We start from the raw sequence: 60,948 nt of genomic DNA on the forward strand, positions 1-60,948 counted from the left end.
TTGTCGAGGCGACATTCGGCGGGGCGACGTTCGGTGGGGCGACACCTGGCGGGGCGCCATAACAGTGTTTGGCGTTCTGTCGCTGCGACAGAACGAAATGACGAAATGGCACAAATCAGCCACCATATATCTATTCCTAATTCATCTAATTTTCACATCAGGTGAGCTATCTCAGAAAGCTGACAATAGGCTAATAAGCATACACATACTAATAGCTTACCCTTTTAATTCAAACTTCCGAGGGCTGCTGTAGCAATTTTTCCAGACCATAATAGTTTTAATGTATTTAAATTTTAAAACCTTCTGAAACGAATAAAGTATGTGTTCAATTGTGTTCTTAAACCTTGCTGACCTTGCATGATTGATTTTATTTCATGATGAAAATTGTACCAAAATGTTGTGATTGTTTCCAATAGTCCTGAAGTAGAAATTCCTACGAGGGTTGTTAGGTTGAACGCAGGGGAAGGGGAAGGTTTAGAACTATCTTAATACCATTTTTGGTGTCATTTTGGCATTTAGTGTTTGTTTATCTTTAATGAAATAAATGTATTAATGAGAGCTGATCTTGTAGATCTATAAGACAGTTTTCGTGCTAGTTTTGCAAAGGTAATGTAAAGTGGTATAATTAGTGCCATCTGATACGTACTGAGTACTTCTTCGCGGTGTAAAAAGTAAAATCTTCACATTGGTAAATTTATTGAAGGAAAATAATCTACCCCTGGATGTGAACAGTTGTTCGCGTGTGGTCTTGAAGAAAGGTAAAACAGTTTCAATAAAAACAAGACCTTGGTCTTCAGTGTCTCTTAGATGTTGAGTCCCGGACTTACGTTTTATTTATTGAACCAATTGTTTGGGCTGCGAACCGAGATTTACACACAAACAAAAATATTCAACGAATGAGAAGCCTGGAGGTCTACAATACCGTTTTATTACCATCGACATTTATATTACATTTTAAAGAAGACGCCATGGGGTTGAAAAATGTGATTTACTTTATATAAAACGGTACGATAGATCCACTTTAAGTATAGATTTACATCTATTTACTGTTTGTGTTTAATGAATGACAATAAACTTACAAAAGCGTAAAATATGCTGCAAAAAATCAACAATAAAAAACAGGTGGTGAAAGGGTTGCAGTGTGTGCAAATTTCATTTCCTTGCAATTAATCTCAAATCTTAAATGATTCGCATGCCATTTGAACGACCCAAAATAATAAAATTTGTGCAAATCTAAAAGAGACGAGGCTCTCGGCTGACCCCGATACAAACGATACCTGATTTAAATGATTTTCGAAAACTTCAAACCAATTTAATTTGACAGATGCATACGCAATAGGTAATTTAATATGATAATTTGTGTTCCGGTGGATTTGTATTATCAAGAACACACAGACTTTTTAACTGTCGTACTATATGATTATGTTCAGAAAAAAAAAACTAAAATGTATCATGGTTTACCTGCAGTGTCATTACTTCTATTTGTAATATTCTTCAACTGAGGAAGAGGCGTGGCTATAAGCCGTACTCTAACTAAGTTAGAGAACATGTCCTAGGTCCCGCCTACATATAGAATACTGTAAGAAAATGTTGAACTTTCTGAAACCGTTCTCTATTTCAGTTAGAGTACGCTTGTCACGTGATAATACCAACGCTTAAAATGGAATGTTAACTTGTCAATCAAAATTAGTAGCCGAATGCGTTGTTCATATTGGCGGACCATGATACAAAACAGAAAGCGTAGGGGCCACTCGAATAATGAGGTTATTCTCATGAATCCCTGCTCTTTCTACTACTTATTCAATTCAGTAAAATGGTGCGTATCGAAAGAAATAGGCAAGCAATTTGCGCTCGAATATTTTCAAGAATAAGTAATAGAAAGAGTAGGGATTCACGATAATTAGGTTATTTCGAGAAGAGAGTGGCCCCTACGCTTTCTGTTTTGTATCATGGTACACTGCAGGTAAACCATGAAACAATTGGGAGAAAAGTCTCGAACTGTAGTAGATAATAAGCTCTTACTGCAGAACATAATAAACTCAGATTTGAAATTGACCAATGACAGGGTTACATTTTAAAAGTGGTCTCCAGACTCAGTTTTATAACTTTGGAAGCCGGTCCGGCATTATCGAGCAAGCACTGAGCAACAGTCCGCACGTTTTACAACCTTGGAACCCGGTCCGGCAATATCGAGCAAGCACTGGGCAACAGTCTACACGTTTTACAACCTTGGAACCTGGTCCGGCATTATCGAGCAAGCACTGAGCAACAGTCTACACGTTTTACAACCTTGGAACCTGGTCCGGCAATATCGAGCAAGCACTGGGCAACAGTCCGCACGTTTTACAACCTTGGAACCCGGTCCGGCAATATCGAGACAGTCTGCACGTTTTACAACCTTGGAACCTGGTCCGGCAATATCGAGACAGTCCGCACGTTTTACAACCTTGGAACCAGGTCCGGCAATATCGAGCAAGCACTGAGCAACAGTCTGCACGATTTAAATGCTTTATTTGAGACATGTGCAGAAAAGATTCTATGCCGCTTCTTGCATGGTTCAAAGAAAATTTCGGGCGTTTTTCGCCCTTAATCTTTCAAACAAAATTCAAGACAGTTTAGAATTGTAAAGAAATTTACTTGTTGGATATTTTCCGATGTGACATTTACATTAAATTGAAATATAAAATGTATTTAGTGTCGTAATTGCAGTTGACTGACATGCAATCATGATATACTTGTAGTTGATAGCTCCAATCTAGAGTGAATGAATGTTAAACATAATAAATTGTGACATTTGAAATACACTAATATCTGCTCAGCATGAGTTTTTACCTTCCTGCGCCGTCAAGCAAACTTGTTCTTTCTATTTAAATTAAGATTCAGTCATAAAACTGATAGTGTTTTAATATTATTTATTGTGCCAGTGTCGTATTTAAATTTACAATGATAATTTGTCTCACGGAGCGCTCAAAATTTCAAAATTGGTTGAGTTCAGTTGGTTTAAATGGTATTTAGTTATTTCATTTCGTTCTAACAGCATTTCATTCAGTTGCTGTAATTATTTAGGTATATACATTTCATAAAACAGCTTTAACAAACATACAGTTGACAAAGTGCATTTACCTCGACTTAAATGTTTAAAACGTTACAAACTTCATGTTTACCTGAAGGGGAAATTGTTTGAAACCATATGAAAAGAAAAGTGGTACGCGTAATAATTGTTATCTTAATCTACCATTACGGTGTTACGTCTCGTCATCAGACAGTAGTAGGAGAACTCGCAGTGAAACAGGTGTGCCCATAATTACCTTCACTGATTGAACAAGGAAAACTAGCCGACCCAGGTATTGTTTTTACGAGTTAAAGAGATAAGATCAATGTTTGAGCAGGTGAAGGCGATACCAGGGTATATCTGAGATCTGTATCACCTCGCAAATCCCATTACCCAAGAAATACGGGCTCAATCAAAACAAGAGTCTCTACCTGGAGCTATTTTGAAAAGTGATTAATTGAAAAAATTAGCAATAATAGCTTTCTACACGCAACTTAATTAAAGTCACAACGTGCGTCGCTTATAGACGGTCGCACAACTTGATTTCATCAGTTTTCATTTGTATGTTTTGTCCAACAATGGCCGCCCTTATTGTCCAGCATAATGTCACTGAATTAGTAAGTGGTACAGGGCTTAACTGAACCGCAAATATGTACATATCTCCGGTCAGATCTCCGTCTACATTTACCTGCTACTTTATAAAGTTTAGTTAATGTAAATTTGCTCACATTAAGCAAGATGAAAAATGCACAGGGTTAAAGATGAATGGCTAGAAGACATTGGGCAAATGTAAACTGGTCATCAAACAGTTAAATCTATGAATTGTATCTCGAAAACCTATCTATCTAACAAGCCTGACGATATTTAAATTACGTCTTGCGATAACATAATGTTTTTTCTTTATATTCTGATTGCGGGCAACACTTACAGGTTCACCAAACGTTCAAAAGGGGTACAGTTGTAGTATTATAGCATTTTGCTGAGTGTTCCTTTTACGTTCTTGAGAGAAACTTGCTGCAATCATCATTATAAGTTTCGCTTCAATGTTATCTTAGCCATGCATTATAATTCTATAAAAAAAAATATATTGTAAATATTAGGATATTGTAAAAAGACTGTTGTAAAAGGACTATGTGCAAGCCCGTACATACGCAGTCCTACAATGGAAGTTGCTTTTTGGTTCAGTTTTCCACGAATACTGTTAACCTAGCGACTCCAGTTACCTCAGACTGAAATGAAATGAAAGTGATAATTACGTCACAAGTTGGACTACTGTGAAAAGCAAAAATACAGAACGACTTTTACTGTCCTCGCGGTGCAATAGGGAGGCATGCGCCCGGAAAATAACAAAATTAAAAACTGAATTAACTGAGACAATGATCTGCTCTGAAGCAGTTCTCACAGATACGTCTACCACGAAGCCAGTACACGAGACAATTTCCTACGAAATCCTGTTTAGCTCATGCTGTGTGTCGTCCGTAGTGTTTCAAGTTGACACCCGACTCGCAACACGATACGCAATATTAATGTATTCCTGTAGCCCGTCGTATCGCGTGTCGAGCGTCGTGTCGCATTTTCATTCATCGTGTCTTGCGTTCGTTTCGTATTATCGCTCGTCGTATTGCATGTCGTACGACACGACGCACGACAATGCGACACGACACACGGCAATGTGACTACACGCACCACAATACGACAGGACGCGCGACGTTATTTTTGCCATGTCACCCGTTGTATTGTGTGTGCGAATATCGTGTCACATTGTTGGGCGTTGTATCGCGCGTCGTTTCATATTATCATATTGCATGACGTGTATCGACCTAGATGAACAGACTGTCGACACAACGACGCGCGACAGTGCGACACGACGCCGGACACTCGAATTGTGGGGCTTCAACACGACACGACATAGCGGCATAAATGCGTCGTGCGTCAACCTCATACAGAAAGGATGACACTCGACATGAGTTAAACAGGATTCCGTAATTATTCCCTATAATTGTATTCTATATAAAATGGACAATTTTCGCAGGGCTGCCACACATGGCTAGACCACCCGTTTTCGAGAACAAATCCTTACCTCATTTTAAAGAATTATCCTAAAACTGACATAAAATGTAGAGAAAAGTATGGGTCATGTATCTTCTACGAGAGATTTTTCCTAGCAAAGTTCCATCAAAACTTATACTGTTGTGACCTGGAATTACGAATTTTTCACCAAATACAATATTTTCTTCCATTTTGTTTTCTACCAAAATGCCAAAAATACATCCAAAATGAAATTTAAATAAAAACTAGCTTCAATTTATATAAGACCTCTGTGGCCACACAAGTGTAAAATTAAGTGTTCAGTATGCGATTACTAGACCAGATGACTCCCGTACTGGTTTAGACCGTAAAATTACCCTAAGTGCACTTAGGTCATCTTGTCTGTTTGTATGTAAGCTTATTTATAGTCGCCACCGGAAACCCATATAGGTGACTCTTTAGCATGCCAGGTGTAAAGCACCCCCACACAGAACTCTTATCCCAATGCTAGTATTTTTTAGTTGTATGAGCTGGGGCTCGAACTCGCGACCTCTGATTTCGTAGTCACTGTGAAGTTAAAGTGTATATTCATCTTTTGAATTACATGAGAAAAGGTGATGGTCGAAAACAAACATTTTATAAAAAAAGACTTTAGTCAGAAAATTTAGTTGTTTTCTGTGTAATAAGTGTCGGCATATGATCGGAAGATATGTTCATATTTATTATTCTTAGCAATCTGTTGCATGGCATCTGTCTGCTGCAACTAAGGGAAGCAACTCAATTTTTGTAAGCTGAAATCTATTCAAATATCAATGTGAACAAAACACAGATCTTATGACTGCACAAATCAGCACGGCTTATATTAATCATAATATTTAAAAACAAAAGCATTAATCAACAGCAAATGAAAAATATATGCCAAAAATAAGTGGAAATGTCACAATTCACACTATTATTATTGGTGTGTCTACTTCTGATGATCTGCCTATATCATGAATGTTACCTTTTAATTCTAACTGTAGTGATTTCATCAAATAAAATATGATTTATTATGGCATAAAATATGTAAGCGCGAAAATAATGATGAGATATTATGAAATGCTATTGTAATTATTTGACAGCTTTAAAGAACATAAAGCATGTTAAAATGGTAAATGATAGTAGTAGCCTACACGGTACGTAAACATAGCAAAATTGTCTATTTTATAATTATATATTAGTATAAGCTCATTTGATGGTAGATGGTATTGGTCCATGGTGCGGCAGTGACCACCATTACCGCACGCCAGTTTAAGTGCTCGTTAACACATGAATACTTATTACATTTCAGGTACGAATTTCCGTGATGACAACGCTCACCCAGAACAGTTTACAGATAGATGAGGGTTGGTATAATGCAGTGGACGGTTCCAAGGTTATTGAACTTGAAGGGCCGATCTATATGTCTAAGATAGAGACTATTGCAGAAAATCCGTAAGTGTCACTCAAAGTTTAAAACTCGGCTGGCAACTTTTAAACAAACATCTGTCAGTTTTCTACTACCAACCTATAATTTACTAACACGTGATAAAAAATTCATAAACGTATTATTGTCGGAATTTCATATTCCGCTTCTGCTCAACCGTAACATCGCTCTTTCTATTCCTTCTAAGGTATCATAGAGGTTATAACCCAGCGTTAGATGTTTTATTCCACATGCATCAGGAATGGAAAGTTTTAACAAACATTAAGAACATTCATCATTCGTGGATTTCACGGTGAGAACGCATCGGAATTTCCCTTTCTCCAACACACCCCAATATAACACACGTCCCAACTGCAATTCCGAATTTCAACACACTTTGCAAGTATAACACGTTTCCCAACTATAACATACTTTCCAACTGTAACACACTTCCCAACTGTAACACACTCCCCAGATGTAACTCTCTTCCCAACTATAACACTCTTCCCAACTGTAACACACTTCCCAACTATAACACACTACCTAACTATAACACACTTCCCAATTATAACACACTTCCCAACTATAACACTTCCTAACTATAACACACTTCCCAACTATAATAAATTTACCCAACTATAACACACTTCCCAACTACAACACACTTCCCAACTATAACACACCCGCCAACTATAACTCACTTTCCAACTGTAACAGATTTGCCAACTGTAACACATTTCCCAACTATTACGCACTTGCCAACTGTAACACACTAGCCAACAATAACACACTTCCCAACTGTAACACACTTCCCAACTAGTACACACTTGCCAATTATATTACACTTGCCAACTATATCACACATGCCAACTCTAACACACTTTCCAACTGTAACACACTTGCCAACTGTAACACACTTCCCAACTATTACACACTTGCCAACTGTGACACACTAGCCAACTATAACACACTTCCCAACTGTAACACACTTCCCGACTATAACACACTACCTGACTATAACACACTTGCTAACTGTAACACACTTTCCAACTGTAACAATCTTCACAACTATTACACACTTGCCAACTGCAACACACTAGCCAACTATTACACACTTCCCAACTGTAACACACTTTCCAACCATACACTTCCCGACTATAACACACTTCCCGACTGTAACACACTTTCCAACTGTAACACACTTCCCGACCATAACACACTTCCCGACTATAACACACTTCCCAACTGTGACACACGTGCAAACTGTAACACACTTCCCATCTGTTACACACTTCCCAACTATAACACACTTCCCAATTATAACACACTACCCTGTGCAACAGTTGTTATCTCAGCGTTCTTGAGATAAATTGCATCGTGATTTGCAGCTTCCGCCCCTTTGCAATATTAGCTATCTTGCAAATGGTGCCCATACAATAAACTTCTTATTTCTTATTTACCTTTCAGTTTTGGTTATTATAACTTCTAAATGGAAAGTATAATAAGGAACGTGCTCATATGGCATTCTAATTCGATCAAGCAGAGAATAATAGGGAACGTGCTCATATGGCATTCTAATTCGATCTAGCAGAGTATGATAGGGAACGTGCTCATATGGCATTCTAATTCGATCAAGCAGAGTATAATAGGGAACGTGCTCATATGGCATTCTAATTCGATCAAGCAGAGTATGATAGGGAACGTGCTCATATGGCATTCTAATTCGATCAAGCAGAGTATGATAGGGAACGTGCTCATATGGCATTCTAATTCGATCAAGCAGAGTATGATAGGGAACGTGCTCATATGGCATTCTAATTCGATCAAGCAGAGAATAATAGGGAACGTGCTCATATGGCATTCTAATTCGATCAAGCAGAGTATGGTAGGGAAAGTGCTCACATGGCATTCTAATTCGATCAAGCAGAGAATAATAGGGAGCGTGCATATATGGCATTCTAATTCGATCAAGCAGGGAAGGAAGTGCATATATGGCATTCTAATTCGATCAAGCAGAGTATGATAGGGAACGTGCTCATATGGCATTCAAATTCGATCAAGCAGAGTATGATAGGGAACGTGTTCATATAGCATTCTTATTCGATTAAGCAGAGTATAATAGAGGACGTGCATATATGGCATTCTAATTCGATCAAGCAGAGTATGATAGGGAACGTGCTCATATAGCATTCTAATTCGATTAAGCAGAGTATGATAGGGAACGTGCTCATATGGCATTCTAATTCGATTAAGCAGAGTATGATAGGGAACGTGCTCATATAGCATTCTAATTCGATCAAGCAGAGTATGATAGGGAACGTGCTCATATGGCATTCTAATTCGATCAAGCAGAGTATAATAGGGAACGTGCTCATATGGCATTCTAATTCGATCAAGCAGAGTATAATAGGGAACGTGCATATATGGCATTCTAATTCGATCAAGCAGAGTATGATAGGGAACGTGCTCATATAGCATTCTAATTCGATTAAGCAGAGTATGATAGGGAACGTGCTCATATGGCATTATAATTCGATCAAGCAGAGTATGATAGGGAACGTGTTCATATGGCATTCTAATTCGATTAAGCAGAGTACAATAGGGAACGTGCTCAGATGACATTCTACTTCGATTAAGCAGAGAATTATAGGGAACATGCTCAAATGGCATTCTGCTTTCTATGATTGTTGTTGATTCAGCACAAGAGAAACAATACACTTTTAAATAAATTAATAAATATACATAACACGTGCAGCAGCAAAAAAAAAAAAAACGAATTCAGATCTGTGTTCTACAACTATATATATATATATATACAGTTCACCACGCCAGCATTGTAGCATGCATCATATTATCGTAAAGCGCATGATTTAGTATCTATAGATGAGTCTCTATGAAATTAATATACGTCCTGGCTTCATCTTGTTTTTGCTAATGTCTGCTTAATATAAATCGGGCAGTAGATGTTTTCTTAATACAGAAACATCGTTCAACATGTACCTTGATATATGTGTCGTTTATGTAAAAACACCATTTTACAAAACAAAGTTTTGGTGTCTACAAAAAAATACATCAGAGGAAGATATATAGTGTCCACGACAACTAGAAATTGAGAATAAATTATACATTCATTCTGAAAGTGGACAATGATTATATTGTTTAATAAAATTCTTTTTGCATGGAAAGATTTCTTAATAGCTCAAAAACATATTGCGTACTTGGGTACTCGTAAGGAAAATCGGTCAGATTTAGATATCATTTCCATTTTTACATTTTAGATATTCAGGAACTGGATACGAACTTGGAGATCAACAAAAGCACGAAAAGAATGAGGAAGAATCACTTTTGCAAAAGGATGCGCGAACGCGACATCACAAACATAACAGTCATTTTGACAATAAAAATCGAATTCCAGAAGGTAAACGTCCTAGAGAAAAGCCAAGAAAACAACATTATATTTCCACTAACGATGTTCCTACATCTGGCTACAGAAATAAGGAGGAGAAAACCAGTGCACTTTTCACTAATGCCATCGAGAAAGCGGGATTTGATCCCTATAGTTATAAGAGAAATAACCCCAGCAGAAGTTACGTAAGATCGCCGCCGGAAACCAGAAAAGAAGAAAAGTCCACATGGAATCTCCAGACATACGAAGGTGTTATAGACGCTCTGCTCACAGGCCATAAAGTATATTTTACTGCTCACACCAAGAATTGTTTTCATGAAAAAGCACGGAAACGGGAGAAGACCACATTTGGAGATTATGTAGACGTTTTTGAGATACACAAAGACTTCTCTATCAAACAGCCAAACAAATTTCTACAATTTTCATTCCGAAGAATGCATCATACAAAGCGAAAAGGTATGTTATTACTTTTGTTTGAATTAAGTTGTATCTACTAGTATATAAATTCAACTGGAAATGGCTATTAAATGAAATTTGTACTATGAGAAAAGCGGGGATTTACTGATGTGGGTGGTCACATTGTCCATAATAACGCAAAATATTAAGACTGAGCTATAGCACAAAGACGGATTTTTATATCATATTCTATGAAATCAGTTAATTTCGTGGGCACAAATTTTCGTGGTTTTGGCCAAAACGACTATTTCATGTGTACATGAATTTGTGGTTTTCAACTTTAATGAATTGGGATTTTTCTTGTTCATTATTTTTGTGGATTGACTCTGCCACGAAATCCACGAAAATATTAATGATTCCACAGTATTTGAAATTTATACATAATTAATCATACATAATTTACAAATTATTTTTTCAGGATTTAAAGAAATCATCAAAGAAGTCACCGTTCATAGGAACAGTTCCGTTCATATAGCAACCGTGATACTGAATGAAGACGGTCATATCGACAGGAATACATTCGCAGAATGTGACCTATACAACCAAGACACGGGGTAACAATAGAAAATTTGATATTTTCTTGACATTAAAATGCTTCTAAAATGTCTTTAATTGTTTATGGAAACTTGATCCGCATTTAATTCCCATACCTACATTAACAGCTAAAGTTTTGATTTATTTGCCGGCAGAAAACATTGTCTCTCTAATTGATCCACCATTCACACATTGCAATATGAAGAACGCTTCCAGCCTTTTAGCATTGATTTCTGTCTTCAACGTAACTTGGGGGTATTTCTTTAAAGCCTTGACAAGGATGAACTTGCTGTTTAGATATAACATTAGTTTCTAAGACAATGTATTTTCTACGTTCAGGAAAGGCGATGTGAAATTTTACCTCGATCCTTACAGAGATGTTTCTCAGGTAACAAAACTGCGCTCTTTACGAACAAACCTACAAGTAGGAAAGATGATGCGTATTACAACAGAACTGGACAAATGTAGTGGTGGCCAGTCGGACCTCATTACTATTGGAGGAGAGCTACGCGGTAAGACATGCTACATATAGTATATAGCTTATTTCGTTTTCATATTTGGATCCTAACATATTTAGTACGTTATCTCACCAAGAATCTTATTTTTTTGTCTGGAGGATGAGGGAGAGGGATGTTCATGCAAAACCTTCATATCTGCATGTCCTGCGTACTTTTACTAGCTTTCTTTATGCATTCACTAATAAACTTTTACATATACCAAGAAAAGGGTTCATTATAATACCTTTATTACGGAATACTGTTTATCCATATCCTACTAATTATAAGAGCGCGATGGCAGGATAGTAGGACGGTAGGATGGTAGAAAAGTAGGATGGCGATGATAGGATAGTAAGATAGCGATGATAGGATGATAAATTACCATCATATCACCACCCTCGCCATCCTGCCATCCTACTATCGCTGTCCTACATTCCTGTTATCGCTATCCTACGATCCTACTATCGCTATCCTACCGTCTTACTACCGCTATCCTACCATCCTACTATCGCTGTCCTACATTCCTGCTATCGCTATCCCACGATCGTACTATCACTATCCTACAGTCTTATTATCGTTATTCTACCATCTTACTATCGCTATCCTACCGTCTTACTATAGCTATCCTACCATCCTACTGCCGCTCCTACCATCTTACTATCGCTATCCTATCATCTTACTGCCGCTTTCCTACCATCTTACTATCGCTATCCTATCATCTTACTGCCGCTTTCCTACCATCTTACTATCGCTACCCTACTGTCGCTATCCTACCATCCTACTATCGCTATCCTACCGTCTTACTATCGTTATTCTACCATCCTACTGCCGCTTTCCTACCATCTTACTATCGCTATCCTATCATCTTACTGCCGCTTTCCTACCATCTTACTATCGCTATCCTATCATCTTACTGCCGCTTTCCTACCATCTTACTATCGCTACCCTACTGTCGCTATCCTACCATCTTACTATCGCTATCCTACCATCCTACTATCGCTATCCTACCATCTTACTATCGCTATCCTATCATCCTACTGTCGCTATTCTACCATCTTACTATCGCTATCCTATCATCCTACTGTCACTATTCAACCATCCTACTGTCGCTATCCTACCATCTTACTGTCGCTATCATACCATCTTACTATCGCTATCCTACCATCCTACTGTCGCTATCCTACCATCTTACTATCGCTATCCTACCATCTTACTATCGCTATCCTATCATCCTACTGTCACTATTCAACCATCCTACTGTCGCTATCCTACCATCTTACTGTCGCTATCATACCTTCGTACTATCGCTATCCTATCATCCTTCTGTCGCTATCCTACCATCCTACTGTCGCTATCCTACCATCCTACTGTCGCTATCCTACCATCTTACTATCGCTATCCAACCATCTTACTATCGCTATCCTATCACCCTACTATCGCTATCCTACCATCGACTTTCGACCTTTCCTTCCCGCGTTAGTGGCGTTTAAATCAACATATAATTACGGAACACTGCTTTGTTCATATCCTACCATCGCCTATCGCCTAATTATTTAAACGCTATGGTAGGATGGCAAGAAAGTAGGATGGCAAAATATTACCCTATCACCACTATCCTGCTATCCTAATTGTGCTATCCTACCGTCGCCCATTCAGCTATCCATCAATCGCGCTTTAAAAGTAATGGGCGATGGTAGAATATGAACAAAACAGTATTCCGTACCAGAACATTATTTTTAAAAAAAGAGCAAAGAGTCTGTGTAAAAAGTTTTAGACTGAAAGTGAACAAAATAAAATGTGTGATGTGTTAACCATTCCGCCCATGCACGCTACTCTGACTTTGGGTCTGGATAGTACTATAGCAAGCAAGATAAACAATAAACACTAAAATCACTTCTGTAGCCTTAAAACATTTTAGAGAAATATTGACTCTACAACATGAAAAAATCACTGTAGATAAAATATAGGGATTTTAATCAAGTAGTTCACCTATTATCTGTTCTACACTGTTGAATTATACGTAATTACACTTTATAGTGCTGAAGCATGTTTCTGTGTCCGTGCCAAAATTTCATTTTCCAGGAGCCACGCCCGGGTCAGGGAGCATGTTTGTTTCATTTGTAAATAGATAAGATATTTAATACTCCAGTTGTACTGTTCGTACGATTTTTTCCCCTGGATACACTCACTTTCGACATGTAATTAATGTTGCAACATCTCATTAGTTGTATTTGACTCTATCTTGTATATGAATCATGACTAGCGAAAACAATCAGTGCCAATTTATTGTCGAGCTGGATACTTCAAACGTCACGTTTGATAATAATTGTTTCTTACTGAGGAAATGTGGTTTGTGCGATAGTCTTTAGCTTTGTCAGGGAGGGTGGTTTTGTAATAATATAGATTTTTGGCGAAGTGTTGTTAGTTTCTCTCTTTTTTCGCTTGGTAGTGCAAAGGCATTCGTCGCTTTCAAACAATTCTTTTCATCCGTTTCCTAACGTTTTAGGAAATGTGGCTGGGGAACTTCTGTTATTTTAACATTAGTAAAAAACAAATAATCCGTTTTTGTATTGCCGTAAAACACCCACGGGTATCTGCTTTGTAAACGGTATGTGACACAATTATGGCTTCGTCTCAAGTACCATTATGTTTAAGACTTAATATTTACAATATGAGCTGTGATAAGAAGGTTTAATTATTTCTGTCAAGTATATTGTTTCAACAGAGACACACCTGGATTTACCATGTCCTTAGAGAAACTATTTAAATATTTTCATTCATGTTAAAATGAATCATTTGAGAAAACGTTCCACAAATGTTTGCGTAATTTACTTTACAGACGATTATCCTTCCAGTAATGTTTAAATTTTATGAAGCGGTACTTGTGCCCATTGATATCTTAAAGAGATTTGTCTGCTCAGGTACTGTTGACATCAAGCAAACAGAGTCAAGTATGTTTTGAGCCATTTACACTGACAATCAATTATCAAAGAGGTTCATAATCAATAATATAAGAAACTGGCGCAAAATAATGTAGCTTAATATCATTAAAAACATATAAAAATTTACGAGTAATTAGACAAATACATGGCCGATCTGTATCTTTGTGAATGAAAAGTTTAATGAATGAGAAATTGCCATAAATGCATTTGAAATATATCATAGACGATTTATTGATTGATCTCGGATGAGTCAAACATATGCAAGACATAATGAAACAGACTGTGCACACCTGGGAATTTCTGTCTACATACATTATTCAATAAAATTGATTCATAATTTGTAGGTAAATATCGAGTGTCAATTACAACACTGAAAGTGTGGGAAAGTATGTGTAGTCGTATAGTTTTGGTTGATAGATATATTTCATTTTGTGTTTCAGGCTATGATCTTGGCAGAAATAGTAAGACAGTCGACGTGACTCTGACGAGCACTAAACTTCATCCACAACAAGGCGGCGATCTTTCAGTCGAGGAGCATTTTACCATATTCCGCTTTCCTAAGCATGGCGAGATAACTGTGACCCGACACCGGAAACACGTGACCAGCCTCGTTCACAATGTTTCCATTGTCAGTGGTTTCCAGAAATACAAATGTGAAATAGATCCAAATTCCAGCACAAAAACAGTATATCTGTTTAATTCGTGATTCATTGAGTACCCGAGATAACGGCTCTACTGCAAACGCTATTCAATGTAATGTGTGTATGCCTTTCAGCGGAAACTCCACGGGTATTGTTTTCCAAGAATAAGACATTGTCTGATAACGCCATTTTTAATTGTTTGACAAAACTTGTCACGTGAAACCAAAACAGTGGGTTAGTACATTTTATGAATTCCGTATTATACAGTTGTGACTTCCATATACGTGCCTATGTGAACGTGAAATATGATGTACGCAAGACGTTTTATAAACATGTTTGTGGGTGACTTTCAGTTCCAAGAGGACGAAACATCATCTATTTATTCATGCACGTATAGTGAATGTTTGGATAGTCTGTCGTTGACATGAAGACAGTGCTAAGACACTAAATGCATAATAAAGGAGAGTTATTGTTTATTAAATAATTCAAATTCTATATAACACATTTGGTTGGTTGTGTCCCGCATGTTCATGTAGCATGTATAGGTATACGATTTTTTCATCATTGTAACTTTGTGCCGTCCATGAATGGTAAATACTATTAATGTATATACATTGAGTAGTATTGACAGTATCTCATTGGCGTAGGAGCCTTTTCAGATTTTAGGGATATGGAGCGGGTCCACAGCAAGCTTGTTAAATACAACACTTAATCGAACTAATGTAAATTGTTCCTTCGTAATCTGTTTTCTGTATTATCTATTAGATGCGAATTGAACTGGGTAGCTAGGTAGCTGACCTCTTTGTCACTGCGTCTAATATGTATTTTTAAATCTAAAACCTGAAGTCTGTTTAAAGTTTCGTTATAATTTCGATATTTCTGTCTTCTCTTTAAACAGACATGTTGGGTTTTTTTATACAATTTTCGTGTGATTAATGCGTCTCTTTTGTCATATCAACAAAGTTTGATGAAATTCTTGTTAAATCAAACGATATATACTATGCTAAAGGACACAGTTACAATTCTTTGATTGTTTCATTCTTTAGTTTAATCGTATGCATAAAATGAGACAAGACGGTAATAATGTTATTACAATGAGATATATAAATTACGTTGGAAATTTGTCTGATGTGTAAAGTATATAGATATGAATTACCTTAAAGATTAGTTAATGTTAAAATTGTACAAATTTTGCACTGTAAATAGTCATTCCAGATATTTATACATGATATATGTAATAAACATTTCCTAGAAATACTTTTTTTGTTCTTGATATATCATGATTGCTGTTTCGCAGTTGTTCAATTTCAAAGTCTCGAAAAAAATATGCTGTCCCTTCTTTGGAACTCCATAATTTAAACCTGATATTTATTTTCGTCTGATCCTTATAACAAACGAAATTGTGCTCAAGACATTTTACCCGTTCAGTCACCCCGTACAAAGGAAGTAACAGAAAAAAAACAAAGAGGGCCAAGATGGCCCTAAATCGCTCACCTGAGTCATACTGCTTAAGCTTCATAATGATAGCTGTGTAAATTTATTTTGAAATCAGGCCAGAGGTTTGTTTGTAAGATTATCAAAGTTTTCTATACAGATATATATAAACAAGAAAGTAGGTCACTATGGCAAGGTAAAAGTCATGTGTGCAGAGGCGTAGGAACGGGGGGCGGGGGCATGGGGGCATGTACCCCCAAAACCTGGCCAAAATTCTGGCTGCCCCCGCCCCTGATAATTATGAAAACAGGCTGTGCCCCCAATCTCAAAATGCTTCCTACGGGCCTGAAGTGATAATTAATTATATAGGGTCCTCAGCTAATTATAATTAAACAACCTATGAATTATGATTTTTTTTTTTAAATGAATCTTTTTCCTGTAATAAGTCCAAGTGACACCAAGTGACCCCCGGGCGGGGCTTTTAATAGCCACTGGGTCATGATTTGAACAATCTTGGTAAAGGTCCACAAGACAATTCCACATGCAAAATTTGTATAATATAAGCCGCTCTGTGTCCCGCGACTTCAGAGAACATGTTTTTCCTATAGGGCTCTATGTAAAATCAAGGGACCACGGGGCGGGCCAATATTGACCCTGGGATCATAACTTGAACAATCTTCGTAGAAGTCCATTAGGCAATGCAACCTGGCCAACAAGGTTGGTGTAAATCTGCCCAGTGGTTTTGAAGAAGAAGAGGTTTTTTTTTTTAATTTACAATATAGCCATATAGTGGAAATAAGCCCCGCCCCCTGGCGGCCATGTTTTTTTACCGAAATAGAACGGCTTGAGCAATTTTGGTAGATGGTCACCTATACATTATTTCTACAAAATATATTTAAAATCCGGCAGACAGTTTCTGAGAAAAAGATTTTTAAAGATTTTTCTTTCGGTTGCGGAAGGTACAATACGGAATTTAAAAGGTACAATACGGATTTTTTTCTGTCTGTTCATATTTAATTGTGAAATACAGGCCGATTTTTTTTACAGAATGTATAGATATATAATAAAAATAAATATCCGACTCCACACAATTATCTACTTTTGTTTTGCAAACTTTGTTGATAATTACTTGATAATCTGCTATTTTATCTCTTGTCTAATCAGAGATAACCATTTTGCTGATAGATCTTACCATTAGAAGAATTTGCTTTGAATACCTGTCAAGTCTCGACCTTAATACATGTACACATACATTATGTACGGGTATTCGGCCATCGCGTTTCTTTTAAGGGACTCAGACACAGAAAGGTATGTTACCTCAACGGTCATATCCGTATGATGGACTGCTAAAACCTTTGTATTATATTGAAATACAATGTACGTATACTACATACTGTTAACATAGTGATTCTGTCTTCTTATTAAATATCATTAAAAGAGGCCGGCCAAATTATTAGCACTGGCCCTGCCAAACACGAGTATTACCTTTCAAATGAGGGACCTCTATGGCCGAGTAGTTATGGTCGATGTACCTTCCAAAATGAGAGACCTGTATGGCCGAGTAGTTAAGATCGATGTACCTTCCAAAATGAGGGACCTCTATGGCCGAGTAGTTATGGTCGATGTACCTTCCAAAATGAGAGATCTGTATGGCCGAGTAGTTGAGGTCGATGTACCTTCCAAAATGATGGACCTCGATGGCCGAGTAGTTAAGATCGATGTACCTTCCAAAATGAGGGACCTCTATGGCCGAGTAGTTAAGGTCGATGTACCTTCCAAAATGAGGGGCCTCTATGGCCGAGTAGTTAATGTCGCCGACTTACCTTCCAAAATGAGGGACCTCTATGGCCGAGTAGTTATGATCGATGTACCTTCCAAAACAATGGACCAAAGTCGATGTACCTTCCAAAATGAGGGATCTCTATTGCCGAGTAGTTAATGTCGCTGACTTACATCCCAAAATGAGGGACCTCTATGGCCGAGTAGTTAAGGTCGGTGTACCATCCAAAAGAGGGACCTCTATGACCGAGTAGCAAATGCCGCTGACTTACCTTCCAAAATGATGGACTTCTATGGCCGAGTAGTAAAGGCCGCTGACTTACATTCTAAAATGAGGGACCTCTATGGCCGAGTAGTTAAGGTCGCTGACTTACCTTCCAAAATGATAGACCCATGTCTATAGCCGAGTAGTAAATGCCGATGACTTACATTCCAAAATGAGGGACCTCTATGGCCGAGTAATTAAGGTCGCTGACTTACCTTCCAAAATGATAGACCTCTTTAGCCGAGTAGTAAATGCCGCTGACTTACATTCCAAAATGAGGGACCTCTATGCCCGAGTAGTTAAGGTCGCTGACTTACCTTCCAACTTAAGGGCCTCTATGGCTTACATAAATTACGGCCTGTATTTAGACCAAAGTGCAAGTCCGTGCTCGAAATAATGTCCAGATGGGTACCTGGGGTCTTCATACACTATCACAGGGGCACCTGGGGTCTTCATCTACTATCAGAGGGGCACCTGGGAGTCTTCATCTACTATCACAGGGGTACCTGGGGTCTTCATCCACTATCAGAGGGGCACCTGGGGTCTTCATCCACTATCACAGGGGCACCTGGGGTCTTCATCTACTATCAGAGGGGTACCTGGGTCTTCATCCGCTATCAAAGGGGTACCTTGGTTGTTCATCCACTATCACAGGGGTACCTGGGGTCTTCATCCACTATCAGAGGGGTACCTGGGGCCTTCATCTGCTATCACAGGGGTACCTAGGTCTTCATCCGCTATCAAAGGGGTACCTGGGTTGTTCATCCACTATCACAGGGGTACCTGGGGTCTTCATCCACTATCAGAGGGGTACCTGGGGCCTTCATCTGGTATCACAGGGGCACCTGGGGTCTTCATCCACTATCAGAGGGGTAACTGGGGTCTTCATCTACTATCAGAGGGGTACCTGGGCTCTTCATCTACTATCAGAGGGGCACCTGGGGTCTTCATCTACTATCAGAGGGGTACCTGGGGTCTTCATCTATTATCAGAGGGGCACCTGGGGTCTTCATCTACTATCAGAGGGGTACCTGGGGTCTTCATCCACTATCACAGGGGTACCTGGGGTCTTCATCCACAATCGGAGGGGCACCTGGGGTCTTCATCTACTATCACAGGGTATCCTGGGGTCTTCATCCACTATCAGAGGGGTACCTGGGGTCTTCATCTACTATCACAGGGGTACCTGGGGTCTTCATCTACTATCAGAGGGTACCTGGGTCTTCATCCACTATCACAGGGGCACCTGGGTCTTCATCTACTATCACAGGGGTACCGGGGTCTTCATCTACTATCAGAGGGGTACCGGGGTCTTCATCTACTATCCAGGGGCACCTGGAGTCTTCATCTACTATCAGAGGAGTACCTGGGTCTTCATCTACTATCAGAGGGGACCTGGGGTCTTCCTCTACTATCTGAGGGTACCTGGGGTCTTCATCTACTATCAGAGGGGTACCTGGGGTCTTCATCTACTATCAGAGGGGCACCTGGGGTCTTCATCTACTATCAGAAGGGTACCTGAGGTCTTCTGGGCATCTAGGATCTTTTCCTACTATCAGAGGGGTACCTGGGGTCTTCATCTACTATCCGAGGGGCACCTGGGGTCTTCATCTACTATCAAGGGTACCTGGGGTCTTCATTACTATCAGGATGGGTACCTGGGGTCTTCATCCACTATCAGAGGGGTACCTGGGGTCTTCATCTGCTATCAGAGGGTACCTGGGTCTTCATCTACTATCACAGGGGCACCTGGGTCTTCACTACTATCAGAATGGGTACCTGGGGTCTTCATCTACTATCAGAGGGGTACCTGGGTCTTCTCCACTATCAGATGGTACCTGGGTCTTCAATCTACTATCAGAGGGGCACCTGGGTCTTCATCCACTATCAGAGGGCAACCTGGAGTCTTCAGTCCTCTGTCAAAATGGGTACCTGGGGTCTTGCATCTACTTCAGATAGGAACCTTGGGTCTTTATCCACAATCAGAATGGGTAACTGGGTCTTATCCACTATCAGAGGGCACCTGAGGGGTCTTATCCACTTATCAGAGGGCACATGGTTCCTTAATTCTACTAACAGAGGGCACCTGGTCTTCATTAGACTAATACAGAAGGGGTAACCTGGGGTCTTCGTTCAGTACTATCAAGAGGGTCAACTGGTCTTCATCTACTATCAAGCGGGCACCTGGGGTCTTCAATCCAACTATCACAGAGCAACCTGGGTCTCATCTACTATCAGGGGGTACCGGGGGTCTTCATACCACTATCATGAGGGGCACATGGGGTCTTCATCTACTATCAGAGGGGTACCTGGGTCATTCATACCGCTATCAAGGTTACCTGGTTTCTTCATACACACTAGCACAGGGAACACTGGGTCTTTCATCGACTATCGAAGGGTACCTGGGGCTTCATCCGCTTATCACAGGTCCTGGGGTCTTCATTCCACTATCAGAGGGTAACTGGTCTGTCTTCTACTATCAGAGGGGTTAAACTGGGTCTTCATACTATAATCAGAGGGGCACCTGGGTGTCTCATTACTATCCAGAGGGTACTGGGTCTCATCTACAATCAGAGGGGTACTGAGGGTCTTCAACTTAATATCAATGGGTACCTGGGATCTCATCTGCTATAGAAGGGCACCGGGTACTTCATCTACTATCAATGGGTTACCTGGGGTCTTCATCTGCTATCAGAGGGTACCTGGGTTTCATCCACTACAAATGGTCCTGGTGGTCTTCATCTACTATCAGAGGGGCACCTGGGTCTTCATCCACTATCACGGGGGCACCTGGAGTCTTCATCTACTATCAACGGGCACCTGGAGTCTTCATCCACTATCAGAGGGGCACCTGGAGTCTTCATCCACTATCAGAGAGGCACCTGGGTCTTCATCCACTATCAGAGGGGCACCTGGAGTCTTCATCCACTATCACGGGGGCACCTGGAGTCTTCATCCACTATCAATGGGGCACCTGGAGTCTTCATCCACTATCAGAGAGGCACCTGGAGTCTTCATCCACTATCACGGGGGCACCTGGAGTCTTCATCCACTATCAAATGTGTACCTGGGGTCTTCATATACTTTCAGAGGGGTACCTGGGCTCTTCATCTACTATCAGAGGGGCACCTGGGGTCTTCATCTACTATCAGAGGGGTACCTGGGGTCTTCATCTATTATCAGAGGGGCACCTGGGGTCTTCATCTACTATCAGAGGGGTACCTGGGGACTTCATCCACTATCACAGGGGTACCTGGGGTCTTCATCTACTATCAGAGGGGTACCGGGGGTCTTCATCCACTATCTGAGGGGCACCTGGGGTCTTCATCTACTATCAGAGGGGTACCTGGGTCTTCATCCGCTATCAAAGGGGTACCTGGGGTCTTCATCCACTATCACAGGGGTACCTGGGGTCTTCATCCACTATCAGAGGAGTACCTGGGGCCTTCATCCGCTATCACAGGGGCACCTGGGGTCTTCATCCACTATCAGAGGGGTAACTGGGGTCTTCATCTACTATCAGAGGGGTACCTGGGGTCTTCATCTACTATCAGAGGGGCACCTGGGGTCTTCATCTACTATCAGAGGGGAACCTGGGGTCTTCATCTACAATCAGAGGGGTACCTGAGGTCTTCATCTACTATCAGATGGGTACCTGGGATCTTCATCTGCTATTAGAAGGGCACCTGGGGTCTTCATCTACTATCAGATGGGTACCTGGGGTCTTCATCTGCTATCAGAGGGGTACCTGGGGTCTTCATCCACTATCAGATGGGTACCTGGGGTCTTAATCTACTATCAGAGGGGCACCTGGGGTCTTCATCCACTATCACGGGGGCACCTTGAGTCTTCATCTACTATCAATGGGGCACCTGGAGTCTTCATCCACTATCAGAGGGGCACCTGGAGTCTTCATCCACTATCAGAGAGGCACCTGGGTCTTCATCCACTATCAGAGGGGCACCTGGAGTCTTCATCCACTATCACGGGGGCACCTGGAGTCTTCATCCACTATCAATGGGGCACCTGGAGTCTTCATCCACTATCAGAGAGGCACCTGGAGTCTTCATCCACTATCACGGGGGCACCTGGAGTCTTCATCCACTATCAAATGTGTACCTGGGGTCTTCATATACTTTCAGAGGGGTACCTGGGCTCTTCATCTACTATCAGAGGGGCACCTGGGGTCTTCATCTACTATCAGAGGGGTACCTGGGGTCTTCATCTATTATCAGAGGGGCACCTGGGGTCTTCATCTACTATCAGAGGGGTACCTGGGGACTTCATCCACTATCACAGGGGTACCTGGGGTCTTCATCCACAATCAGAGGGGCACCTGGGGTCTTCATCTACTATCACATGGGTACCTGGGGTCTTCATCCACTATCAGAGGGGTACCTGGGGTCTTCATCTACTATCACAGGGGTACCTGGGGTCTTCATCTACTATCAGAGGGGTACCTGGGGTCTTCATCCACTATCACAGGGGCACCTGGAGTCTTCATCTACTATCACAGGGGTACCGGGGGTCTTCATCCACTATCAGAGGGGTACCGGGGGTCTTCATCTACTATCACAGGGGCACCTGGAGTCTTCATCTACTATCAGAGGGGTACCTGGGGTCTTCATCTACTATCACAGGGGCACCTGGAGTCTTCATCTACTATCAGAGGGGTACCTGGGGTCTTCCTCTACTATCAGAGGGGTACCTGGGGTCTTCCTCTACTATCAGAGGGGTACCTGGGGTCTTCATCTACTATCAGAGGGGCACCTGGGGTCTTCATCTACTATCAGAAGGGTACCTGAGGTCTTCTGGGCATCTAGGATCTTTTCCTACTATCAGAGGGGCACCTGGGGTCTTCATCTACTATCCGAGGGGCACCTGGGGTCTTCATCTACTATCAGAGGGGTACCTGGGGTCTTCATCTACTATCGGAGGGGTACCTGGGGTCTTCATCCACTATCAGAGGGGTACCTGGGGTCTTCATCTGCTATCAGAGGGTACCTGGGGTCTTCATCTACTATCACAGGGGCACCTGGGGTCTTCATCTACTATCAGATGGGTACCTGGGGTCTTCATCTACTATCAGAGGGGTACCTGGGGTCTTCTTCCACTATCAGATGGGTACCTGGGGTCTTCATCTACTATCAGAGGGGCACCTGGGGTCTTCATCCACTATCAGAGGGGCACCTGGAGTCTTCATCCTCTGTCAAATGGGTACCTGGGGTCTTCATCTACTATCAGATAGGAACCTTGGGTCTTTATCCACATCAGATGGGTACCTGGGGTCTTTATCCACTATCAGAGGGGCACCTGGAGTCTTCATCCACTATCAGAGGGGCACATGGGGTCTTAATCTACTATCAGAGGGGCACCTGGGGTCTTCATCTACTATCAGAGGGGTACCTGGGGTCTTCATCTACTATCAGAGGGGCACCTGGGGTCTTCATCTACTATCAGACGGGCACCTGGGGTCTTCATCCACTATCACAGGGGCACCTGGGGTCTTCATCTACTATCAGAGGGGTACCGGGGGTCTTCATCCACTATCTGAGGGGCACCTGGGGTCTTCATCTACTATCAGAGGGGTACCTGGGTCTTCATCCGCTATCAAAGGGGTACCTGGGTTCTTCATCCACTATCACAGGGGTACCTGGGGTCTTCATCCACTATCAGAAGGGTACCTGGGGCCTTCATCCGCTATCACAGGGGCACCTGGGGTCTTCATCCACTATCAGAGGGGTAACTGGGGTCTTCATCTACTATCAGAGGGGTACCTGGGGTCTTCATCTACTATCAGAGGGGCACCTGGGGTCTTCATCTACTATCAGAGGGGTACCTGGGGTCTTCATCTACAATCAGAGGGGTACCTGAGGTCTTCATCTACTATCAGATGGGCACCTGGGATCTTCATCTGCTATTAGAAGGGCACCTGGGGTCTTCATCTACTATCAGATGGGTACCTGGGGTCTTCATCTGCTATCAGAGGGGTACCTGGGGTCTTCATCCACTATCAGATGGGTACCTGGGGTCTTCATCTACTATCAGAGGGGCACCTGGGGTCTTCATCCACTATCACGGGGGCACCTGGAGTCTTCATCTACTATCAATGGGGCACCTGGAGTCTTCATCCACTATCAGAGGGGCACCTGGAGTCTTCATCCACTATCAGAGAGGCACCTGGGTCTTCATCCACTATCAGAGGGGCACCTGGAGTCTTCATCCACTATCACGGGGGCACCTGGAGTCTTCATCCACTATCAATGGGGCACCTGGAGTCTTCATCCACTATCAGAGAGGCACCTGGAGTCTTCATCCACTATCACGGGGGCACCTGGAGTCTTCATCCACTATCAATAGGGCACCTGGAGTCTTCATCCACTATCAGAGAGGCACCTGGAGTCTTCATCCACTATCAGAGAGGCACCTGGAGTCTTCATCCACTATCAGAGGGGCACCTGGAGTCTTCATCCACTATCAGAGAGGCACCTGGGTCTTCATCCACTATCATAGAGGCTCCTGGGGTCTCATCCGCTATCGGAGAGGCACCTGGGGTCTTCATCTACTATCAGAGGGGTACCTGGAGTCTTCATCCACTATCAGAGGGGCTCCTGGGGTCTTCATCCACTATCAGAGGGGCACTTGGAGTCTTTATCTACTATCAGAGGGGCACCAGGGGTCTTCATCTGCTATCAGAAGGGCACCTGGGGTCTTCATCTACTATCAGAGGGGTACCTGGGGTCTTCATCCACTATCACAGGGGCACCTGGGGTCTTCATCTACTATCAAATGTGTACCTGGGGTCTTCATATACTTTCAGAGGGGCACCTGGGGTCTTCATCTACTATCAGAGGGGCGCCTGGGGTCTTCATCCAGTATCAAATGGGTACCTGGGGTCTTCATTTACTATCAAATGGGTACCTGAGAGGGGCACCTGGGGTCTTCATCTGCTATCAGAGGGGCACCTGAGGTCTTCATCCAGTATCAAATGGGTACCTGGGGTCTTCATTTACTATCAAATGGGTACCTGAGGTCTTCATCTACTATCAGAGGGGCACCTGGGGTCTTCATCCACTATCAAAAAGCTGGAAATTCACTCTTGACTCATTGACACATGCAGTGGTATAAAAAGTCCTAGCTACAACAAAATATTGATAAAAATGGTATTGTAAAACTTGTGAAAATATTAACTGTTCATCAATATTTGCATACATATCAGAAAAAAATTATGCAAATGTATTTAACAAGGAAATTCACGACAATAACTGTCTTTCAGCTATTATTGTTGTGAGGTTTTAATACTGTATTTAAAGTTGTAAAATGGACAAAATGATATGATGGCATTCTTTGACTTCGTAGAAAGTTTGATACAAAACTATTTTTTCTTAAAGTATGATAAAGTTTAACGCACCTAATAAATAAATAGCTACTTAGGGTATGACTGTTAAAAAAATAGTCGATGCTTTGTTATACTGTTTCAATAAAGGTGTTTCAATCATCAAAATTTAACGACTTGTAAATTTTTCTTTTCTAAAAGAATAATCTATTTATCCTTAATATAAATGTATGCAACACTAATAATCATTTTGATAGCATAAAACAGGTTAATAAGTAAACAGTCCCTGAATTTACTATGTATTTCAAAAGTAAACGTTGCTAAGATGGTAACATTGTTTACCCTCTAACTCGAAAAGCTTTGTCATTGGCCCCTCTTAAAAGTTAAAACTCAACAAAAACAAAACTCCTTCTAAAACTGGTTATGTGACATACTCAGTCAAACCAATTTCAATGACGGGGCAAAAGTGTAATAGTTTCTTCTTTAAAGTAGATCTAAACCAAAATGAAAACATCGAAGTTAAACTCGATATTTCAGTAACTGTTTATCAACATATCCACTACGTACGTCTATAAAAGCCACAGCCTGAAAAAAGTGCTGGTTTCCGTTGTGAATACCACAAGTATGTGCGAAGTACTGTAATAGGATCCGAGCTTCATTAAGTTCTTAATCAATTTCGGGTCTAATTTGCAACTAGTGTTTATTTCATTTCGTCTTCGTGTTGTAGAGAGGGCGTTAAATTGATTCTATAAGCTAGTACAGCTGCAGGCAATGTGTCAAAGACTAGTCCGATTTGTCTGTTCAACCTAAATGCTTGGGGTTATATTGAGAGTAATTGAATGTTTCAACTTCAGATAATTATTAAAGACAGAAAGCAACACGATTGTCCTCTGGCATAATAGATAGAAACAACCGGAAATTAAGTATTGTCAAAGCTGTTACCACAGCAACCAAGTCAAGTTTCTGGACTTCAGTGCGGTACAAATGTGTTTGGTCGAGTTAAAATATGCCATTTACTTTGCTTCTTCGAACACTTGCAAGTAAACTGTAATCAGATTCGGTATAAGAAAACATATACCGCCGGGTACATTTATTGTTTGTTTCATTTAAAATGCAGTCTGTAAGCCTTCAGCATTTGTAAATGCATTTGTAAATGCAAGACTGATCCTTTAGACGAGACAATTCACAAAATTATGTTTGCAGGAGCTTTACGTATGAGACACCATTAATTTAAACGCGCATTTAAGTGTGCATTTTCTTTTATAACAATATACTACTTTAAGAAAGGAAGTGTCAGTGCTGAAATGTTTACTACTGTTTTATTGTTTGTCAGAATTTATGAATGAACTTTAATGCTTAATATTCTGTGTGGGAAGAAAGGATAGTGGAATATTGGTAACAATCCTTCGCTGTGTCCGGATGTTTTCAATGATTCCTTGAGTATATATGAAGAGTGAGTTCCGTTAGTAAGTGGTAAAATATGGGCTTGAACAATACTAATTGGAATTGTATCGTGAACGTGCCTTACAAATAAATAGAAAATATTGTTTCCTGTTTGTGCTGACAGCTTTAGGCATGCGGTCTTTTTACTACGAGGAAACGAAAAGTTCACTAATTTTGACTTACAAGAACCTGCGAACGTGACATACGAAGAAAATATGCGGAACTCTTGATGATTTCGAAAACAGTACATTAGTTTCAACATGGAGGCTAGTTATAGGCTTTGGTTGAACTAATTTCAGGATATTTTTTTGCTGTGGAATAAATAGTATGTAAGGAAATGAAACAGAGAAAAAAGCGCTTAAAATATAATGTCACATTTTTGAGATATTGCATCTGGAATTCTGAAGTAACGTCTAATACGTATTGTGGCCGTTAACGTGTACCATATGCTGTATTGTTGTATTTCTGGTATATTCATAGCATAAATGTTTGCTTTTCGTATCAGAAAAAAAGATATTGTATTTTACCATCTTTGTCAAAAAGCGCCGGGCCGTCAAAATTCAGAACATAGAATTTCTAACCAGATTTATACATACATGTACATATTCCTAAAACAAACTCGTCGACATTAAAGTTAAAATGGTTGGTCACCAAACATGTGTATCTCAAAGCGGATTTGTAAAATAAAGATGTATTGACAATATTACTGCAGATATGTGGAGTACTTGATAACACCAGTATTACTCGAAATTCATAAACAGCTACAGCAATTACTTATAAAGTGCTTCTTGAGCTGCTGCATTTTTCATTGCATTTTCGTTTAATTTTATTTTTGATAAATTTGCAGTACTTTAGTTAAAATCTAAAGTAAGCTGGCCTTAGATATCACCAAATTTTCAGACTTTGGTTAGGATTTTCTTTTGAGAACTTTTTCCTGGAATGCATAAGTAACTAAAAACTGTAAATCATCAAGAAAACTTTATGTTGGAATTAGTTTAGGGTTCTGAAATTATTTCTAGTAATATAACGGGTCTATTCTGGCCGTAGCCTACAATTAGGCATTACTGTTGGATCCACCTTTTCCATAATTACTCTTTAATTATATGACATTTACAGTACCATTTATATTATACAAAAATCTAAAGATCTGCAGAGTGGTAAAAGAAACGTTTTAAATTTTCAGAATATCATTAATACTTTGAATTTGTCATTCAAAATGATATACTTTTCCACAAAATGAGTCTTCAAACAATTTCATAGGTCAGATTTTTTCACAGGGAATACACATCCACACTATTATAGACTTCTTAAAACGAGAAGACCACATACTACCAACCCTGGAAACCTTTAGCATTGTGTACATGTAACTGCGATTTGGAACAAACAGAAGTTAAGCATGTACATGAGACAATTATTTCAATAATTGAATGATAAAGTGATATGCCGAATGTAACGTTGAAAAAGCCATGTAACACAAAGTGGTTAAACTAATGTTGTTGAAAACACAGTTTACGCTAACATGCCACATACATGTATACCGTTCATGAATGTTTTATGACAAAACTTTTGCTGATCACTTGTTTAAAACCGTGCTCACTCTAAAATAAAAAAAAAGTAATTTCTAACACATACAGCGGAGAGGGAATTTGATTATAATGTACGAAAATGCAATGAAGTATGTAACTAAGTTAATGTGACATTTTCTTTAACATTTCCTTACAGATACATGTAAATGACTTGAGACATAGTTATCATTTGAGTATTTACTGAGATCTCTTACATAAAAGGATATAAATAGTTCAATTTCAGCAGCATGAACATGCGCAAAATTGTGCTCGGCGCCATCAATGACTCACCTTTCATATGACACTGAACCAACAATCCAAAATACTGCTGCCGTTTTCGTCTTGGTGACTGCTGCTTTGTGACAAAATGCACAAACACACGGTCAAATGCAATAAAATGTGCAATAAAACGTGCAGCGTAGTAAGCTCGTGCAGTAAAAGCACGTGAATATCTAATAGTATTAGAATTAGGATCAACATACTCCTGTCACTCTAAAACAAACATTAATTCATTTTATACTGTAACTATGAGAAGAAACATGGGAGGACGTTAACAAGGATAAGCTCCCTAAAATAGATACAATGTATGTATGTGGGTGGGGGGATATGAAAATCTGAATGACTCGTGTCCTGGTGTAAGGATAAACCTGGCAACAAAACAAGAAACTTATGATATATGTAATATCTTTTATATAGAGATTCGGCATGACTGTTAATTTACATGATAAAATAGCACGAAACAAACATGTCTGATATTGCGATTCTTTCAAAGCTGATTTTACTTAAGGGAAACCTTACACAGTCATCCTATCTTTGTGATCCGAGATCACTGTTCGTCACTTCTAGTGATTCTGATTTCGTTTTGCGGATGTAATAAGGTTTTGAAACCATTGATGATAAGTTCGTCAAAGCTAACAGCATTTATCCTTTGTATAAAGATTAGTATAGAAATAAACGTATGGAAACATACTGGTTGCAGCGTAGAAATTACGCATATCTGTAGCGGCTATTTTATTATAAATTGTAACAAAACCTTGAACAGCATGGTGAGTCACCTGTCTACAATATAGCTAAATGCGAAATATCATCCTCTAAAATGTCAAATTGTAACATAGTTACAGCTTATTTCGTTTGATTGTAAAGATGCAATCTAAGTTTAATTGCAATTTCCTAAACGACAATAGCTATAAAGTTTAATTGCTGTATTCAGCAAAAAAAATGATCCCATATTAAATCTGCGTTGTTGGATCCTTCGCGTAGATTACATTGGATAAAGTAAAATTTAAATGGAAAATAATAAAAAAAAATATTGACTATAAAGCGACAGTAAATGACATGCTGGAAGTAGACAAGATGCTAAAGCTCAGCCACGCCTTACATTAACGTAACATTTAATTAAGCAAGGTAACAGTGCCCTTACGCATTTTGCACAAAAATAGAATTACTCAGGATAACATATTACATTTTTTTTTCACAACGGCAGGAAATTTTAATGTTTGTAGTTGCTTGTTGTTGTTATTTTTTTCATGCCTGTGATCGGTTCTTTGTTGTTATTATCATTTTGATGCGCACTGTATTGAGTTTTATCGCGAAACAGTTCATATCAAGATTTCACTATCAGCTAGATGACACCAAGACCAGGACCAGCTTTAAAGCGGTAATTTACCAAGATTACACGATGCCACTATCATGATTACGCAATAGCAATCATTCGAGGGCGATACGCGAAGCGCGAGAGCGCAAAAATTGCGAAATATGTTTATGAAACGCGAAGCGCGAGACCACGACAGCGAAGCGTAAGATCACGATGGCGTAACTGCGAAATAACTGCACGCTTCACCATCACAATCTCTGAACACCATAATTGTGAGACAAACCAAGTCTGTTTGTACTATGCAATTTACAATCTATCTATGTATGTTTTAACAAGAGGGCCATAATGGCCCTATATCGCTCACCTGTTATCATTACACTTAAGGACAAGAAGGTAAAAAAAATCATACTCAAGATCAATCAAAAGAATTATGAGAAAATATAGTTGAAATTTTCTTAAAGTTACTTCAAATAAAATTATTTTCAAATCAGGCCAGTAGTTTCATGCCCGAAGGATTATATCAGAGGACAGGAGCAAAATTTTGACTGATTAAGCCCAAAGGACAGGAACAACAGAAGGAAGAAATTAAAAATTAATCTAAGTACTCAGAAAAAATATCTAAATCCAAAGGACAGGAACAACAAAGGGAAGAAATTAACCAAAAAGAACAAGGTACAGATATGTCAAAATATACCTAAGACTTGGAGGTACCATCCATGTTGTACCACAGAAAAGTGGTCTCGGTTTTTCCCTACGGCCAATAATAAAAAAAGTTACTAAATAAGCTATTTATAGTAACATAAAAGGGAAGTAATTAAACAAAAAATATTGTAAGTGAACAAATGAAGGATCTGCCAAATAAAAATAAAAGCACTGCAATGTAACGCAAATGCAGAGCAATATACACACAAAACAATGTCATATGACCTTTGACCCCTAAGTGTGACCTTGACCTTGAAGTGAGCCATCCGAAACATGCGCTCTACACGTCGTTTCGATAGGGTGAACATTTGTGTCAAGTTTCTTTGAAATCCTTCAAGGGGTTCAAGAGTTACAGAGCGGAAGGGAAATTGCTAACCAACAGACAGACAGACAGACGGACGCCGAGGCGATAACATAATACGTCCCTTCGAGCGTATAAAAAGGAATCGAGATCTTATGGTGATACAAGTTGTGTGCAAGTTTGGTTAAAATCAAATCATAAATGAAGCTGCTATTGTGCAGACAAGGTCAAAATAGCTGATTTTGGCCCTTTCAGGGGCCATAACTCTAGAACCCATAATGGGATCTGGCTGGTTCAAAAAAAGAACCGAGGTCTTATGGTGACACAAGTTTTGTGCAAGTTTGATTAAATTCAAATCATAAATGAAGCTGCTATTGTGCAGACAAGGTCAAAATAGCTAATTTTGGCCCTTCCAGGGGCCATAACTCTGGAACTCATAACGGGATCTGACCAGTGCAAGAAAGGAACCAAGATCTCATGGTGATACAAGTTGTGTGCAAGTTTGGTTAAAATAAAATCATAAATGAAACCACTATCGTGCAGACAAGAAATTGTTGACACACAAAATAGCAAATTCTGGCCCTTTAAGGGGCAATAACTCTAGAACCCATGATGAGATCTGGCCAGTTTTCGAAAGGAACCGAGATATCGTGCCAATACAAGTTTTGTACAAGTTTGATCAAAATTGCTTGCAAGATATGGTCTCTATCGTGTTCACAAGATATTGTGGACGGACGGACGGACGAAGGGCGATCACAAAAGCTCACCTTGTCACTACGTGACAGGTAAGCTAAAAAGAATCCGCGTCGAATTTGGCACAGTTATACTTATTTGAAGATTGTATCGATTAAGAGTTTTCTTTCATTATGTACGTATTAAATAATGCTTTGTCTTAATGAAGCATAGAATTATATACATCATTTTTATCAAAAGCGGACTGACTAAGCAATCAAAGTGGAGGAACGTTTTTAGTTTTGACGAGGTCTCGAATCATTACCATAAAGACACAAAAGGGATCTTTTTTATAGGAAAACTACATTGTCCCACAAATATTGTTGATTTTTTTCCATATTTCATTTTTACACTGACCTTAATTAAAGGGAAAGGAATTGAGTTTTGATGTTAATCCATTTAACTGGGATTTTTTCAATCATTTAAAGAAGTGAAAGCATTTTCAAAATAAACTTAAAAATAAGAAAGTTATGAGCATTTAAATATTTGATTATAAATGGCGGCCATTTTGTTTCCATAGCAACAAAAAACAAAATGGCGGATTTATTAAATTTTTAGACACATATTTTTAAAACATGTATTGACTTATTTCTGTAAAATAATTTCTCTATTTTTTCCAGATATAATGAAAGAAATGTTCTTAAATTTCAAACTGCCATATCATTTTCAATAGTGGTCCGAATTTGAAAATTCTTGCAGCGTTATGAAAGGCTTGACGATGGCTTTCATATGAAATTAACTTATTGTCAGGCTTTCCTTGTCCTTTAAAGCATCTTGAACGTTCATATATGTGAACAATTTCATAGATGTTTCGCGGAAAGAAAATATACTAAACAAAACAGCTAACCCGTGATTATGTTATTTTGTCAATATCTTAAATACTTCTTTGAAGTTGAGTGTACAATCAGAACAATATGGTGTTTATGAAATGTCAAGCTTTCAACAAAATCAAACCATGCCGTCGGGTAAATTAATTAATCCCATTTTGAAAAGTCACAAAAATAAAGCTAAAATGTCTACAATTTACAAACTAGTGTAAAACGAAAATGTTGTGCCCTGTCTCAAAACAAAATTTGATATTTGTTTGATATTTAACCACTTCCAGTAAAAAATAAAAACAAAAACAATATGAACACCTCAGTCTGTTTTCTTACTAGTTTTCTAACAACTTGTATATGTATTTCGTGGCTTGGGGTAGTAATATGAATAAAGTTATATCTACACTATTGACATTATGATATTAACAACACTTTGTTCTAAAGGTGGGTTAATTTCAAGTTATTTTAAGATACTATAGCAAATATAGCAAATGACAGGTTAAGCGTCACAAAATTTAGGTAATAAACAAACACATATATTCTTATAATGATTTATAAACAATATACAAAAACAAATACAAAGTCAGTTGTATATGAACAAACTTTTGGTATGATAGCTATTTGGTGCCAGCTTGTGGAGTCAACGTTTGCAAACAGGTGTCTATATCCAGCGTAAATATTTGTATGAGAACAATTTGAACAATCTAAACAGAAGCGGCGTTGAAATATTACATTATTCAACAACAATGTGTGTAGCGTTATAACATCTAAACTGGTATCAAAACGCTGAAAGATGCACTGTAAAACATGTATTTACGTAACAAAAAATCTGTTGCGGACGAATTAACAAATGTCAAACTTCATATTTCAGACATACATAGGGAACATATGTGCAAACGTCGGCAATGACGAATATGTTTGCTAAGTGATATTTATGAGGAATATCTACAAGGGCCCAGGGTGCAGAAATCCAAAACAGCAGATTGGCTGTTGCTCAAATTAGAAATTGACCAATGACACGATTTCTTTCTGAGACAGATCTCAAAATTCAGTTGAGTAACATTGGAGCCAATTCACAGGAGAAGAGTTTTTCACAAAATTTTGCATAAAGATAATCCTTACAGCTGCATAAACGTCTGTACATTTTCAACAATATAACATTGATCAAAAAAGAAATTATGGCATGCAGTATGAACTATGGTACTTAAAACGTTGATGAAGTAGAACTCCTGAACTGACTGTTTCAACTAAGATAGACTATAACAATGTACATACATGTATGTGGGGAGCACACTATCCAAACAGCAAACAGGTCCGCCATAACTTGATGGTAAATGAATACGTCAAATAATGCACTGAACATGATATACAGATAATACATGTTTGTAGGTATATTTAAATGAAAATAAATGAAAACGGAAATAAAGTCATATCAAGTAGATGATATACTTCTAAATTTTGATTACCATACTATAATCACATGAAATCGTATCATACTGTCTTATCATGCTGGTACGCTGTTCTCAAATATGACAAAGTTTCAACTCTTCCGCATGCATGCGGTGCATTAATTTGCAAATTTAATAACTGAGGGCGCTACGTTCACTGCAAGCAACATACTTTACATGATTAATGATCTAACCTTTAACGCTGCATGGATTTACAAATTATGTAATACAGGCATTTACTCCTTATTTCTCTTTTTGACTGTTCATCATTTCATGATATAATGCAGTTTCTTATATATAAAAATGAAAAAATGTCTGCAACGATTTGCTAGTAAGCAAATTCAGACGAGATTGTACACGTGCACTACTTCTCCAAGACCGACGACCACCATTTTGTTCCCCATTGGTTCTATTGCGACATCTTGCGGTGATATGGGAACCAAAATCGACTTTATCAACGTTCCATCAGGAGATATTTGGAGTACTTGCCCCGAGTCGTGTGAACAGACGTATATATTTCCTTGGCAGTCAAGCGCCATTCCACGGAGATCCGTCCTTCTGTATGTATTTCGAAAAACCTGCTTTCCAGCTCCATTATAGCAAGAAATTGCATCACGATCTGACATGTAAATGTAATTTTTCACAGGATCGTAAGCTACGCCTCCTAGTCCCTTGTAGTCGCGTTTGCGCGTCATGGTCTTTTCTACGCGACCATTCCTTTCTATTATAGATAAACTTCTGCAGGCCTTCGAGTATAGTATACCGACTAATTTCCCACGATAATTACTTATTCTATAAGCCTTGAAAGAGGTGTGCAATTCGCGAACATTTGACAAAAACTTTCCCTCTACTGACATGAGCTTTATCACGCATTCTTCCGGAAGGGCTACGGCAGCCATTCTGTCTGGCAGCATGCTGACTCCACGTGGAGGTGAATTTAGTTTCGACGACGACCGAAACATTCCGAATGCGTCAAACAGCTTCACGCAACAGTTGTTGAAATCAGACAGGATAATTTCGCCTGTATCAGAAATATCAACCGAATTAAAGATGCAGCCATTCCTGTCTCCTTTGACTTTGCCATTGATGATTCCATTTTTCTGCGCAGAACAGTGTCTGAATGGTTTTGACATTTCCCGTTTCTCGGAGATTTCTACATATCCCATCCGATCCACCATTTTCGCCATTCTCACTAGATTCTCGTCAGCTGTGAACATCAAATCAACATCCTTGTAGTCGATTCTCTCGTTATCGGCCATATGTTCGTACTTTTCGACTTCCTCTTTTAATGTCTGAGTTGCTAGAACTTGCTGGTAATCTGTCCCGGCATCTAATGTGCTCTGTATTGTTGAAAGAGCACTCTGGATAGAATCTCGGAGTCCCTTGCTGCGGTCAATCTTTCCTTGCAGAATGTCCTCATAATCACGACAGACAGCGTCAATTTCATCCTTCATTTTTTCTTCCAGCTCATCAAGAAGTTGTATTATTGACATTTTTAGTTTAGCAACTTCGTCAAGAATCCCCTCTTTCCTAGTGATAAGCCTGGCCTTTGACTGCTCTTTGATGGATAAGACATGATCTACAACATTAATACAATGCCTCAGTCTTTGCTGAAGAGATTTATTCGTTTTCTGAGATCGATTCGTCCGAGCAACTCTATCAATAGCTAATATGGTGTCACAACGTCGGTGGTGGATTGCCACGCACGTGTTACACACCATGCACTGGTGGTCTTGGCAGTACAAGTCTAGCAGTTTGCCTCTATGTTCGGGACATATTTCACGTGACCGGATCATGTGTACAGGCCTTTCCTTAAGGTCGTCAATATCCATCAATGCGTGGCTTTTGGTTATTTTCATTCCTCGATGACTTTTCGTACACATATCACACAGGGCTTCTCTGCACGTGGGACACCAGTATAAAGCTTGTACAATCTCGTCATTTTCCGCACATGGGCTACACTTCCTGTCATTACGAAGCGTCAAGGCCATTGATCGTTCCGTGCGCTCCGAACGCTCCGTAAACTCATCGACTGAAGATCTTCTTGATCGAGACGTCATCGTAAATGATTCCCCCGGCAATTCGGGAGCCCACTTTTCAGATTCTGGCACGTTTTCCGCCTGGTCAGGTTTAGGAACCGGATTCAGCTCACGGCAAACTGGGCACGGAAAAAAACGATTTTTCCCTCCCGGAAGTTTAGCTATGTAAATATCCAAGCAAGTCTCGCAAAACGAATGTAGGCACGTCAAGCTCTTGGGGTTCTTGAACCGACTGTGGCACAACTGACAGTTTAGAAGTTCGTCCGAAAATGCGTTGATAGATTTTCTCGGCGATACGCGAGACTGTGTAAGCTTAAAGGTTTCGCCAATTTCCGAGTCGGTCTCCATCTGGGAAAGACGAGAGAGCATTATGAAGAGTTAAAAATCCAAAACTTCTTCGCAAAGTCATGTCATAATGTTTTTCATTATTCCATTTAATTGGTGATTTTGTAAAGAAAGTGATTTCGTTGCATAAATGAGAGTTTAAATGAACGAAACCAAAGCGGTTTCGAAGTGTTTGACAATGAAATCAATGACTCGATCAGTTAAACACCAAAAGGCGTAATCAGGTCGTTAAGACAAAATATAGGAGTTATTTGTATGTATTGTTCTTTTGTTGTATAGCTTTTTGTATATGCAGTGTATCTATTGACTTAAGACAAGTGAATATGGCGACAATAAAAGCTGTGGAAAATAATGAGAATAGTGCCGGTGTAATGAAGTATTTCGACCCCCATAGAATAACGACCCCCCGGTCATTATTCTATAGAAAATGTGACTCCTTTCCTGTAAAATATTGACTCCCCTTATAAAAAACTGACTCCCTTTGAAAACTCTATAGAATAACGACCCCCCGGTCATTATTCTATAGAAAAACTGACCCCTCCAAGTAAAATACTGACTCCCTAAAGATGACTCCCTTCGAATCTCATAGAATAACGACCCCGGTTATTATTCTATAGAAAAAGTGGCTCCTTCCATGTAAAATACTCACTGCCGAAATTACTACATTCGAACTCTCATACAATATCGATTCCCGGACATTATTCTATCTAAAAAAGTTACGTACTCTTTCCGTGTAAAACACCGGCTCCTAAAAAGACTCGACGATAATGTCTATTAAAAAGTGATCCCCACCAAACCTAACGGACAATTTTACCAGATCTACAACTCTAATACCCTCCATTGCCAATAGTTAACATTTTGATTGTACTACTACTACTGGCGCCGCTACTTCTATTGCTATTACTACATGTACTTCTTCTTCTTCTACTACTACTACTACTACTACTTCTACTACTACTACTACTACAACTGCTACTACTGATACTACTATACCTGCTTCCACTAATACGTCTTGTACATCTACCTCTTCTTCTCCTGCTGCTGTTGTTGCTGTCACTTATTCCTCTGCTGCTGCTGCTGCTGCTACTGCAACTGCCACTACTACTACTACTACTACTACTACTACTACTACTTTCTATTGTTGCCGCTACCGTACTTTACTGTCACTGCTAAGTATTGCAACTTCTATTAATACTAAGTTCTATGCTAGCAGGGCATGTTCTAATCTCTGGCCTGACCTGGCCCGACCTGGCCTGGCCTGGCCTGGCCCGATGAGCCCATTTTTCGACTGGGCCGGGCCAGGCCATAGATTTCAATTTTGTAAAAGGTGAAAGTGATTTCTATAACATCTTTAAAATCTGACTTTTGGAACTTATTAATTGAGGAATAAGTTTGGATATTTCAGACATTATATAAATACATTTTGAATTCCCACTCTGTAAAATTATACACCTGGGAATAAGCCTGTAGCTAACATAACTATTAAGTCTAATTTAAAGGTGATGCCTTATTAATTGTTATGACTATTATCAGGGGATCTCCACCTCAATGGACTCTTGACTGGCGGCTTGGTTTTCCCCCAATTGAATAACCTAACTAATTATTATTATTTTGTCTATAATAGTATTGAGGATTATTTAGTATTGTCCGAAATTATTGAACTACCACTGAAGAATATTCCGTATGCGTCCGTAAATAAATTTTCGGTGCCCAAACATAAATAAAAATACAAATATTGAAAACCAAATAAAATACAAACATTTCTTTACCGCCAGGTCGTACATGCAGATATAGTTGTGCTGACAAAACGTTCGGCTACCAATCTCGAGTTCGAGACACCTGTTGGACCATTTTCATTATCTTTTTTTTTTAAATTTCATCTGTAAACTTAGCATGCAGGAAAATTGTCACTTATCGTGATTTATTGTTCATCTATAGAAAGAAATACACAAGTATTTGCCATTCTTCTACATACAAGTTATTACCATAAAATGTTGTAAGAATAAAAACAGTATCAATAAAATGACATTATATTGATTTAATGAAAACAATCTGAATTGAAATCGAACCCACGGTAACATGCGTGAAAGTCGGAGAACTTATCACTATGCCACTGTGCCATTAGTAGACTATGCATGTTATTTTGGTCAATTTAGATATTTTCAGGTTACAAATATGGTGTAAAATAAAGAAAACGCCCGAAAATATTGGCGAAGATTAATGAGTGGCACCTGTCAATACTAACAGACAACAACTTTCAATTTATAAAAAAATGCTGTCACCGTTCTAGGATCTGGGATAGTGTGATGCAGGGAAGCGATAAATAAATTTTGGAGTTTAGGTTATACAAATACTGAATATTTTTGTAATACTGTTTTTATATTGGTCTAAGTATGTGAAAAAATCCTACAGTTTTGTGAAACAGGCTCAAGAGCATCTTTTAGCGTTAAATATTTCACTTAGAAATAACATAAACACAATGCACCATTATTTTTTGTGCAAGAAAAATATCAACAATCTAAAATGCCAACACCCTGGCAATGAGTTAGAGGTCCCACAATGAATATTATTTTCATTACTCTTCCATAAATTGAACATCAGCTTAATTAAACCAAACACACATTAAAAGTTCAACTGAACAGTTAAGAGGTCAGCTAAGGATAGTAGGGACACAACCTGTAATTACAATTCCCAAAGAGATGCATTCACTGCATGCAAATATTCAGTTATATTGCAGCAGGTAAACTTATCAATGAAATTAGCCATTAGTTTTAAAACCAAGTGTTAAAGTTGACTTTAAATAATTTAATCACAGCAAAAATATGGGTAGTTATCGTTTAGTTACACCATTTTCTTCAGTGCAAATCTGTATTTCAAATAAGATGAATGATGGCTAATTAATGATTCTCCTGAGGATTGGTTTCTCATTTTGTTTGACCTGCAGCAAGTAAACAATACAGGTTAATACTGCCTGCTACTGTAATTGTATATTTAGATTTTATGGCATTCATTTCTCTATGTACAATAAAATCTGGCCTGGCCTGGCCTGGCCTGACCTGGCCCGGCCCAGTCGAAAATTGGGCTCATCGGGCCAGGCCAGGCCAGGCCAGGCCAGAGAATAGAACATGCCTGCCAGCAGTTTCTTGTGCAGTTTTCTTCTGAAGAATTACTTCATACCGAAGTTTGCAGGGATTATTGATAATGGTGTGTTTTGTGAACGTATTGTGAATTGTTATTTTCCTGAAAAAAATGTATACACCAAGATACAGCGTCTAGAAATAGAATCCCTTTTCCCGTTGCGGAATGCTCTGATTTCTGTGTCAAGTGATGGTATCTGGGGCTAATGGTCAAACGGACGGACGGACGGACGGACAGGGCAAATCTATATGCCACCCTCCCCCGAGTGGGGGCATAAAATGCAACAATTAGGCCTTAGATACATGAGTTATCACTAAATTTGACCAAATGACCGGGGGTCGTTTTTTTATGGGAGTCAATATTCTTCGTGAGGTTCAGTTTACTTCACGTGGGGGAGTCATAGTACTATGATCTGGAGGTCATAATACTATGACCGGGGGGTCACTTTTTCTATAGAATAATGACCGGGGGGTCATTATTCTATGGGGGTCGAAATACTTCATTACACCGGCAACCTGCCCGTTCAGTCAAAGAATACACATTGTTACGGCATGTTCTAATCTCTGGCCTGGCCTGGCCCGGCCTGGCCTGGCCTGGCCTGGCCCGATGAGCTCTATTTTGTACTGGGCCGGGCCAGGCCAGGCCAGGCCAGGCCAGATTTTATTATACATAGACAAATGAATGGCATAAAATCTAAATATACAATTACAATAGCAGGCAGTATTAACCTGCATTGTTTACTTGCTGCATGTCAACCAGTCCTCTGGAGAATCATTAATTAGTCGTCATTCATCTTATTTGAAATACAGATTTGCACTGAAGAAAATGGTGTAACTAAATGATAACTACCCATTTTTTCTGTAATTAAATTATTTAAAGTCAACTTTAACACTTGGTTTTAAAAACTAATGGCTAATTTCATTGATTAGTTTACCTGCTGCAATATAATTGAATATTTACATGTACTGAGAACACATCTCTATGGGAATTGTAATTACAGGTTGTGTCCCTACTATCCTTAGCTGACCTTTTAACTGTTCTGTTGAACTTTTAATGTGTTTGGTTTAGTTAAGCTGATGTTCAATCTACGGAAAAGTAATGAAAATAATATTCATTAATTGTGGGACCTCTAACTCATTGTCAGGGTGTGGCATTTTAGATTATTGATATTTTTCTTGCACAAAAAAATAATGGTGCATTGTGTTTATGTTATTTCTAAGTGATATATTTCATGCTAAAAGATGCTCTTGAGCCTGTTTCACAAGACTTTGTATGATTTTTTTCCACATACTTAGAGCAATATAAAAACAATCTTACAAAAATATTCAGTATGTGTATAACCTAAACTACAAAATTTATATATCGCTTCCCCGCACCATACTATCCCAGGTTCTAGAACGGAGGTAGCATTATTTTAGAAATTGAAAGTTGTTGTCCGTTAGTATTGACAGGTGCCACTCTTTATTTTACATCATTTTTGTAACCGAAATTGACCAAATAACATGCAAAGTTTACCAATGGCACAGTGGCGTAGTGATAAGTTCTCCGACTTTCACACATGTTACCGTGGGTTCGATTTCAATTCAGATTGTTTTCATTAAATCAATATAATGTCATTTTATTGATACTGGTTTTATTCTTACAACATTTTATGGTAATAACTTGTATGTAGAATAATGTCAAATACTTGTGTATTTCTTTCAATAAATGAACAATAAATCACGATAAGTGGTAATTTTCCTGCATTCTAAGTTTACAGAGGAAATTAAAAAAAAAATGATAATGAAAATGATCAAACAGGTGTTTCGAACTTACAGTCCCGAGATTGGTAGCTGAACGTTTATCAGCACAACTTTATCTGCATGTACGACCTGGCAGTAAAGAAATGTTTATATTTTATTTGATTTTCAATATTTATATTTTTATTTATGTTTGGGCACAATTTTTTTACAGAAGTATACAAAATATATTCTTGAGTGCTAGTTCAATAATTTCGGACAGTACTAAATAATCCTCAATAGACAAAATAATAAAATTAGTTAGGTTATTCAATTTGGGGAAAACCAAACCACCAGTCAAGGGTCAATTGAGGTGGAGATCCCCTGATAATAGTCATAACAATTAATCAGGCATCACCTTTAGATTAGACATAATAGTTTTGTTAGCTACAGGCTTATTCCCAGGTGTATAATTTTACAGAGTGGGAGTTCAAAATGTATTTATACAATGTCTGAAATATCCAAACTTATTCCAAAAGTCAGATTTTAAAGTTGCTATAGAAATCACTTTCACGAAATTGAAATCTATGGCCTGGCCTGGCCTGGCCTGGCCCGGCTCAGTCGGAAATTGGGCTCATCGGGCCAGGCCAGGCCAGGCCAGGCCAGGCCAGAGATTAGAACATGCCCATTGTTACTATCAGTCAACATAACTATAATAGATAAAACACAGTACATACGTAATTTGATTTTATTCAGTTATGTTATATTCCGATAACAGTGGTTGTACGTTTATAATGTTCGTTTATAACAAATCAATTACCATGTTTTGTTAATTATGGGGTTTTCAGATTTTTCCATGTATTGTTATTCTATTTAAATGAACCAAAAAGTATGTCCTTATAGCGCTTGAGTCGACATGGAAAATATCTTTTTGAAGTTTAACACGGTGGGAGAATTATTTAATTGATTAGATATCTTCCTTTTTAGTTTTGAAAGTTGATTGTTGATATCGTAAAATATACCATAGCTCTTGTCGTAGGGTAAAATACTCCCAATATTTATGAATGGTCCAAGGGAAATAAATCATGACCTCCTATATTAATCTTCCCAATATTTTGGCATGTGACTTATTTTGCAGAGTATGAAAATATATATGTTTCAAAAGATTGACCTTTGAAGTGACCAGATCGTGATTGGTTAAAATAAGGCACATGCCAAAATATTGGGAAGATAAATATAGGAGGTCATGATTTATTTCCCTTGGACCATTCGTAAGTATTTGAGTATTTTACCCTACGACACTCTCTCTATAGCTTGAAATGTGACTTTTGAAGATATAGTTGTTTTTTTTTCGGCCAACTTTTGACCTACCTAAAGAACCAATAAAAGTTGCACATTAATAATTCTTCAACCAATAAAAACAGCGGGGCTGGAAATAAATGAACACATCACACTGGCCACAGCTTTCGCAGATGCAGTGGTTCTAACGTCGAGGTGGTGGAGGATTCCCCGCAGAAACGGTAGATATATATGGCCGGGTGAATGTAATCGGTAAGTTTATTTTTTCACCTTTAGCTGGAAACAACAAGTGAGACAGGAACCCACATATGTACTCTTCCAGTCACAAACACTTGTTCAGCGCAATATTGTATACAGTTTGATGAGGGACTGTCGTTTTATGTAGAATTTCGATTACTGAACTACCCCTGATTACGTTTGCATTTTAGCTAAGTATGACACTATCAAACAACAACTATTTCCTCGTAATCGCCGAATGATTGTCAGTGCAGGAATATGAACAAATCAACCAAAAATGATTCAAACGCAGAGGCGGTGGATACAGTTGCAACGCATTACGGTGAGTCTGATTCCGTTAGTGACCGTTTTGGGGTTTTTACTTACTTAAACTACACTTTTCCCGGGATTTGACTTAGTTTTGGGGTTTTTATTTACTTAAACTACACTTTTCCCGGGATTTTGACATAGTTTTGACCATTGCATCACTTTGATACAAGACAGCAGTAAAAAAAAAACTCGATGTTTAGTTGGATAATGTTCTACTTATTTGCACTTACGTTTCTTACTGTTGAATAATACCAAAAGTAACCTATACACCATGTTTTTATCGTAATAACTGCATTGAAAATGTTGCTGCATATTGGTTGTTTATATGAACACATGAAAGAGTACTTAAACATTCAATTTTCCCCAAAATATAAACAAAATATCAATAGGTTATATCGAATGTTAAATTATTCGATTTTTACATCATATACCTTAACCTATTGACTAATGTACAATAAAAGGAATGATAAGTAGATATATAATAATAGCATGTCATAATAAGAAAGTGGAATTGAGCTGCTGCGTTACATAAGTTTAGGTGATTTTTAGCTCGACTATTCGAAGAATAGGGGAGCTATCCTACTCACCCCGGCGTCGGCGTTAGCGTGAGCGTTAGCGTTATTGCTTTTCATATTTTGCATACTTGTTTACCATCATGACCCCAGTCTGTAAACAGGAGCAGACAACTCTATCAAGCATTTGGACTGAATTATAGCCCCTTTTCGACTTAGAATATGCTTATTGTAATGTTAAAATTTTACTCATAGCTTATATTATACTATCAAGCACTGAGAATAGACGAGCGCGCTCTTGTTTTATTTGGGCTGACTTATCTTTACTTCTACAATATGCTTTTATTTTCTGAATTGTACCACAGCATTTCAAACTGACAAGAAAAAAGTCAACATTTTTTGTTTGTGTATTGAAAACTAAACGAAGAAACAGATTACCAACGTCTTACAAAATATACAGAAAACCATGATACGACAAGTAAAAGGCTAGAACTTCAATCACCTCTCAAAAGGTTTCAAACAAAAGATTCTATTTCTTATAGTAGCGTATGAATTTAAGCATTAATTAATACATAAATCACAGCACGTGTGTCATGTGGTGTAAGATGAGCTTTTCCAGAAACAGTAAAACACGGGAGAATCCTGTCTGGCATACATCAAATATAAATAATATGCCAAAAAAAAATAAACTTCTGTATGCTCTTTTGCGGAAAGAAATTTCACGTAAATTTAAAACAGAAAGCTGTTATTACTAAATATTTTCATATTAGTAATTCGGCCTCGGTTTGGAACAGGTTGTCGAAAGTATTTTCAATTATATAATACAAAGTTGTTCGATGTATTAGGCCTATTTGCAGTAAATAAGAATGTTGATAAGAAATTTAAGCATTCCAGCAATCGTGTTAGTAAGAAAAGGACTTTAAGCGAAACGAAAAGCAAGTATCCAACTATGTAAAATCGATGTTAATAGTTTAACTGAATAAACATAGTGATCGAATGTCCTTTATTATGTTTCTTTTTGTCCTACACTTTCATTCGGGATGAAGGCATAAAAAAAGTTAATAAGCTCCCACTAAAATGCATGGGTACAAATTTAAAGCAAAATCACGGGGTAACGTGTTTTAGAATACCCAGTTCAAGTTAGGCAATACCCAATTCAAACTAAAATGATGGGGTAATATTCAAACTCACCCTGAAAACTTATAATATGTTACTCTGCACAGTAGAGTTACTTAATTGTTAGTAAGCATGTGTTGAAATACAGCACAAACTATAGATCGGTAATTTTTTATAAGTAGTCATTTAATAACATATACTATTTCTAAACGTTGAGTTAGTATGGCTATCTGGTGATGTAATGTTCATAACAAAGTCAAATCCCGGGAAAAGTGCAGTTTAAGTTTAAAGTACGGAGCGGACATTAAAGGAATTGGACACACTGTAATGCATCGCAATTGTGTCCACCACCCAGTGCGTTGGAATCATTTTTGGTCCATTATTTTATGTACCTGCATTGACAAATCGCCGATTACGAGGAAATAGTTGTTGTCTGATTGTGTCATACTTACGCTAAGATGCAAAAGTAATCAGGGGTTGTTTTTTAATTGAAATTCTACATAAAAGCACCGCCTTGCGGGTGCTGACGCTCATCTGATTTTTTTGTATAATAGAAATATTGTTCTACCCATGATTTTCTAAGTCCAAAAAGGGCCATAATTCTTGCAAAAAGCAGGATGGAGTTATGTTTCTTGATGTACAGAGTCATCTTATGATGGTGAACAACTGTTGCAAGTTTCAAAGCAATAGCTTGAATAGTTTAGGAGAAAAGTTTACCTAAACATAAAACTTAACCAAGAAATCTGATATATTCTAAGTCCAAAAGGGGCCATAATTCTTGCAAAAAGCAGGACAGAGTTATGTTTCTTGCTGTACAGGGTCAGCTTATGATGGTGAACAAGTGTTGTAAGTTTTAAAGCAATAGCTTTGATAATTTATGAGAAAAGCTGACCTAAACATAAAACTTAACCAAGAAATCGGACTTTCTAAGTCCAAAAGGGGCAATAATTCTTGCAAAAAGCAGGATGGAGTTATGTTTCTTCATGTACAGGGTCAGCTTATGATGGTGAACAAGTGTTGCAAGTTTCAAAGCAATAGCTTTGATAGTTTAGGAGAAAAGTTGACCTAAACATAAAACTTAACCAAGAAATCTGATATTTTCTAAGTCCAAAAGGGTCCATAATTCTTGCAAAAAGCAGGATGGAGTTATGTTTCTTGTTGTACAGGGTCAGCTACTGATGGTAAACAAGTGTTTCAAGTTTCACAGCAATACCTGTGATAGTTTTGGAGAAAATTTGACCTAAACATAAAACTTAACCAGGCAACGTCAACGCCAACGCCAGCCGATCAAATGACAATAACTCATTTTTTTTTCAAAAAATCAGATGAGCTAAAAATCAGCAGTCCCAGTCAAACTGTACAGAAGTGTTTACATTAATGGCAAAGAATTGTTATGAACAAGTGTTTGTGGCTGAAAGAGTACATATATGGGCTCCTGTCTCACTTGTTGTTTCCGGCCAAATTTGAAGAAATAAGATGAACTCATTAGGAAACTTACCGGTAACAGCGGAAATACATTCACCCAGCTATATTTATCCACCGTTTCTGCAATGAATCCCCCAACGCCGCCGCGAGCGTAGGAACCACCGTTTCTGAAATGAATCCTCCACCGCCGCGGCGTAGGAACCACCGTTTCTGCGAAAGCTATGGCCAGTGTGATACTGACATGCCTGAAATTAATATATTGTTTCACAAAAAGTTTTGTTACATTTCAACAGACTATTACATAGATATGGTAGATACTGTCATTTAATGATGACGTTTATTGGAGAAGCACAAAACAGAACTGTAAACAAGAGGTATTTAAACACACGAAATATTGGTTTTTTACCTGAATGATGATTGATTTTTAGTACAAAAGGCTTGGAACTCCAATTTTGTACAATTATTTGTGTAGTGCAGATGACGGTTTTTAATGTACTTGGCGATTGATTTCCATCGCTTGATTAAATTAATAGTAATAAATGCAAGTGTTTGATAGGACTTTGAAGCATAAATGCGATGTATACCGGGAAGTATCAGAAATGCAGTATTAATTTAAAAATACACAGTACTATTCGACCTCTTTTGTAAAGCGTCGTAATTTATCAAGAAATAATGCATTTCTTATGGGAAGACTGTTCTGTCCAACATTTTCAATGCATTAATTCCCCACCAACGCCGAAAGTCTTTTTAAAAGGTATTTCTTGTTTGTCTTGTTACACAGTTAAAAAAGAAAACTAATATTTTTAAGCATCAACACAGAACGTGGGGGTAAAAAAGATTCACACGAAACAAGATTATTCTATGCAGTGATGTCTGTCACTTGTGGAAAAGCTGCAAACATACAGTTACGCTAAAAAATAAAGTTATCATTTCACTAATTTTCCCATACAATAGCCTTACAAACAATAAAATGAACACAAGACTGGTACCTGCTGTAAGCTTACCAACTATTTTACGTCAATTATTGACGTCAATGCAAAATGTGAACTGTTATTTCAAGGTATACAAATGCATTATATTTGTATTAATCAATGACAGGAAAATTATAATCTTTTTTTTTTAAATACTTGACTTCTGCGGGAGCTGATGAAGTATAATAATTGTAGAAGTGTTTGCAAAATAAGAAATACGTACGGGATTTTTTTTTTTGTAATAGCATACGCGAGTGTCGTCATTACATAAAATTGTGCATAATGAAGTTTAAGTGAAAATCAAACAACGCATAAAACTTCCAAGTGACTTTATTGAAAATATAAAAATAAAGTATAAAATATTAAGATCAAGGTACAAAATCTTAGAGAAAAACATGTTAAACTCGCGTTTACAGTTGGTGCTGAAGTTCCTTAGCTTACATGTGTATGTGATCAGACCGATTCCTGTCAATTCTGTAAGCTACACGTGTATGTGATCAGACCGATTCCTGTCAATTCTGTAAGCTACATGTGTATGTGATCAGACCGATTCCTGACAATTCTGTAAGCTACATTTACAGTCTTTCTTTTCTCACTGTTAGCAAGGTGACTCCTCCCCTGAATCTACCGAGGCCGTATCTGCTTCAACTATTGTTTCTACATGATTTCCCAGTCCAGTTTCATATGTTACTCCACACACCGGCATCCAGTAGAAGAGTTTATGTTCCCAACTTGCCCGCCATTTTGACTCGGATTTGCGGCTATTATCTTTTCTTAAGGCAAGCTCTTCCTGAAGTAGTTCCCTCGGGAAAAATGCTGGTTCAGGTTGGGACCAATCATACAGTCTAAAAATCAAATGTAATTATATAAACCATGAAGGCCTTACATATTTTCTTATGTTTGTTAATTGGCATTTGAGCAAGTTTAAAGTTTGGGATAGTACCAACCTGGCGAACCTTTCCATATTTTCTGCAACCAAACTTGAAAGAAAAAACGTTTTTTTTGTTTTTTTTTCAATGTACGATTTCTGCCTATGATTATATAAAACTATTTATCAGTACATCTAAATATTGTTCAAAGCATGCCTTTTTATCTTTATTTACGGCTTACATCCCAGTGCTGCGTTTTCTATCATATTAAATTGACCTACTTTATATACCTTTAGGAAACAAGAGCTGTCACAGGAGACAGCACGCTCGACTATTTCGATGAAGGATAGTGAAACAGTGCACATCTAAGGAAGCTGGAGCTGTCACTGGAGACAGCACGCTCGACTATTTCGATGAAGGATAGTGAAACAGTGCACATCTAAGGAAGCTGGAGCTGTCACTGGAGACAGCACGCTCGACTATTTCGATGAAGTATAGTGAAACAGTGCACATCTATGGAAGCTGGAGCTGTCACAGGAGACAGCACGCTCGACTATTTCGATGAAGGATAGTGAAACAGTGCACATCTAAGGAAGCTGGAGCTGTCACTGGAGACAGCACGCTCGACTATTTCGATGAAGGATAGTGAAACAGTGCACATCTAAGGAAGCTGGAGCTGTCATAGGAGACAGCACGCTCGGCTATTTCGATGAAGGATAGTGAAACAGTGCACATCTAAGGAAGCTGGAGCTGTCACAGGAGACAGCACGCTCGACTATTTCGATGAAGGATAGTGAAACAGTGCACATCTAAGGAAGCTGGAGCTGCCACTGGAGTGTTTAATGACTCCAATGTGGATGAGGATAATGGACAATAGTTTTAGCCCGAGTGAAATGCATTTTGTAATAACAGAGACAGAGTAGTGAGAACAGAGAATGAAAGTGTGTAAAAACATGAAGAAAATATAAAAGGGACATAATTCATGGAATAATGTACCATGTTTCATGCCATGTGACTAATAATGTTAAACAACTTTTAAGTTTAAATCAAATCTATACAGTAATAACTAAGTTGGAGCGAAAGTGCATCACAACTTTTACTGGACATTTTCAGTAAAAAGGAGATTCAATTCATGAAGTATTGGTGCCAGAGTTATGGAACTTGTGTTACATGATGTGGGTGATGATGTGGAACAACCCTTTTAAGTCGGAGTCAAATCTATTTAGAAACAACCAAGATTGGTGAAAACAAATCATCCAAATAAGACTACAATATTGTAAGTAAAAAGGGGACATAAACCATGAAACATTTGCGCTAGTGTTACGAACCTTCTGTCATATGATGACGATGATTTGGAAGATCAAAATTAAGCAGAAATCCTTAGTAAAAAGGGAGAATAATTTATGCAACATTGATATGAGAGCTATAGCCATTGTGTCATATCATGTGGGTGGTGATGTGGAAGATTTATTTCTGAATCAAATCCATTTAACAAGAACAGAGATAAATTGAAAATGCTTGAAATTTTAAGTAAAAGGGGAAATAAAACAAAATCATATTTTTACGCGAGAGTGAAAACCTTTGTGTCATATCACGTGGTTGTTGATGTGGAATAATTATTTTAATGTTGAATCAAATCCCTTCTGTAACAAAAGATGCAATGTGAAAATGCATCAAAATTAAACTAAAACTGGCATGATTCATAAAAAAATCGGTACCAGAGTTACAAACCTTGTGCAATATAATGTGGGTGATGAGTGGAACAACTATTTTAAGTTTGCAACAAATGCTTTTTGTTATAACTGAGATAGAGTGAAAGTGCACCAAAAGTTTAATCTGAAATTCTACGCCAAAAGGTGGATAATTCATGAAATATTGGTGCAGTAGTTATGAGATGTAAATGGTGATGAGGAATAACTATTTTAAGTTCAAAGAAAACCCATCAAGTAATAACTAAGATAAAGATAAAGTTCATCAAAACTTTATATTAACCAAGATGTGGACGCGGACACCGAGGCGAGTAGGACAGCTCTCTATATACTTTGTATAGTCGAGCTAAACTGATGTCAATGAATTTCCACACTGTAATTTTTACCTGAAGTATTTAACTATTGCGACTCCTGGGATCCACAAAGTCGGTGTGAGAATCAGAAACGCTGCGAGAAACTTACACCATCCCGGCCATGCCTGTGTTACGTTTTCTCCCTGTAATGAATTTAAAAAAAAAATATTTTCAACTGTAAACAATGACAAATAATGATTTCATTAGATAAGTTACACAAAAAAGTATTCATTTCAGCATTATCAGTTATTTATGGCATTCAGTGTATTTAAACAACGGTTTAGTCGGTCGTGGTTTTTTCAAGCCAACCAACCCATAAACTGTGTACATGTACTCACCAAATGCCTATGCCAGGCTTCATACGTTGTTCCTGTGGACATCTTGCCCAGACTAGCAAGCAGTATGATAAACATAGCTAAAGGTGAAATATACTTCCAGCAGGCCAACCAATACCAGTTGGGTCTCTGTCCTGTCATTAACTCGATGTCGTCTCCAAACCTACATGCAAATACACGTATGACTGCATTAACTAAATACAAGTGTGATGAAGGATGACTATGTTCGTGTGCATATCATCTTTGAAACAAGAGCACTGCCCTGCGGGTGCTGACGCTCATCTGATTTTTTTTTGTATAATAGAAATATTGTCCTACCCATGATTTTCTAAGTCTAAAACGGGCCATCATTCTTGCAAAAAGCAGGATAGAGTTATGTTTCTTGATGTACAGCGTCCGCTTATGATGGTGAAAAACTGTTGCAAGTTTTAAAGCAATAGCTTAGATAGTTTATGAGAAAAGCAATAATTATTGCAAAAAGCAGGATGGAATTGTGTTTCTTGCTGTACAGGGTCAGCTTATGATGGTGAACAAGTGTTGCAAGTTTTAAAGCAATAGCTTTGATAGTTTAGGAGAAAAGCTGACCTAAACATAAAACTTAACCAAGAAAACTGATTTTATAAGTCCAAAAGGGGCAATAATTCTTGCAAAAAGCAGGATGGAGTTATGCTTCTTGATGTACAGGGGTCAGCTTATGATGGTGAACAAGTGTTGCAAGTTTCAAAGCAATAGCTTTGATAGTTTATGAGAAAAGCTGACCTAAACATAAAACTTAACCAGGCAACGCCGACGCCGATCAAGTGATGACAATAACTCATCATTTTTTTTCAAAAAATCAGATGAGCTAAACAAGAGCTGTCAGTGGACAGCGCGCTCGACTATTCTCAGTGCTTGATAGTATAATATAAGCAATGAGTAAAACTTTAACATTTCTATAAGCATATTCTAAGTCGAAAAGGGGCCATAATTCAGTCAAAATGCTTGATAGAGTTGCCTCCTCCTTTTTACAGACTTGGGTCATGATGGTAAACAAGTATGCAAAATATGAAAGCAATATCTCAATGGACTTGGAAAATAGTTGGGGTGGTACGCAAACTTTAACATTTATTCTAAGTCGAAAAGGGGCCATAATTCAGTCAAAATGCTTGGTAGAGTTGCCACCTCCTTTTTACAGACTGGGGTCATGATGGTAAACAAGTATGCAAAATATGAAAGCAATATCTCATTAGACTTTGAAAATATTTGGGGTGGTACGCAAACTTTAACATTTATTCTAAGTCGAAAAGGGGCCATAATTTAGTCAAAATGCTTGATAGAGTTGCCTCCTCCTTTTTACAGACTGGGGTCATGATGGTAAACAAGTATGCAAAATATGAAAGCAATACCTCAATGGACTTTGAAAATAGTTGGGGTGGTACGCAAACTTTAACATTTATTCTAAGTCGAAAAGGGGCCATAATTCAGTCAAAATGCTTGATAGAGTTGCCTCCTCTTTTTTACAGACTGGGGTCATGATGGTAAACAAGTATGCAAAATATGAAAGCAATATCTCAATGGACTTTGAAAATATTTGGGGTGGTACGCAAACATTAACATTTGTGTGACGCTCACGCTCACGCTCACGCCGACGCCGGGGCGAGTAGGATAGCTCCCCTATTCTTCGGATAGTCGAGCTAAAAAATGACATCACTACAATATAAATACAAATGTTGTATAGATGAAATGACTAAATATAAAACATCCAGTAACTTGGATAATAAAAGGTACTGAAGTTATAGGAAGACTGAAACAACTTATTTGCATTTTTCAGTATTTTCCAATGTTTGTATACTAATTCGATTAAGAAATGTATAATTTCTTACCTTTTTAAACCATAGATATAGGATACTGAGATAACTTGGAAAAGAGCAACAATCAGGAGTGGCAGGTTGCCGCTGTACTCGTCAAACAAGGTAAATATATAGGCGCCAGCTTGGTTAGCAAAACATAGGGACATAACGAAAGACCCGCTACATATTGCACCTGAAACAATGAGCACTGACATAGACAAATAAATATAAAACATGGTCCATAAATATTGTGGAACATTTATCTTTCATATACATACGAGTAGGCCTATATTCTAAAACCTTCATATCAACACGTACGTATCTTATATAGAACTAACAAAACTGTGGAACCAGGTTTGAATTAGGCTACACATGTGTATGTGTAGAAGGTCATGCGTTCATAATTTGAAATTCCGAAACATCACCTACTGGGTTTACTCTATATAGGAATAGGTCGGGAAATGCATCTTCAACAAAATATTTCTTAATTTTTGGGTTTCATTTCACCAAAATCATTTTATGTGTCGCTTCCAACAAAGTTAAACATTTGTACATTATCATTAACCCTTATCATGCTGAACATGATTTATTCTGCCTTTGCGACCAGTGTAGATCATGACAAGCCTGCACATCCGTGCAGTCTGATCATGATCTGCACTATTCGCCATTCAATCAGTATATTTTGGTAAGCACCTCATTAACAGTTAATGATACTGTCCAAATTGAAAGATGGAACAGCCCATTATAGAAATTTAACAGGCTAAGGGTTAAATATACTTACAGAAATATTGCCATTTCTTTGCTTGTGGTATAAGGTTCAAGTCCATTAGGGACGTAACAACGCTCTCCACCATGCCAAACATACTGTCGAGACCAAGGGCCAGTAACATCAGGAAGAAAAGCACGGACCAGAGCTGTGCTATCGGGAACTGATTGATAGCTTCAGTGAAAGCCATAAATACAAGGCCAGTCCCTGATGCTGACTGTAAATAAGAAACGCCATTAATATGCTAAACTGTCAAACTGACCAAAAAGCTGTATATAGGCATATGTATCGTATTTAGTAATAGATCTGATGATATGTATGTTAAGATAGTGCCACCGTTTATAAACTTAACCACTGTACCATGTCAAATGCATGTTTATGAAAAACATGTTTCTTAACATTATAGTATTTGCTGTTTGCTAGGAAAATGCACATCGTCATGAACATATACATGTACTAAACCTTTTCAATTTCCTGTTTTAAATCGCAAGCTGGTAATTCCGGCATCTCTCCGACCACATTGTACCAGACATCCGTCATGTTATCGTACAATGTAAAGTTTGTTACCGCCCCAGTTGTTGGCACAATAATGTCTGTCGTATTAAACAACCGTTCGATCTCATAGTTTCGCTTCGTCATACAACTGTTGTAACTTTGAGTTGCCTTGAATCCTGAATGATACAAACAAACAAATTTATTGCATTCATTGCAGTTGTAACATACAAATGTAGATTTTTCTGTTTATGTCCACATGGATTGGATAATGTGGGAGACCAATAAATTGTGTGTAAGGCACAATCCTAAATTAGAAGCGTTTTCTTCAAAATCATTATCACACCAGTAGCCGTTGAGAAAATCCAGAAGTGATTTTCAAACTGAAAATCAGGGAAATAAAATTTCTTAAATTCCTTAGATGGAAACCTTGACGAATCCACACACTTGTAACTACTGAGGCACAAATAAAGCATCCCTGTAACAGTTATCAGAATACTGAACAACAAGTTGCAACCCGCACTATCTTCTAGAATATTGCAACACTGAAGCGTCTATTTGGAGTAAACAGATATTTAAATGTTACCTAGTATTGAAAAAACGACGACGCCGGCAAAGACAGAGGTACCGCAGTTGACGACGGAAACCAAAACAGCGTCTTTAAAGCAGTTGTTTCTGATCGGCATGTACGAAGCAAAGGCAATTAATCCGCCGAAAGCTAGACCAAGGCTGAAAAATATTTGTGTTGCTGCATCCAACCATACTTGAGGATCGATTAACCTACCAAACTGAAATTGAAGAGAGTTCAAAACCTGAAATAGCTTTCCTAACAATATGAAAAGATCAGATATTCATAGATATACAGTTTGGTAAAATAAGATTGACAAGAAACTTTTCAACGGAAAACAATATATATTTTTAAATCAATTTATAGAGCTATATGGAAATTAAGTATTACTGGCAAATACTGTTTGTCTTTTGAACTGATATTAACACTTCATATCCACTTCTCTGCTCTGTGTACACTATTCTCACTTCAATATGAAATATAAAGAGAGAGGAAAGGATTGCCGAAGCACATTCACACGTTACTGAATTTCTGACATACACTGTATCGCAAAAATGAAGTATATTGTTGGCTTCATGCGAGAGAAAAAGAGGAAGCAGTACTAACGTCAGGAACGAAGAAGTGTCGGACACCGTGGTGGAAACCATCCAGAGTCACTCCTCGGAAGAAGAAAATGACCAGCACGAGGTAAGGAAATGTTGCCGTAAAATAAACAACCTGTTAAAAATTAAACAGTAGAGTGTCTATATATGAACTTTATATAAAGTGGTTTCAGAAAATACGATTCTATTCTGCTTATGATTCAAATACTTTAAGTTCATATAAACTGAAGTCAAAACTTATAAAAATACAGGAAGTCATTTAGTTTGTTCATAAGAGTTTAAACAGAAGTGTATATATAACTTATGCGGACAAGTGTACTTAAGAATAAATCCAAAAGTTACTGCATGGTGTAGTTTTTATAATTTGCTACAACAAAATGTGATTTTGACATAAGAATGTACATCATCTACCTTTCCGCTTGAAGCAATTCCTTTACAGATGCAGAAGAAGACGATAAGCCAAGCAACTAGTAATGACACGACAATCCACCAGTTCATACTGCCGCCGTCTGCGACGTCAGAAGATATATTCAATGTCTCCCGGTACCAGAAGTACGTCGTCGGACTACTTAGCTGCAAATAAAGAATCTTTTATTTCAAATAAATATGTGAGTGGTTATCATCAAAACCTCCAGAAACAGGCGGCGAAAGATGATTTAAAATGAACTTTATATTTTTATTGGCGGAGGAACAAACAAGACCCACCTCTGTGTATTGTATTCTAACTCCATTTCAGTGCAAAGATAAATTATAAGAACATTACTTCGTAGTCAAATGGTGTTTGACCAAACCTGTGACAGCAATGTCAGAACAAGAGCACCGCCTGCGGGTGCCATCGCTTGTCTGCAAGTGTTGGACAATATGTAAGAAAAGAGCTATAGTTCATATTTTCTAAGTAGAAAAAGGGCCATAATTCTGACAAAATGCAGGTAAGAGTTATGGTTCTTGACCTACATAGGCACATAATAATAATAAACAAGTAGAAGTGTGCAAAGTTTTAAAGCTGTAACTCTAATAGTTTTTTAGAAAAAGTGGATCTAAACAAAAAAATTAACCAAAGCCGACGCCGGCGATCACGTGACGACAATACCTCGTAGATTCTTTTCAAAAATCAGACGAGCTAATAAATCATTTACAATCTACGCGTAAGTTTCTCATAGTCTGCAGACAGTAAGTTGTAGACTTATTTCTAAATTGAAACTTACAGAAATACTGCCATTTCTTACACTCTAGACAAACTTCCCCTTACAAAGCTGCAGTAATACAGTTTAAACTTACCTGACATTCACCAATGACTTTTGTTGAATTACCGGCGACCGTTGTCGGGCATTCAGACCAAGGTAACGGAGACATGAAACTCTGCACAAGGTAATACAGACACCACGCAATAATCGTGTTATAGTAAAACCCCACCCAGAACGATACTACGGCGCTTGCGATACCAATTCCTCCAAGATACGGTGATATATCGTTCCATACGCCGACGGCACCCTTTCTCAGTCTTTGTCCAATAGCAAGTTCCAGATAGAAGATAGGAATCCCTTCTATAGCCAGCATTATTGTATAAGGTATGAGAAAAGCTCCTGTGGAAGGGTTAAAATTAACGTCGTTTCGAACACATGCACAAACTGGCTGATATACTAACAAGACATATTGAATATGTTTTGAAAATTAATATCTGTGCCTTATTTTTTACCTTTAGCATGAAGATTAATAAGACTGAAGAGATTGCGAATAATTTGACATTATGAACCGATTTTACATTGCACAGGATAATGTCGTGTCCTGGAGAAAAAATGTATGCTTCAATAACACTAAGAAATATTTATATAAATATTTAAATCATTATAGTAAACAACGTGCAGATATACAACATGTTTTATTAATACAGCCTACATAAACACACTTAGAATGATACGTATTTCATAAGTAGACATGCATACCTCCTCCATTTTTCTGTGCAAGGTACGGGAACCGCCAAACATTTCCTAGCCCGACGGCAAAGCCGACAACTGCGAGGATATACTGGGCCTTGTTATCCCAAGATTCCCGACTGTCCGTAGAATCTGTCGTCTCAGTATCGCTGGAGCCTGCAACATACATACATTAATTTTTGTTGAAAGTAAAATATCTGGAAGTAATAAAAGTATGATTTTCTTTCTGGAACATCACGGCATATTTTTTTTATCAAATGGGTCGGACAAAGCCCCCAGTGTTTCGATGAAGCGGACAAAGCCCCTCTCGCAGTTTTAACAGATAGGATTTAAAAAAAAAAAAAAAAAAAAAAAAAAAAAGAACTCCCGCTGAAAGGGGTGCGGATACAATCCCTCCCATTAGACTGTAGATGCCCGCCTACTTAGCTCAATCGGGAGAGCGCAAATCTACGGATCGCTGGGTCGTGAGTTCGATCCCCGGGCGGGGCGTATGTTGTCCGTGACGATTTGACGATTTGATTTGTGTCTGATATCCTGAGTCCTGAGTAAACATTTGACTAGCCTATCAAATTGGCCAAGGGGATTATGACTACAGCCGAGATTTTAATGCATTCCACCAATACCCAGACATGTTCCAAAATAACATCCGGGCTTTGAATTAAAATCAAAATTTCGCTGGGCCTACGATTGATTAGTTTGTCTGGAAACAGCTGTATACATAACTACGCAGTGCAGCGTAAACAAATAGGTATGAATAAAAGAAAACAAGCCTGCATTTTTTTGTACTTCTATCTCTTTATCAATTATTGTCACAGTTATATATGTATTTGAAGTGTAGATGCGTATGTAATAATAAAAATGATTATTAGATTTGCATGGAGAAATATGCACTCCTAAAGTCGCGCAATATTTCCGCTGCCGAACTCATGCATATTTCTCCATACAAAGCTAGTAACCTATAAATATCCGCAACACCATTTGAATATATCTATCAGTTCCCGGGTAGATCATTTACATGTTATTCATAAGTTTTTACAAAATCTGACAACTGCGTCAGTCAGAAACGATCTTGGCGATGCGAAAGCTTTTGCAAATAAAATACAACCACGTGATTGTAAGTTCTATCAAATACTCCCTAGTTCGTCTTGGGATTTTGACGAACCTCTGGTGAATGAGAATGATTTTATAGAGTTGTAATGCAAAACGTGTTTCTTCAAATAACATGAACTCTACTTTATCTGTATTTTAGGTGATAGTCTGTATGAAACTTCTTAATTTCTTACCTTATTTGTATTCATTATAGATATGTTTTATCGATAACAAAATAAATGTCCAAATGTTTGTTAAGAAACTTATTGTAGAAAAATACCTATATACTTTATATTACTTTATTCAGTCACACTGTTCCATTATGTGATCTAATTGTTGTTGTTTTTGTTTGCCCTTCCCGAAAAAAAAAACAGCGGGAGGGGTTTAGTCCGCTTCATCAAAAGACAACGGGAGTGGTTTTATTCAGGAGGGATTTTGTCGTACACTCAAATCTTTGCCAAACGTAAACATCAGTCAACGTACATGCAACAGAAAAATATCAACTAACGCCGCAGCCGCGCTTTTTGCAACACGTTTATTGTCATAGTTCATAAAATTATAAAGAAAGAAATGGTTCTGTGTAAATAAAAATAACGGCAAGCAAAAATTACTGCTATAAAAGACAGAATTCTGTGACGAGAACTAGATCTTTCTGAAAAAGTTGTGTGGGTCATAGAATGAAAATGTACAAGCGAACCTTTCCTCCTGGGTATAAGTCCATCCGTAGAATCTGCCACAGCCGCTGTCTCCGACTTGATCATCTCTACTTTTTTCGTATCCATACTGAAATATCTCTTCACTGTTTACAGTCTCTCAATGTATTTGCTAAACCTTTCGTTGTGCCACAAGCAGAAATGCTTTCACGCAGTGAGAAAATGTATCTGCAGCTGTTGGTCGTCTGCTTGCAGGTCTAACTCCCGCTGTGTCCAGTGTTTGTCTGCTCTTATCTGACTTATTACCTGTAAATGTTAGTGATTTGATAATTGATGTTACGCAACAAAAGGCGATAAAGATAAATATGTGCCATTCAAAGAATTACTTCATCCCCCGAGGCCATGCTTAACGTGTAGGTGAATATTGACTATGTTGAAGAAAATATTTCAAAAGGTCATTTGGTGCTCTCACAATTGGTGTGATCACTATGAAACTCTTAAAATTGCACAGCGTTAATATTAATATGGGCGGCGGTTACCGCCAAAATTAGTAAATATTATACAATCCATTCATAAACAAGTCAGTCAGTGCAGCATTTCAACGCCGTCTAGTCTAAAATTCCATCCCGTCCAATATATTTGCATTCAACGCATTGTATTTTGAAACCATTTAATACAAAACTTCATTCCATCCATTTAAAAACATGGAACGATGCATTGAAAAACTTGTTGCGATGCACCGCAATATGAAATCATCCAACAAAACATAATACCATGAGCTCAACGTGAAGCCGTTTAACACAACATGAGTACGTGCAGTGTAAAATGAAATGATTTATTACAACTTGACGCCGACTAATGCATATTGAAACCGCTTTGTGTAATTAAGAGCGGTGTATAAAAACTTGATGCCATGCAGTCCAATGTGAAGACGTTTAACGCAACATGAGTTCGTGCAGTGTAAATTGAAACGATTCATTAAAGCTTATTGGCGCCGTCTAATGCATACTGAAACCGTGTTGTGTGATCTGGAGCGGCATATCAAAATTTGATGCCATACAGTCAAATGTGAAGCCGTTTAACGAAACACGAGTACGTGCATTGTAAAAGGTTAATAAGACTATCAGCTGTTATAAATATAGATTCTGGATCAGTTTTACATAGGAATTTAAAATTTGTCATAAAACCAACCTTGTGGTAAAATTCTAACATTTTATTTTACACTGTTCCTGCGATTTATCTGAATATTAAAAGGGACCTTATTTTCGTGAAACATCTTTGTTCTGTCATCAAATTTTGATATGCCGATCCTAATCTCTTTCGTTGTTTTTCCATGTTGTTGAACAGCCTATAAAAAATTTGCATTCACGGCCCTGAACTGATTTCTCATATTTCTAACACACATAAATATATGATAAACTGTTTAGTTATTTTCTCCATTTAAAAAATTGTATTTGTATGTCTATAAAGAAGAGACAAATTATGTGCGTGTGTGTGTGTGTGTGTGTGTGTGTGTGTGTTTTGTCAATGATAATCTGACGGACCAAAATATCCAATGCGTATCCAAAAGCGGATAAAGTGGGTTAGAGGGGACAGCAAATTTGAAAATGCTTCAACCATGCAGTACCCTCCCCCTCCACACCCCCTCCAAAAAAAAAAATCAGAAAGATATCATTTTGAGAAATGCCAGAGTAGAGAAGCGACTGTGTTGCTCGGGCTTAGCACTCCATGTGACATTTTCATCCTGCGATAGACGTATAAAGACTGTTGAGATCAAGTAATCTGCAATAATGGTCACAGTGTTTTTTTTTTATACTGACACTAATGTTTTCTCAGAAAACCATTTTCTTTCTAGGCTCATATCTCAGCCTCATGTAAAATGCGATTCTGAAGTTATATAATTTCTTGAAGACCTCATAGTATACGCCTGTCAATATAGCCTAGTACCCTACACTTTTAAAAATGAAGCCTTTAATTACAACATTGTAAATTCCGTGCAAAAGTATGTTTGTAGTAACTGAATAGCTGTCCTTCAAAACGTTTCTTTATTATTTTCATAATTATAGACAATGTGACAAGAGTTTATGTTTTTATCATAATACTATTAGAACTGTTTTTAAAATCGCTAGTTTGACTTCATTCAAAGTGTCGCTGTAAACAACGTCTGCTGTAAACAACGTCTGCTTTTTTACCAGTGCGATTTATTGGTGTACAATGTAATAA

The 60,948-nt window shown here is 38.2% G+C and overlaps 3 protein-coding genes across 4 annotated transcripts in view; 1 reads left to right on the plus strand and 2 right to left on the minus strand.

Moving 5' to 3' along the window:
* LOC123549142 (uncharacterized) overlaps positions 1-15,691 on the plus strand; it is a 22,277-nt gene extending 6,586 nt beyond the window's left edge. The window contains exons 2-7 of one of the 2 annotated variants that reach the window (XM_045336985.2): positions 6,411-6,553; positions 6,733-6,837; positions 9,803-10,386; positions 10,805-10,940; positions 11,260-11,432; positions 14,800-15,691. In XM_045336985.2, coding sequence (XP_045192920.2) covers positions 6,411-6,553; positions 6,733-6,837; positions 9,803-10,386; positions 10,805-10,940; positions 11,260-11,432; positions 14,800-15,065 — 1,407 coding nt within the window. In that variant the 3' untranslated portion in view covers positions 15,066-15,691. The remainder of the gene's footprint in view (positions 1-6,410; positions 6,554-6,732; positions 6,838-9,802; positions 10,387-10,804; positions 10,941-11,259; positions 11,433-14,799) is intronic. The other variant, XM_045336986.2, reaches the window with a different exon arrangement.
* An 18,476-nt stretch (positions 15,692-34,167) lies between these two features.
* Positions 34,168-36,953, minus strand: LOC123549143 (E3 ubiquitin/ISG15 ligase TRIM25-like). The gene has a single exon (XM_045336987.2). The coding sequence runs from the start codon at positions 36,823-36,825 to the stop codon at positions 34,759-34,761; it is 2,067 nt and encodes a 688-aa protein (XP_045192922.2). The 5' UTR covers positions 36,826-36,953; the 3' UTR covers positions 34,168-34,758.
* A 10,892-nt stretch (positions 36,954-47,845) lies between these two features.
* LOC123550184 (sodium-dependent neutral amino acid transporter B(0)AT3-like) lies at positions 47,846-59,027 on the minus strand. The gene is made up of 12 exons (XM_045338615.2): positions 58,770-59,027; positions 56,993-57,139; positions 56,328-56,632; positions 55,461-55,622; positions 55,054-55,164; positions 54,466-54,667; positions 53,850-54,058; positions 53,403-53,604; positions 52,655-52,814; positions 50,796-50,955; positions 50,491-50,600; positions 47,846-48,371 (listed from the first exon to the last, which is right to left on the minus strand). Exons 1-12 carry the CDS (start codon positions 58,852-58,854, stop codon positions 48,125-48,127), a joined length of 2,100 nt encoding a protein of 699 aa, XP_045194550.2. The 5' UTR covers positions 58,855-59,027; the 3' UTR covers positions 47,846-48,124.
* Between the last annotated feature and the right edge of the window lie 1,921 nt (positions 59,028-60,948).

This window comes from Mercenaria mercenaria, chromosome 6 (genome assembly GCF_021730395.1).
Source record: "Mercenaria mercenaria strain notata chromosome 6, MADL_Memer_1, whole genome shotgun sequence".
NCBI lineage: Eukaryota > Metazoa > Mollusca > Bivalvia > Venerida > Veneridae > Mercenaria > Mercenaria mercenaria.

Coding starts and splice junctions, on each gene's coding strand:
- LOC123549143 (XM_045336987.2), bottom strand. CDS start 36,825: ATGCTCTCTCGTCTTTCCCAGATGGAGACCGACTCGGAAATTGGCGAA.
- LOC123550184 (XM_045338615.2), bottom strand. CDS start 58,854: ATGGATACGAAAAAAGTAGAGATGATCAAGTCGGAGACAGCGGCTGTG. Junction 56,633..56,992: donor TGCACAGAAAAATGGAGGAG/GTATGCATGTCT, acceptor ACCCTTCCACAG/GAGCTTTTCTCATACCTTAT. Junction 54,059..54,465: donor CGTCGTTTTTTCAATACTAG/GTAACATTTAAA, acceptor TGTATCATTCAG/GATTCAAGGCAACTCAAAGT.